General features: G+C 43.9%; 2 protein-coding genes across 2 annotated transcripts; one reads left to right on the forward strand and one right to left on the reverse strand.

Annotated features, from left to right (window-relative positions):
- Positions 1-4,472: 4,472 nt before the first annotated feature.
- Positions 4,473-27,038, forward strand: RHAG (Rh associated glycoprotein). The gene is made up of 10 exons (XM_005303604.5): positions 4,473-4,721; positions 12,632-12,815; positions 13,765-13,915; positions 15,342-15,489; positions 16,493-16,656; positions 18,000-18,137; positions 19,172-19,293; positions 21,290-21,375; positions 22,966-23,039; positions 25,323-27,038. Exons 1-10 carry the CDS (start codon positions 4,574-4,576, stop codon positions 25,398-25,400), a joined length of 1,293 nt encoding a protein of 430 aa, XP_005303661.1. The 5' UTR covers positions 4,473-4,573; the 3' UTR covers positions 25,401-27,038.
- A 5,931-nt stretch (positions 27,039-32,969) lies between these two features.
- On the reverse strand, positions 32,970-60,369 carry LOC101951232 (cytochrome P450 2K4-like). The gene is made up of 9 exons (XM_065587505.1): positions 59,954-60,369; positions 55,802-55,964; positions 54,120-54,269; positions 50,264-50,424; positions 47,043-47,216; positions 42,850-42,991; positions 39,531-39,715; positions 39,156-39,297; positions 32,970-35,168 (listed from the first exon to the last, which is right to left on the reverse strand). The coding sequence occupies exons 1-9, from the start codon at positions 60,137-60,139 to the stop codon at positions 34,981-34,983; spliced, it is 1,491 nt and encodes a 496-aa protein (XP_065443577.1). The 5' UTR covers positions 60,140-60,369; the 3' UTR covers positions 32,970-34,980.
- Between the last annotated feature and the right edge of the window lie 11,439 nt (positions 60,370-71,808).

Here is a 71,808-nt window from a genome sequence, read left to right on the forward strand (position 1 = left end):
ATGAGCACTCATGGCAAAGTGCAGCTAGACTTTAGACCTGATTCTCGTTTACACTCAACCCACTTTACGCTGCTCTGGCAATGTGAAGGGGCCTTAATGTGGGAGTCAGTTGTATTTGCATCCACTTTCAGGCCCCTTTCTACGACTAGAATGTTGCAAAGTGGCCCTTATGTAAATGAGAATCGGAGGCGTTATCTCTGGTGAACAGCTTGCGGGATCTCTCCCAGCGGCTTTGTGACACTCTTCTGCCTATGCTTTTGTTCTGTCTGCACAGTTCTAACCCAGCAAGAGCAAAATACAGGGCAGTGACCTCTTTTAATGTTTGACAAAGCTCTAGGTATCCAACAAACAGTAACAGAGGAGGAGGCTTGAAACGTCAGGAGCTTCTTTTCCTTAATGTGAACAAACATTTTCTGGAACTGCAGCATCAGGATGTCACATCCATTATCAATATTTCTCAGGAATAAAACAGACCGTTCCTGCTGTCATTGAAGTCAATGTCAACTTCCGCTGACTTCAGTGGAAGCAAGATAATACTACCCAGCTGTTATATAAAAATGTTCAGCGGTAGATTCCAAAGAACTTTACAAAGGAGGTCAGTTTGATTGTTGGGAAACTGAGGCACAGGCAGGTGACATAATGTGCCCAAGGTCACCCAGCAGGCCAGTACCAGAGCCAGGAATAGGATCCAGATCTCCCCATACCCCCAGTGCTCTATCCACTAGGTCATATTGCCTCATGTTGATATGCTGCAATGCTAAATTTGGGTCTCAAAGGCATGAAGTGTCCTATGACAAGGCACTGCTGACAGCTACAGGTCCCAGCTTCTGGAGGCTGGAAACAACCTGAAGTGATTTAAATCCTTCCTCTCAAACCGAGTCCAGAGACTAATTAAGGTCAGCTGTTCTTCCAGAACCCTCACCTGTGGAGTCCCACCAGGGTCAGTTCTGTCCCTGTTCTTATTCAGCATCTAAAGGAAGCCTCTAGGGAGCTATTTGACACCCAGCTCCGTACTCCCTCCCTGAGCACCTGGGCAAAGAGCAGCTGACTAAAAATGAGCCAGGCAAGCTGGAAGTGATGCTGGTACGAAGTGAGAAGCAGATGGAAGAACCCTCCTGCCATAGCATCTAAGGGGGCTAAAGGGCACTGTAGGCCAACAAACGCAGACATAACAAGCACCAGTGGCTGGAAGTTAAAGCCAGACAAATTCAAATTAGAAATAAGGCCCAATTTTTTCACAGTGAAGGTGACAATATTGGAACAAGCTCCCAAGGGAAGTGGTGGATTCTCCAACTCACAATGTCTTCAAATCAAAACTGGATACCTTTCTGGGAGAGATGCTTTAGCCAACCCCACGTTACTGGGCTCAACGCAGAATAACTGGATGAAATTACATGGTCTGTATTATGTAGGAAGTCAGACTAGATTATCTAATGGTTCCTTTGAGACTTAAATCTCCGACTCTCCTTCAGATTGTTGGGGGAAGTGCTAATCAAGAAATTACTTCTACAGACTGAGAATGGAAAGAGATATTATTTCTGTTTTTTAAATAGGAAACACTTAGATACTTCCATGATAGTGGCTCTATATTACTTAGATTAAATAGCGGTGTGTTTTCAGGGAGCCGTGGTTTGTGTTTATCCATCAAACAATAGCATTTCTCTCCATTTGTGTTGAGGATTTTGACATTGGTGATATCTTCCCTGTTAAAAATATAACGAAATATACTGGTGGGTGGTTTGGTACTCAGAATTCTGAGGAAACAGGACTCATATCCAGTTTCTCGTTCACTGTAACCCCTAGGTCCTTTTCTGCAGAACTGCTACCTAGCCATTTGGTCCCTAGTCTGTAACAGTGAATGGGATTCTTCCATCCTAAGTGCAGGACTCTGCACTTGTCCTTGTTGAACCTCATCAGGTTTCTTTTGGCCCAATCCTCTAATTTGTCTAGGTCCCTCTATATCCTGTCCCTACCATTCCTATGGCTTAAATACATTTTTGATTGTCCCCAGTTTACCGAGCAATCTAGATCACTTTGACCAGGGCTCATTATTTACTACAATAATTTTTGCAAACTTGATCAACAGCACTTCATAAAGTGGTCAGCTTTTAAGCTTTATTTCCTCTAAGCTTTAAAGAGTTTGCAGAGAAGCAATGGATAGTAATGGAAATAACTTTCTACATAATATTCCACATGAGATTCGTTAAATAACACTCTGCAGAGCAATCAGAGCTTTTCTATTTTCTTGCTGATTCTGCTGCTTTGGTCTTGATTCTGTAAAAGGCTTAACGGCATCCTCAGTTTTAGGCACACAGGCCTAGGTTAAAGCTTAGCACATGATTATGTGTTTTGCTGGATCAATGCCTTTGTGTCTGCGGAGCTCAACTTGAACAGCTGCTGCACTGTGCAGAGGAAGAGGAATCATCTAGTTTTTTAAATGGGCATTATTTGGTTAAGAAATATTCTGCTCTTGGTCAGCAAAATGCTGAGGGCTCATTCAGTGCCATGTGATATTACTGATCTTTTATCAGTGTTACAATTTCAGTAGTTCAAATCAAGCATTCAGCCTAACTCCACTTTCTCCCATATAGATTGTTTAAAGGGACACTCAGAAGTGTTAATTTGGTCCAAAATGCACATTTTGAATAAAAGAAAAACAACAAGTTTTTTACCAAATCAGAGACCAACAAAAACAATTCCTAAAGGGTTTTTGTAGGTGTGTGTTTAAAACGTTACATAGGGCAACAGGGAAACCCATTCCTTTGATGTAATTGCAAGCCAGACATTGCAGAATTGTTATAAAGCATGAGACTCTGGAAGTATAATGGACTAATATCAAACCACTTGTTTCAAATCCTGCAACAGGGTTTCATGCAGGAGCAGCAGTGCATCCATGCAGATCTAATTGTATGGTCAGGGCTGATGTTAGCCACATCGGTGAGTTGATCCAGACTTTCTTTAAATGTTGGGGGTCAGTCTAATGAGACAATTCAATTAACAGTAGAATACCAATGGAGGAAAAATCACTTTTGTAGTGGTAATGAGAGTGGCCTATTTCAAACAGTTGACAAGAATGTGTGAGTAACAGTATGGGGAAATAAGTTTTCCTCCGTTGGTATACTACTGTTAATTAAATTGTCTCATTAGACTGGCCCCCCATTTGGTAAGGCAACTCCCATCTTTTCATGTAGTGTGTATTTATACCTGCTACTGTATTTTCCACTTCATGCATCTGATGAAGTGCGTGCTAGCCCACGAAAGCTTATGCCCAAATAAATTTGTTAGTCTCTAAGGTGCCACAAGGACTCCTCATTGTTTTTGCTGATACAGACTAACACGACTACCCCTCTGAAACCTGTTTAAATGTGTGGATTGTCATTTTCAGCCTGTAGGTTAGTCACCAACTGTCACGTGTTGTTATTGCTGCACCCTTCTTAGTGGACTGAAAACAGGAGAATAGTGAAAAGGAACTCACAAGTAGGGAACTTTTTAGGTTGTATTTTCAGCCAAATAAAAGTTTTCACTAAAGTCCATAAAACTTTCAGGACTGCCAAACAGTTTCACAAATACTCCGGTAGCTATCTGAATACTCTTGAAGGAGTAATATTACCCCCTCAAATCCTAATGAACCTCATATTTTATCAAGAAAATATTCACAAATCCGTATTTTTGCTGTTCCAACAGCTTTGCTGACTGATCTATTTTCTCTGTCTGAGCGAAGAGAAATGCAAAGAATGAATAACTATAGAGTCCTACATTCCAAAGCCAGATGGGATCATTGTGATCATCTAGTCTGACCTCCTGTATAACACAGGCCACAAAACGTCCCTGAAATAATTCCTGCTTGAACCAGAGCATAATTAACCTAAATATTGAAATGTAAAGTACAGTTTTAAAAATCCTTCCGTGTTAGAAATCTAAGCCTTATTTGTAACGAATAAAGACATTGGTGTTTTTTAAAATATGGTGTTTAACCTCTTCCCCTTTAAACAATTATCCATTAAAAAGTTTTTCTACTTTATTCTTGTATGCTTTAGAGATTGTAAAACAGGATCAAGGGGTGCTTCTTAGAACTTAGTAAAAACCAATTCTCTGTGCCAAGCTAGTCCTAGTGTTAAGGGTTAAGTGGTTTCTCATACTTCATACCAGATAAAGTTTTTTTCCCCCATTTTTTAATGAGACTGATTTATATCTTGGTGAAATGACTAAGTGCTACTTTATTTTGGAGTTGATAGCTACATGAACCAGATTTCCAAACTGCTGTTTTCCCTTTTTTTTTAGTACCATACTGACAACATTATCTATTACTAGAAAATGACTAGAAGAGAAACTCTGCACTACAAATTATATGAAACATGTAAGTCACCCGGCTTGCTTTAGCATTTAATAACATTTCATACCCAGGAGCAGCCTGTGGAATAGGAATCAACTAACTGAACCCTATTACACCCCTCCCCTGCTGGGTGTGACACTTGGGCCAGTCTCTCTTCTTGGCAGTATCATCCAGCCCCATTGAAGGCAAACAGCAAACCTCTCTCTTTATCAAGCCCTTGCAGCCTTGAGCACTCTCACTATGCCTTCAGCCTTTGCTACCAACATGAGGTTCAAATTCTCTATCCTGGCGATTTTTCTGGAGGTGTTAATTATCGTTTTATTTGGGATATTTGTAAGATATGAAAACAACCAGCCCATCAAAAAGGATAAACTATTACTATATCCATGTAAGTATTATTGTTTGTATAGCAGGGTAAGATTTGGAGAAGCTTAGGTTGCAATAGTCCTTTGAGTGATCACTAGTATTGTGCAGGAATTCAGGCTCATCTGTTAAAATGAATTGTATTGCTGCTTATCAACCCTTCTGTTCTGTTTATTCTATAGCTAACGGCACCAGGGTTTGGGCAGGGTATGCAGTTACCACTAACCAGAATTCTAGCCCTGGTTCGAAGGGTTCCACTTGCCGAATCATGGCATTTGGAAAAGTTATAACCTACAATCCTTAGGCATTTTTGTTTGTTATGCTGTAAAAGTTTGAAGCTGTTTTGGAGGTTCTTTTGCCTGGACAATAATATTGCTGTTTGCCTTCTCTTTCTCTTCTCACAAAGAGCTGATCCATGGGAATGAAATCGTGTGATTTGCTGACATCAATTGAGATATTATTTTCTGAAACTGCAATCTCAAATGCTTATTTTCAACTAAAAGGGCCTTAGTGTGGTAAATGTTAGTAGGCATCATTCTTGATGCATTATTTCAACTTGTCTTTTAGTGACTGTTACAGGAAGGACAGAACTATGGGCTCTTTTCATTGATTCCTCTCTATTAGTCATGTGCTGCTAATTTGCCGCTCGTATAGTAAATGGTACATTCTCCATGTGGGGGAGCTGGAAAAACAGTACATTATTCAGATGTGAATTGACCGACATGGAGGGTCAAAGTCAGCTACATTGGGTCAACCCTAATGAAGTCAATGCAGCAAAGTCACCGAGAGAAAAATTTTGCCCTGAGCCCTGAGTATTCTCCTTGGAACAGAAATACAGGAGTTTCCGTCCTAGAACAGAGCAATTGTCCATCTAGTTCAGTCTCCCAACTCTTATCTAAATGTATATCAAGTGTTTTTAATGAACCCATCACTGATATCTAAGCACCAGGGGCCCGATCCAAAGAACACTGAAGTCTGAGAGTCTTTCCATTGACTTCAAGGGGCCCATGAAATCTCAGTGCCTGCAGCTAAGCACCTAATCCTGAACTGTACTGAACACAGGACCCAGGGGTGGAAAAAAGTGGTGTTATACCACCTGGGTCCTCTCCCAATTCTCAGGGCTGCCAGCAGGGCTGGCTCCAGGCACCAGCCAAGCAAGCTCGTGCTTGGGGCAGCAGATTCTAAAGGGCGGCATTCCGTCCAATCCTAGGGTGGCATGGCTACCCTATTTTTATTTTTATTTTTTGCTTTGCCTCTGGGTCCGGCCACCCTGCACCCAGGGGTTTTGGGGTTTTTTTGCTTTGCCTCCGGGTCCGGCCGCCCTGCACCCAGGGGCAGGGCCGGCTCCAGGCTCCAGCCCAGCAAGCAGATGCTTGGGGCGGCCAATGGAGAGGGGCGGCACATCCGGCTCTTCGGCGGCGGGTCCCTCACTCCCTCTTGGAGCGAAGGACCAGCTGCCGAAGACTGAAGCGGCAGCAGTAAAGCAGATCGCGATCGCAGCTTTTTTTTTTTTTTTCCTTTTTGCTGCTTGGGGTGGCAAAAACCCTGGAGCCAGCCCTGGCTGCCAGGGCCTTGCTTGGACTCTACCGTCAATTATGGCAGCTCTGAGGCTGCTCCGCTTTATATAGGCTGGTAACTCACCCAAAAAATGCTGTTACGTCCACCAGGGATTGCCAGAGTTCAGTAGGACTCCAGCCATACTTCGTCTCCCTGGCAGGCCCCGGCATGCTCCATACAGTGGGAGGCCTGAAGGAGATAGTGTAGAGCCAGGAATCCCCAGTTACCCATTCTAGGCTGCTTTATGGTCCCTTTGCACTGCCAGAGTGATTTGGGTTAAATGTTACCATTCTGATTTGATGTTGTTCAACTCTCACCTTGCACAGGTATAAATGACAGTACAAGGCCATGGTGAATCAGACATACTACCATGTAACACATGTGCTCATATACTGTACTATAGAATTGGATTTTAATTGTACACACAGATTTAGTATATTATGTAAAAACTCTTGTATGGATTTTCCGTACAAGTTATAAGACTACTCAGCATTCTCCTAATGCCTTTCTTCTGCGGATCTCTAAAGTACCTTATAAAGAAAAGTGGAAGCAGACCAAGGGCAAGTGACTCATGCAAAGTCACCCAGAGAGGCAATGGCAGAGTGGGGTGAAAACCCCGATTGCCTGACTCCATGCTTCCTCTCCAATATGCCTAATGGCCAGGGAATGTAATTTCCGATTTGCACACTGTATTGGTCAGAACTTCAAATGAGCGACGTGTGAAAAGCCTGTAAGCCCTGGGTCTTACCTACCTACCTCCAGCTAGAACCACAGGGAGTTTCATTATTGTCATTATTAATCATTAGTGTCATCTATCCTTTTGTAGCACCTACAAAGGGGCTTGGCACATCCTAGAAAACACAAAGCAGGTAATTTTCTGCCTCAGAGAGCTCACACACGAGGTGAGTTAGTATTACAGTTAGCCCCTTCTTCCTCCCCCGCCAATATTTTTTGACTAAACGTATTTGTTGAATCTGGCTTTAAACTTAGACTGTAAGCTCTTCAGGATAGGGACAGAATCTCACTACCTACGTAAGCACCTAGCACAATGGGGCCTTGATATACTTTAGGGCTTCTAGACTAGTTTAATATAGATATTAATCAGATCTGCTAGTGTGAACTGCTGCACCTGTCTGGAATCCCATTGGATCTGCCTCAGGATGTAATGTAGAATAAGATATTATGCATCTTTAATTACCGTACATACTTGATCATAAGCTAGCTTGTTTATAAGCCAACCCTCCCAAGATGGATAAGTAAAAATGGCAAATTTTTATGATCCATTCATAAGCCGACCCTATAATTTAGGGGTCGGCAAACTTTGGTTCCCGGGCCATCAGGATAAGCTGCAGGCGGGCCGAGAAGGTTTGTTTACCTCGAGCATCTGCAGGCACGGAGGTAAACATAAATAAACAAAGGGTCCTGGCCTGCCAGAGGCTTACCCTGACGGGCTGGGACAACAACTCGTAGGGAAATTGACGGGGGGGGAGGGAGAAGCTGGGGGTCACGGGAGTAACCCCTGTGACCACCCCCCACATGACCCCACCCCTAGCCCAGGACTCCCACACTCTCCCCATCCCATCCCTTTCCACCTTAGCTGGGGCAGGCCAGGTGAGGATGTCTCTGGCTTGGCTGGAGCTGCTCTGGCAGGCCGGGCAGCGCGGCTGCAGCATGTTGCAGCGGGCTGGGCCGGGCGGCACGGCTGCAGCATGCACTGGCAGGCCGGGCGGCGCGGCCACAGCCTGCTCTGGGGGGCGGGGCTGAGCGGCCTGGCTGCAGCCTGCCAGCCCCAGAGCTGCAGCTGCTACGGAGGTTGGGGGGAGAGCAGCATGGCCAGAAGCGAAGAGACTCTGACCCCGCCTCTTCCCTTCTGGCTCTGCTGCCTCTCCTTGCTCCCTCTGTTGGGGGGCGGGGCTGTGTCCCACTTCTCCCTCTCTATACCTGTTCGTAACCCGACCCCCTTCTCTGATGTTTCCCTTTTTTACTAAAAAAATGTGTCTTACAAACAAGTATATACGGCCTAAACTGAGGGAGCACGTATGGTTCGGTTGGCTCAAACATTCTGTTTTCCCGTTGTGTTTGGTTTTATACATTAAAGTACAGACATGCTCATTTCTGCAAGTGATGCCACAGAAGTGGAATTTCAGAAGTGACTGGAATGAGGTGACAGTGGAGACTTGTCTAATTGATTTTGGGATGGTGTTCCAAGTATAAGAGCTTGCAGAGAAGGAGGAGGGGACAAAGGGGCTATCGAGTCTGGCATCCTAGATGACAGGGAGAGGATGTAGGAGTGGAGGAAGGACATGAAAGCAGAGCAGGCCCATGACATTGGCAGAGGACCCATGACGTAGGGTGTTGAAAGCAAGGATAAGAAGTGTAAAAGTCTCCATAGTGCTGAGTGCTATAGAAACTCTTCCTACAACTCTTAGCAGAACCCCTTTGGCTGGGGGCTGGAATTGGGGCAGCACAGGACTACATACAGCTGCCCTGCACCAGAGGAATTTTCCCCAGCTATTTGCAGCACCTTTATGGCCTTTGTACGCTGTTGAGCAGAGAATAGGGGCCTAACTCTACTTTAAAGTCTCTAGGACAGATCCTCAGCAGGTGTAAATTCGCTTGGCTGTGTTGACACCTGTATTTATGCAACACTGTTCTCTCCTTAGTCTCCGCTGAAGTCACTATTAGTTATTTTACACCCCAGAGAATCTCTATGGGACTCACACATTTCCTGCACGGAGATCAACAGTCATGCAGAGCGACCCAGCAGTGGAACTGCTTAATCAGTGTTGGGCTGCACTGGCAGAATTGGGTGTGGTGGCTTTGAACAGCACCTGCCTGTCTCACGTCTTTCTCAAGATACTGCTCACAAGCTCTGTATTTCACAAGCCCCTTAGTATCCCTCCAAAAAGTACAGGGCCCTGTAATTACCCCAGATGAAGTTCTACATGAAAGAAATGGGCTGGTGTGGGTCAGCTTAGCACCATTGACTTTTAGGGGGTGTTGGCCCCTATCAGAGGCTTGATGAAACAGTGGTCCAGCCCAATCTGGTTTTAAATTATTCAGACCCTGGGCTTCCTACACATCTCCAAGGGGAGGAACCAAGGGAGGGCAGTGTTGAGGTGGGGACTGCCCCGGAATCTCTCAGACCTGCCAATCATTGCAATGGCTGTGTCTTCACTAGGAAAATGGGTAGTGTTTCAAACACATATTAATTAACACCTTTGAACGATTAATTTAATTAGTAGTCAAGATGCTTATTTAACATTAACACATTTTAATGAATACATTTTAGCAGTGGGGGCAATTAACCATTGGAACAATTACCCGGGGATGTGGTAGAGTCACCATCACTTGGAAGCTTCAAATCAAGACAGGATGTCTTTCTCAAAGGGCTGTTTTCATGAGGGACATGATTACTGCCCTTGCTGTTTCTCAGGGAATGTACATGGCTAGATTGACTGACAGTAGAAGAAATAAGCATTCAATCGTGTTGTGATGCAACTGTCCGCTGCAATGTGTCAAATTCATGTGTGATGGAACTATTGAAGTCAATGGAGTTATACCCAGGGTTAAGTCCACTCTATCTTCTTACGCCGCAGTGAGTTTCTCCAAGAGCTATGGAGACCTGCATCACAACATATTTAAATACTTACTCGTAGAGAAGCTTCACATTCATTTCTGTGGAAGCAGAGCAAATGGGCTGTTTCTATATAAAAGCCACGATAGGTGTTTTCATGCAGCTTTTACAGATTTATCCTCTGTACAGACTTCATGGAATGGCTTTGCAAGGTTCATAACACTTCTTAAATTCTGTGCATTGTGTTATGCTTACAATTTCATGCCCTGATCCCACAAGCTGTTGGTTGCAGGGGTGGAGAATTGACAATAATAAAATATAATAATAATTATTAGTAATATCTGTAGAGCAGCTATAAACTTCTTTTTCCTATTGATTTTGACCCTGGCTTCTCCAAATGAGGGGGAAACAGGAACTGTCACTTCATTTGATTATCCGGGAATATCATTCTGGCATGAATCCAGAACCCATCAACTTACTTTTGTCTCTGTCATTCAAAAGAAAAGGTCAGTGGCCATCTGTGCCTGAGCCCTTCTGGGCTGTTGTACTCCCTGAATCTGGGGAGAATTATTGCTTGTGGTGGTTTGCTCTGAAAGATCCTGGTAATGTCATTTTAACTGAGGGATTAAGATCAGATCAGGGAGGTCTCTGGTGCTGTGTGAGGTGTTTAATTCACTACTAATACTGGCTACCTGGAGGCCCCTGCTAGATTTTCTATAAACAAGTGGGGGGTGTTTCTCTAGGCTTGTTATTCAGCTGTGGAAGTTTCCACTGGAGAATGGGCCTGAAATTGTAGCTGCAGAAGCACAGCCAAGTATATGCAAAGAGTAGGTAGGATGCCTGCTCTGTCTTTGTAGTGGGACATTTTGGAGATGGAAATCAGCTGGAACTGTTTGGCCGAAGCACTTGGTGAAATTCTATGGCCAGTGTTGGGCAGAAGGTCGGACCAGATGATCATAATAAAGGTCCCTTCTGGCCTTAAAATCTATGAATTTATGAGCTTAATATTTTGCCTGTAGGAGGTTAAGAGTGTGCTGCTGAAAGGAGAGAGACTTCAAAAGGATTATGACCTGGAAAAATAGGCTTGATGACCAACTCATTCACACTGAGGCCACAGAAGACTGCTTATTCCACATGAAGTAAACCATTTGGATCCTGTGGTCAAGATTTTCAAAGCTAAGTTCTAGGGGACTTAACCATACAACTTCCATTGAAACAAATAGGAGTCATGTAGTTAAATCTGCCAGCCAACTTAGAGACTAACAATCTGTCACTAGTCCTCAGAGGAAAGTCATCCTCTAGGATTTATGTGTTTTCCATTGTGGTCCATGTGTATGTGTTAATTCCGCCATTTCAGTTTGGTGAAACATTTTATGTGTGAAACTCTATTTGATCTTCTTTCATACTATCCGAGACCATTACCGCAGCCACCCTATCAAGCAGAGAGAATGACCAGAGAACCTGTGCTTTATTTCCAGATGTTCTGTGAAACACAGAATGGATAAATATATTCCATTGACATAACAATAAAATTCACTATCACTGAATCATATATATGCTTTATACTATACACAGTCATACCTTCTAGGGTCATTTCAACTTGCCTTTTTATAAGGAAGGAAAATGTTTTGCGAGCAAATCAAGATGAACATTTTTTTTTAAATCGCAGTCAAAAATTCATCTGTAAATCAACGTCACAACCCAAAATGGAAAATCTAAGATTATTGTGTAACCCTTCAAAATAAATAGTAACCACAACCGTGATTGTCAGAAAGGTTTGGGGTGCAGTTCTGGGGTGGGGGAGAGGGAGAGCCCATATTGATGTCAGGAGAGGATCCTTTATTATAAAATAAATCTGAGACGGTCCAGTCTGAAGATAAAGATCTGTGTATAATCTGCATATAGACCCCCATTCTGTGGTGAGAAGAGTGCAGGTCAACACTTGTGCCCCATTGACTTCAGTGGGGCTCCATGGAGGTGCTGGTGTCTGCCTGTGTGCATTCCATGCAGGATCAGGACCATAATATGACAGTACATATAAAATCCATAGAGCACTTTGATTAGGGACCTCATCTAAGTTATTTATAAATATTGTTTGATTTTAAGTGTTCACCAATGTAATGTTGACTCACCTATCTGCAGACAATCAGCAGGCTTCTCACCATATAATCGCTTTAACTTTATTAGATCTCAGTGAATGCACTTTGCGCCCTCTTGTGGCATAAGGTGGTAATGCAGTCTTGGTGGTAGAAATAGTGTGCAAATAATACTCGTGGAGAATGGATCTTCAAGCAAAATATTCCATTTACAACGTCCACTGTCCCTGTTGTTGCTGGACACGTTTATGTGACAAGTGTTGGGGAGACTGAAAGAATAAGTTATTCCCTAGTAATTTTCTGACTAGGAAGTCAAACTCAGATTGAAAAATATGTTATTCATATTCATAAAGGGACTCAGATCTTTTGGGAGCAGAGCAATCCTTGAGAGGTATGTACGGCACTGTAGAAGAGTGATGTTTTTGGGGGGAGGGGCTTTTTTATTAATTGGTAAATGTCCACATTAATATAATGAATTTCGGTTGCAATTTTTTAATAAAATTTTAAAAATAACATTTTAATTAACTGTAGTACAAAGATCTCCCCATCTGTCAGACAGCAAGAATGTTTGGGTGGCTTCTATCTATATCTTGGCTGTCAGCATTGGTTGGGTGGTCTAGTTCTCTGCCAAACAGCTAGGTAGGAAAAGAATTGTCTATTCTTTGCCCCAAATACCTCCGCTTTATGGGCCCTTGGTCCTTTCAGTCTTTCAGGATGTCCACGTGATGATATTTGTTGGGTTTGGTTTCTTAATGACCTTCCTGAAGAAATATGGATTCAGCAGTGTCGGTATCAACATGCTCATTGCAGCGCTTGGTCTCCAGTGGGGCACCTTGATGCAAGGATTTTGGCACATGAAGGAACAAAAAATTAATATTGGCATTGAAAGGTAAGTGTAACTCTCTCAGGCCCAATGGTGTTCCCAGTTAATTTAACACCCCAAATCCCCTGACTGCAATGGCTCATATATATATGTGTGTGTGTGTGTGTGGAGCAGTGTTAACAGGAGGCATTGAATGCTACCCACCCCATAATAGCCCAAAGCCTGGTGTTAGGATGCTCACTGAGGAAGGGAGCAGATTTGTATTCAAGTCCCCTATCCAGAGCAGGGATTCAAACCTCTGTCTTCCACATCCCAGACAAGTGCCCCAACCATAAGGCCAATGGTTTTGAGGAAGTCACTTTTCTGAAGTTTGCCTTTTTCCGATTTGCTGACAAATTCCAAATATTTTTGAAGCCAAATATGTTTTCTGAGTTTTGTCCTGGCCAAACTCATAATCAGTTATTCATCCGGCTCTAGTTAACATACCTTTATTCCATTCCAATAACCAGTTAACACTAACCCCCTCCCAACACCTACCCAGGCAAATCTACCCCTGATAACAATGGGAGGGAGGCACATACAGGGGGAGTAGAATTTCAGAGCTGAGCTACACCATGTAACCCAAGAGGAGAATGTTACCCAGAACAAGGGAGTAACTCATCTTCCAGTTGCCTTTGGAAACATCAGCAATGACAATAACAATTAGATAATAACAATCTTCTTGTGTGTCCTCAATTGCCTTGTTTCATCTGACTTTTTCTTTATGATTTCATTCTGCTTGGCAAGAATGCAGTCTGTGCATGTATGTAACCTTCCTTGGGACCCACTATTTGTCCCACAGCATGTGTTGGGCCCCATACTTTGAAACAGTCCTAAGGAGTTTTTTATGTACAATTAGCAGAACTGATATCTCACTCTTTGAGGGTTCTAGCTTTATGGATTGTGTTGATACAAGTTTGGGGATCCATTTAATTTCTCGTCAGATTAAACTGTTTTTTTTTTTCCTTAAATACAGTATGATAAATGCAGACTTCAGTACAGCAACCGTCTTGATTTCATTTGGAGCTGTCCTGGGGAAAACAAGTCCAGTCCAGATGCTGATCATGACCATTCTGGAGATCACAATTTTTTCATGCAATGAACATCTTGTTGTGAACGTACTAAGGGTAGGAAATATACATTTACTGAGGAGGAAAAGCTACTATTATCTCCATTAGTTATAGCAAACAGTTCTCTGTGTGTGGAGAATTCTATTTCCCATTCATTTGCTCTGTCATAGGATGAATCCAATCTCCCTCCTTGTTCTTCTTCACTTCTCCATCTGTTGTCTCCTCTCCGGATAGCTCATTACTTAGCTTCAAACTCAGATACTGCTTCAGTATCGGGGAGGGATAGCTCAGTGGTTTGAGCATTGGCCTGCTAAACTCAGGGTTGTGAGTTCAGTCCTTGAGGGGGCCACTTGAGGTTCTGGTGCAAAATCTGTACTTGGTCCTGCTAGTGAAGGCAGGGGGCTGGACTCAATGACCTTTCAAAGTCCCTTCCAGTTCTAGGAAATGGGATATCTCCATTAATTATTATTTTATTTAGTGTGTGTAACACAGCTTTGTCTTCCTCAACTCGCTTGCCAATTCCTGTATCTTTGTCTTTGCAAACTCCTGGCTACAGCATAACTTGTGACTGCTGAATGCTTCGAAGTCCCTCCTTTGGGTAAAAGGTGATAGTAATATCTTGTATATGATTGACAAATGGCTTTCCAAGAGAATGAAGAGCAGCTGACTTCTAGGTCTATGGGCATGATTCTGGTTTTCTGCATGAGAGAGCCCAGAGAGCTGCTTTGAAAATAATGGCATCATCTACTTTTGAGAGAGTCTCATGCCCAGTATGAAAATTGCTCATTCAGATCTTTGGAGATCTCCTGGCTTCTTTTCATTGTCTTTAGTTCAGACCTTTGCTCCCAAGACAAGAAATCTTTGAGTCATCCATCCCTGACACTAAACTATGTTTTTCCTCTTGTATCTCCCATGTCTGTATATATCTGCCTAGGATCTCCTCTAGAACATTGTACTGCCTGGCTAACAGTTGGCAGATAATTCTCGCAGTGTATAATATATAAGGTAATTTTTAAAAAACCCAGAGACGTAATTCGAGCCACAGAACTCCAATCCAAACCCAGATTTCTAACAGGGAAAATTCTGAGGGTGCTCCGATCTGGAGTTTTGAGTCACTCACTAGTAAACGAGGAGCGACTTGAAATTTGGGACTGGGGTTGTGTGAACCCTCCCAAACTTTAGGGATGCTGGGGGCCAGAATTTAGGTTTGGGTCAATCTCTGTTAAACAACTGAACCGTGAAGCATTGTTGAAGATGGTCACTAGAAAAGTGCCTGGTTTAAATGGTGGGTAAGAGTTACTGATCCCATTTTAATCCTTACTTGTGTCTTTCTGTAGTAGCCTGAACTTCTAACTCTGGTCTCCACCATGGAAGGTGCACAACCAGACCCATCCAAATTCCTCCTCTATTAGAATCCTACCCCCTCCCTGTTCCCAGTATGGATGGTGCCAGTTTTAGGATTCACATTTTTTCCCTGTTGCAGGCTACTGATACTGGAGCATCAATGACTATCCATGCTTTTGGAGCCTATTTTGGATTGGCTGCAGCGCGAGTCTTGTATCGTCCTGGTCTGAAAGAGGGACATAAAAATGAAGAGTCAGCCTACCACTCGGACATGTTTGCCATGATTGGTAAGTAAGAGAAGTGGATTGTCAAAAGAATGGAGAGCATGGGTCAGCTGTTCCTTCCTGTTGCCGATACATTATAAATACACCGCTACCTCGATATAACACGAATTTGGATATAACTCGGTAAAGCAGTGCTCCAGGGGGGTGGAGCTGCACACTCCAATGGATCAAAGCAAGTTCAATATAACACGGTTTCACCTATAACACGGTAAGATTTTTTGGCTCCCAAGGACAGCATTATATTGAGATAGAGGTGTACTACCGTTGCTCTATTAGAGACTTGTGTTTCTCTCCCTCCGTGCAGTATGCTTCTTTTCTTCTGCTGCAGATGTGTTTTCAATGCAACCGAAAATGTTTTGGTTTTTCATTGAAAAAAAGAAAACAGAAAATTTCAGTGATGGTTCATTTTTTGCAAAAAATTTACTTTAGGGAAAAAAAGTCAATTTTCTGTTTTAAAAAAAAAAGGTTCAATGGAAAACTATCAACCCATTCTAATTAATGAGTTAACAGCCTGCTAAGTAGGTACGTACTAGTATGATGCTCCTTTTACAGCTAGAGAAACTGAGACAGAAAGAGGTTACGGGCCAGATTCTGCCCCCTTTATTCATGTTGAGGAGCTTTCTCTGCGAGTTTCCCTAGAAGTTACTTTGGGAGTAACGTCCTACTCAGGGTGACTGAGCATTACAGAATCTTACTCTAAGTGACTTAAGCAGGGCTACACAGTGAGTCTTTGGAAGAACTAGCACTTGACCATCCTGAATTCCTGTCCACTTCACAGGAAGGTAATGGAGCTCACATGGGCTGGGGGGTTTCTTTTGTCTTCTCTTTCATCTCTGGTGTCAAAAGGTTCTGGGTAATAGTCCATCATTTTTCCAGTCATCTAATCATTTCTTATTGCACTTCCCCATTCTCCTGCTCTTGGCTTAGCTTGTTCTGCTAAATGGAGTATCTGACATTGAAAACCCTCCTGCGATTTAATGTTGTTGGGTTTTTTGCATTCATGCAGGTACCCTTTTCCTCTGGCTGTTTTGGCCGAGTTTTAACTCTGCCATTGCGCACCCTGATCTCCAGCAGAGAGCGATCATTAACACTTACTTTTCTATGGCTGCATGCACCCTCACAGCCTTTGCTCTCTCAAGCCTGGTCGAACACAGAGGCAAGTTGGATATGGTAAGAGTCACATCAAAATCCCATGTCTGCCATTAAAGCTAGCGTAGAATTACAATGACGGAGGGCTGTCAATGAATGGGCTGGTTCAGAAAATATAAGAGCTCGCTGGAGCCTTTGCTCCAAACTCAGACCAAACTAGGACCCTTGTTTATGGTTCAAAAAAGTTTAGGGCTGTAGTGTGTGAGTGTGTGTGTGTGTGTGTGTGTGTGTGTCCCACACTGTTCTGTGCATGTTTCCCCTCCCCCTCTAGTGGCTATGATCCATTGAGATTTATATGTCTGCTACTAGAGGATTTAGTCCATTGACTCAAGCTGTAGTACTGAAGGGCCAGGGATAAAACCCAACTGTTAGTCCAACTAGGGTTGGCAACAGGGGTGGGACATGTGGGAGGGGAAAGCACGGACCACATTGGGGTCAGTAACAAAGACAGTCCCTCCTCATGCTCTCTAGGGGTACATACCATCTCCACCAGCAGCCCCTTAGGCAGGAAGGCAGTTGGGGCCTGGGTCCACTCTGCACCATCCTATTCAAGTGTTCCCTCAAGTGATAGTTTGAGTTGGACTCTTTCCAGAGCAAAAAAAGCCCCCCTCAGTTGGCTGGTGTTGGGCACTCCAGTGCCCTAGGCCAGCGCTACTGAGGGAGGGAAGGGGGGCTCAAAGGGGCAAGCCACCTCCTCCCACCTCCCTAAAACTTACCACTGGGGTGAGGGAGTGGCCGCGGCTCGATCCACACTGGAATGAGGGGTCGTGGTCCCTGCTGCTGTCCTTGTAGCTTTGGTGGGGCTGACCTTGAAGGAGTGGATGTCCTTCTCCCCCACAATGTCCTAGCTGATGGGAACGGGGAAGTCAGATCCTGGTCGTCTCCCAACTACTGTTGCTGCTCCCTGTAGTGGGAGGATGTCTTTAAAGTATATCAGAGTGTGACCTCCCTCAAAGCTGTCCTGCCTGCTGGCTGGGTTGGGAAGATGCATAGGAACTGCCTCTGAAAATTAAGCAGCCTAATTAATTACCCATGTAGCCTACCCTTATGCCAATAGATGGATTTAGTGTGGATCCATGGATCTACATAACCAGTCCCTGGGTACAGAAGGGGACCCTACAGAGCCGTGATTGTGCTGTAGAATCAAAACCAGGCCTCTGCTGGTCGTAATTCATTCCTTGACTGCCTCAGTCTGACATCAGTGTATTGGAGATGCACTTTTAAGTTTCACTGATAAATACTTTACAATGTAAATATCACGTGAGAAGACAGAGGAGGCTTGTGCTGTTAGTCATTCACATACAAACCTGGCCCCTCCATTCCCAGCTGTCCTCTTACTCTTCAGGCTTTTCTGTCCTACACAGGTTCACATTCAAAATGCCACCCTAGCAGGAGGAGTAGCAGTGGGTTCCTGTGCCGACATGAGCATCTACCCATTTGGTGCTATGTTAATTGGTAGTATTGCTGGTGTCATCTCTGTCATCGGGTTCAAGTTCTTGACTGTAAGTATAAAATAAAGTAGAATATGCAGGACCTGATTCTGATCTCTCTTACACTGGCTTCACGGCACTGTAATTTCATTGATTTCACTGGAGTTACTCCTGATTTACTAGACAGAAAGCTCAGAATCAGGCCTGTACTGTATATAGAGACATCGAGACCTAGTCAGCGGGCTACATGGAAGCCAATAGGTCTAAAACGTGTTCTTAATTGCTATCCTGAATAAGGATCCCAAACCCTGGGAAGATGAAGGGATTGGGTAGGCATTAGAGCTGGCTGAAACTCAGGATTTTCATTCCATAGGTTTCTAAATGTAATTTCACCAAAATTGATACATCCGGTAGAAAGTTTTGATTTCAATGAAACAGCATTTTCCAACAGAAAAAAATTCCTTTGGAAAATTTTCAGCCAGCTTTTAGGTGGCATGTAGATATCACTCAGCCTTCAACCTTCACATCCGTGGCTGAGTTGTTCAGAAGCATCATAGAGCAGCTGTGTTCTGTGCCATAATGCAGGTAATATTGGGATTCGCTCCTGCATAATTACTATAACCATGGTGGGGAAGTCCTCTGGGTTAAGATCAAATCCTTATCTATACGTAGGGAACGGCAAATTGGGGCGGCCGCTCAAGGTCCTGCACTTTGGGGGGCCCCACAGGCCAGTGCAATTGGCCAGCGCTGCATGGGCAGTGGGTGAACTGCTGGCTGGGGGATCCCCACCCCTTCCACCTGAGGGAGAGCATGCAACAGCACCGCTGTAGCCCCTCCAGCCCCAGAAAGGCAGGTGCTGCAGCCCCAACTCCCTGGAGCCCAGAGGTGCCACCTCCCCTACCCATCCCCAGTGTGGTCAGTCACTGGTCACTTCTGGCCAGGAAGTATCATCACTTCCATCCCAGGCCCCACACCCCCCTAGGGACGGCTCTGGAAACATATTTTAGTATTTCATTTTCTCCCCCAGTTAATTTGCCTAGCAAAACTGGTCAATGAAACCTGTAGCCCATACCCTGACATGAAAGTGTATTTCCCTCCCCTTTTAGCCATTCTTTTCTTCTAAACTGAAAATTCATGACACGTGTGGAGTCCATAATTTACATGGGTTACCTGGATTACTGGGAGGTCTTGCAAGCATCATTGCCGCTGTGGCACATGTCAAATGGAGGTGAGTGAAAGAAGGTGGAAGTGAGGCTTCTTTAGTGAAGTTGCATTCTACTTTGGTTTCTTTCCATGTTTTATATGGAGTCCCTTGTTGCAGTATTGGATCTAGAATTACTCGACTATGAGCCAAGGCAATTCCCAAGAATGCCTTTATTCCCCTTCACCACTTTACTGTGGGGATCAGCCTGACTAAACTGTATCCTCTCCTGTAGCCCTGCATAAGAACTTTATATAATAGATTTCATACCGTTTATATTAAATATAAAACCCACGGGCCTGGTGTTCCCCTTGCTTCTACCTTTTTTACATCCAGTTAACTCCATAGACTTCCATGTGGTTACTGCTGATTTACCCTGCTGTAAATGAGAGAGAATCAGGCACTGTCCAGGAAATTCTGTTTCAAGGACCAGAAAACCCATTTGTTAGAGAATTTGCACAGGAGAAACACAAAAGGAGCATGAACCCTGATAGTGACCAGATAGCAAGTGTGAAAAATCAGGACGGGGTTGGGGGGGTCAATATAAGAAAAAGCCCCAAATATCAGGACTGTCCCTATAAAATCAGGACATCTGGTCACCCTAAACACTATTTCTTTTCAGAAGTTGCCCCTCTGGTTTGATTTCATACCTTTTTAAATACTGCCTCGATTCTGCAGTTAAAACGTGATTCTTACTGGGGTGCCCAAATGTAAATATATTTTTTCCATGCCCAAATTGTCCAAAGTTAGCAGCTTCTCGACATAAAGACATCACAGCTAATCACATACATGACACACCAGGTATAAGATTCATGGTCTTTGATACCAGAACTATAGGCCACTGCCAGTGACCTAAAAGAACAGCCTCACGAGTACACAACAGAGCTGTGCAAAATCCAGTGGATCCTACAAGCCACTTCTTCCACTGCAGTCATATCTTAGGCATTTTCAATGCAATCAGACCTGCAAAGCCAAACATACCTAACGATTCAGAGTAAATCTGTCAACCCCCTGGTACCTATCAGAACCATAAAAGGGCCCGAGGCTTGCTTGAATGCATGGTGTATTGAGCTCTGTAACGGATATGATTTTCTGTATACTGCACCTTTAGCTTTCCTCTTTGCAGTCACTGGCAGCTATTTTGTATTTTATCCTGAATGCTCATAAATCATGAGATTGGCTTTAAAACAGTGAGATTTTTAAAAAACTGGGGAAGAGGCGTTCTTTTTATTTGTCTTCTGGTTTCTGAACCTTTAGGGTGCACTCAGGTCACATTTTCATTCTTTTCTTTGCACCCACAAGAGCTAGCAATGTAGGCCTCGTCTACACTACGGGGGGAGATCGATCGAAGTTACACAACTTCAGCTACATGAATAATGTAGTTGAAATTGATGTACTTAGATCTACTTTACTGTGGGGTCCACACTACACTATGTCAACAGGAGACACTCTCCGGTTGACTCCCCTTGCACTTCTCATTCAGGTGAAGTACAGGAGTCGACGGGAGAGTGATCTGCGGTCCATTTAGTGGGTCTTCACTAGACCCACTAAATCGACCGCCGATGCATCGATTGCCACACATCGAACCCCTGGTAAGTGTAGACAAGCCCTTAGTTTTGTTTTCTAATGACAGAAGAGGTTCTCACAAATTCACCTGAATCTAGAATCCACGGCCTGAATTGAAAAAACCTACTACTGCAATAAAATCACAATAGTTGACAGCACTGTTCACTGTGCTCCCTTTTTCTCTCATGGAAACTTTACATGAAAATATAGCATTCAGTAAACCTCTCAACTAGTCTGTGCCATGCTCTGAATTTGAAACAAAACCCAAAGTGAATACATTTTACATGGTTTCAATTTTTGTGATGAAAGCACAGCTCTCCTGCAGATGAACTTCCCTAAAAATCGCACCCATACAGTAGGGGATGATAATAAACATGTGTATAAGCTAGCAGAATACCAGCTCTGGAAACTCAGTGGTATTTTAATATTGTGTCATTTGCCTTTTTCTCGTTTTCAGGGAGACTGACTCTCCTTCTGCTCCCATGCAGGCTGCTGCCCTGGGTTGTACCATTGGGATTGCTTTGGTAGGAGGAGCATTTGCAGGTTAGTGAGATGCAAACAGCACCCAAATGCAGATCCGAAAGATGCAAACTCTAGAGACATCCTCAGGTAGCACTTTGTGGTGCAAATAATGTCAACCACAAAAACAGATTGATAGCTTTAAAGGCCAGAAGGGACCACTATGACTATCTAGTCTGACTTCCTGCACAACCTTACCGACTGCTAAACCTTCAATAAAGAATGTTAAAATAAGGATCACATTGGGAATCTTCTTGTTTTATTGAAGCGGTTGCCCTTGATATATGTCACTTAGCTGTTGGGTTATTTTTTTTATCTATTTTTTTCAATAAAATAAAAGTTTGGAACAGTGAATAATTTAATAGCTATCTATTTATATGCCAGTGGATGTAAATCAGATAGGTTAAGGAAACAGTTTTAGACTGGAATGCCTGACCATGTAGCTGGATACTCACAGAGAATCTGCGCAGGCATAAGGATCTGATTGTGGAACTGTAATAAAAGCTTCTGGTTTGTTTTCCAGTATATCTGTGGGTGCTCAATAGGAGACATGTAACATATCGTCTCCAAACCACCAACACTTTTAAGAAATCCTGCCTGGAAATCCAAGAATCAGGCAGCAAGCTTATATGTATATATGATCTTAAAAAACAAAAACCTATGCTGTAAAAAAGGTTAAGGTTACAAAGTGAAGTACTCCGATATTAAGAAATGGCGGAATTAATTAATTATATTTATATACTTAATTAATTAAATAGCCTGCAATGGGGTGGGAAGTATAAGAAGTAGTGGGAGGGTCAGGACAGGAGTTGGGGTGAGTGAGAAGGGAGAATAGAAGCAGAGATGGACAGGGACAGGCTGGTGGAGGGCTGGGACAGAAGGCTCTGTAGTCACTAGTGAACACTTCTCCCCAGAAGCTGGAATTGAACCCAGAATTCCTGAGTCTCAGGTAGATACTGTATAGGGATGGAGCATGCTCAGTAAATATGAACAGTTCAGAGAAATTAACTGCCAGCCTCTACTAAACCTGTGCATACTGATTTTTTCAGAGGCTTAGAATTTGACCAAATTTCAGCTGATTGTCACAAGCACAGCCAAAGGCACGTCCTTAACACCAGGGCAACCATATGCCAAATTTCAAACCCTGAAGCATGGAGGGCTAGAACTTCTCAATGAAACCACTGTAAGAATTTTTTAATCTGGGGGGGAAGGGAATAAACGTATTTTTCCCTAACCTTATTGTCAGAAATGGCGTGAGCCCTTTTAGCTGATACTTTCCAAAAAAAGATTTAGCCTGAGGCAGACCCGCAGCGTGGAAAAGTTCAGTCCAAACAGTTTGTTTGGAAAAGCTATAAGCAACTGAAATTAGGGTCTTATAATGGAAAGTGTTAACCTGCACTGCCTAGACTATTGAATGGCTTGATATTATAGGGGCTGATCCTTTGTGATGCTGGATGTTTCTGAAAGGAAGTCAGTACCTCTCCAGAAGTACAAAATCAGAGATGTAGATAGGGCCATAGGACAAAGGCCATGCTTCCCCCTCCAAGGCTATCTCTTATGCATCTGTTATGGCAGGTTTGAGTATTGCAGTTGACCGTATTTTCTCTCCTGCAGGTTTAGTTCTAAATTTGCCTTTCTTGGGACAAGCACCTGATGAGAACTGCTACGACGACTCAGTTTACTGGGAGGTAGGATATAACCGTGGAGTAATCCGACCATCAGGAAGTGCAGCTTTTATTGCCTTTTATTAGAAGATTACAACACACCGCAATTCTGTTTTCCTAGTCGGAGAGGGAGGATTTGTTGAATCTTTGATAAACTGGGGACTCACTTACACATGGGAGCCAGGCTTCAAAAATCTTGCCTAATCTCAGGTTTAGGATGTCTCAGGCTCGCCTCCAAAATCACAAGACTTTCCGTGCTACAGCTGTCAAAGTGAATGGAGGAGGAATAGAGAGTGGGCCCTCAATAGGCAGGCTGCAAAGGAGACCGCTCTTGAAATCCATTTCATTGCACATCAGGAGATGGTTATTGCTCATGGTTTTAAAAAACAAAGGTTTTTTTTTTTCATATGATAAAGAGAAACCTTGGGGACAGGGCTGCGGGGGAGAGGGGAGCCAGAATGAAAATCTCAGGCTTTGCAGTGTAGGTGCAAGGAAGGTCTCATAGTAAAGGCACTCTGCTAGGACTCATCAGATCTCAGTTCACTTCCTGGCTCTACCTTTGTAACCCTGGGGAAGTCATTAACTGCTTGTATACCCCAGTTCCCCATCTGTAAAATGAGGATAATGTGAAGGTCACTTTACTTTTTCTGTCTGGTCTATTTCGATGGTAGGTGCTTCAGGGCAAGGACAGACTCTTACTATGGGTTTGTACAGCACCTAGCGCAATGGGGCCTTGATCTCAATTAAGGCCTCTTGGCACTGGAATCTCACAAACAACAATAGACACCAGGCCCTCCCAAGTCAAGAGTACATCAAAGACCACAGTTAGCTTTCAAAGAGAAGGGTTTAGGCACCAGGAGGCTTCTGGCCCCTTAGAGGGTGGCTTTGTCTTCAGCCTGTCATGCTCTGGTCATGAGCATTTGTCAGAGCTAAGGTCTCCAGTAAGTTATATTGTGGGGAGAGGGGAGCACCAGCAAACTCAGATGAAAAATGTGCTGGAAGAAGAGAGAAATACCTGAATGTTGTGAGTGTTAGTGTGAGCCCGTAAAGTGCAATGTCAGAGGAGGTAAGTGAGGTAAGTTCTGTGGGAAGTAAAGGCATGTCTACACAATGGGCGGTAGAGTGGCAAAGCTCCACTGCTGTAGCCCCGTAGAGTGGATATTTCTTAGTCCAGTGGGCAGGGTTTTCCCATCTCCCCCTCCCCGAGTGGCAGTAGCTTGGTTGACGGAAGAATTCTTCCATCAGTCTACACTTGACTACACCATGGGCTACACTGGCTTAACTACAACATGCAGGGGGTGAATTTTTTACACCCCTGAGCGATGTAGCTAGGACAATCTGTCTTTTAAGACCAGGCCTAAACTGTTTGCACTGTATGTGAATCATGGCTCTTTACTTGATGGGAGGAGGAGAATGCAGTAATGCACTGGGAAATACAAACCACTCCAGTGTTAGAAATGCAACTTGGTTGATCCAGTGGCCCAGGGAAGCTTCCTGCCTATGGGGCAGCTGTGATCAAAAAGGATAGCGTCTGGGGTGAGTGGCCAGACGCATGGGTCCTGTTGAGAGCTCTGCAACTGATTCTGTCTGATCCTGGGGAAATCATGCAGAAGTTCCAGAAATGCGTGTCCGTAATAGAAATATTTAACAACAACAATTAGAGCGAGTGGAAAAGTTTTGAAGTGTTGATGAAAGAGTCACAAAGAAACTCAGCATTATTTTAACCACAAATACAGGTCTGCTCACCTCACCACCACAGAGTCCTACTAGAGCCAGTGAATCTACTTGCGTAAGATACCATGACACTAATTAGCCCATGACTCTAATAGAGCCTGGTATTTTTATAGGAGCTTAAGGGAGTTTGGCATCCAACTCCTGTTGAAGTTCAGTGGGAATTAGGCACTGATCTCCTTTAGGCTTTTTTGAAAATCACAAATGGAGTCTTTATGCTATATAGATGGTTATAGCTCATGTTATTAAATACTTCCTTTGGCATGGCTTTGAGTCAGTTCCAGTTTAAAAAGACAGTAAATAATGCATAATTGCTGATTTTAGTACAGGCCTATATGGCAGGCTAGGCCATCTTGTTAATAATGAAATGCATGAGCCAGATCTGGGAACTTCAGTACATGATGCCTGATGCAACATTGCAAACTGTGATCACTCTGGGTGGCACAGCAGTCTTTAGTAGACTATGCATGTTTGACAATTGATATAAGTAAAAAGAATCAGATCTGTAACTTCTAGGGGGAAAACAAGCCAAATATCATGATGTGGCATTAACCTCTTGTCTGGTTTTCATGCTAGGTTCCAGCAGAAGAGAGACAACCTGCTGGTCAGTTCGGTGACGCTGGGGATCACAGAACAGTCAACATCAATGTGTAGGATGAATTCTCCATCATTAATTCCTGTCCTAGTGGTGCTGTTTCCAGTTTCTAATTGAAAGAAACAATATCTAAATATCATCTACACCACTCATTGTTTTCAATACGTAAAGGCAGGTGTAGATAGCTGCGTTCTTTTTAAAACCCAAACAAACTTTATTTAGAATGTCATCACTGACAAATGTGATACACACAATGCAAACGCATTTGAGGATCCTTGATATACATTTTATTTTTCTAACCTGAAAGATGCTAAGTGATATGCAGTATTCTTTGTATTTTAACCATCCGTCATCACTGAGGTTGTTTTAACATACAGATTTCCTATCTATGTGTTTCTAATATGCCTTTCACCCTGGTACCATATTTGACTGCAAAATTTCAGATTTGGGAATGTTTCTTTTTACACATTGAACATGCTGAATCACAAAAGACTTAAAAACATACCCTTTAAGCTACTAGGTGTAATCAATTAGAGGCTGAAGGGGATCAGTTAGTGTAGATTATTTAGATTTCCAAAAGGTTTTTCACTAAAATGTCCTTAAGTTGTAGCAAGGGAGGTTCACGTTGGACATTAGGAAAAACTTCCTAACTGTCAGAGTGGTTCAGCACTGGAATAAATTGCCTAGAGAGGTTGTGGAATCTCCATCATTGGGGATTTTTAAGAGCAGGTTTGACAAACACCCGTCAGGGATGGTCTAGATAATACTTAGCCCTGCCATGAGTGCAGGGGACTGGACTAGATGAACTCTCGAGGTCCCTACCAGTCCTATGAGTCTATGAAACCTTCCTTACCTCACTCTGGGTCAAGAGATGAATCCTGCCATGGATTAAAAACTGGATAAGTGACAGGAATCAAAGTATTGGGAATTTATAGCTAATTCTAAGTCTGAACAATGGGTAACAGTGAGATATCTCAGGCAGCAGTACAATAATCAGGTTGTGATGCTGGCAGATCAGGTGCCAGCTCTTTTCAAGACTTCAGGCGTTAGCTAAGAACTGACAAACTCATAGCTGGAGACCAGATCATTTCACCTGTATGTTAGCTTTGTTCAAAATAGGTGTTACTCATATAAGAATGTTTTTAGTGTTTAGACTCTATGAAATGCTTTTAAGTTGCTGAATGCCTTAATCTCAGGCATAATGTCTATATTCCAGGCTATAAGAAAATATGTAAGTTTTGCTTTGTAACTTTGAAAATGTTTGCTCTGAATTTGTGAACCCCTGCAAGGGAATTCCCCCTCCCCCGAGCCCATCCAGGAGAGCTATCAAAATTTAAATGGGCCATTATACCACTTTAATTGCCCCATCCACCCCTGGAGAAGTACATGCAGAAGGACTTGCCCCATCCCTTTGAATGCTGGAAGAGGGAAATAAAAGTACTGGGCATGAAGATTTTTCCTCTGTTTTGCTGTTTGAAATCTCAAAGGGCCAGAGAAACCAACTGAAGCTGGAGCTCCCCAGGGCTTACCTCCTGGGTCCGCCCTGAAAGACACTTTGAATTGACAGATCACTGCAACTCTGTCACTCTTAGGATCTAGATGGTAACTCATTTGCTTGTATTTGTTTGCTTACTTTAACCCGTAAATAGTGCTCATTTCTTTTTCCTAGTTAATAAACCTTTAGATCGTTTACTACAGGATTGGCTACAGGTATGGTCTTTGGTGTAAGATCTAGAGTACCAACTGATCTAGGGCAAGTGACTGGTCTCTTGGGACTGTTTGTTGGCATCCTTTCGTCTGCGAGAGATGGTGGGAATTGCTGCTTTGATGTGGATGGTTTGCAATCTCTCATGTGACTGAATAGTCCAATCCAAGATTTGCATGATCCTTGACAGTTATTGCAAATGTCTGTATCTTGGTTGGGAACTGCTTGCTTCCTACCAGCTCTTTTCTTTACCTGGGACTGGAAGCAACCTAAATGTGGTCTGAGTTTTGGTGTAAGTAATCATTTTATCACAAAGTCTAGTTTGTCTGGGTCACAAAACAGACTGGAGAGTCTAAGGGGACTCTGTGTAACTCCATGGTAAGACTGGTATAGAGATCCAGGAATTCACAATTGTCCCTGGCTTGGTGAAATCTAATTTATAGAACACACCACCAGTTTCCTGACAGTCTGCCCTGAGGTCAGGGCCACCGAGAGCGGGTTCGGGCCCCCCAGCAAAGGTGGACCGGCTAAACAGGGCCGACGAGACCGGGGGAAGCCAGGGAAGCCGGGCCCTGGGCCCCCTTCTGGACCGCCGGGCCCCGGTAAGGCAATGAGGGGGGGGAAGCCAGGCCCTGGTAATTTGTACCGGCTTCCGCCCCCCCTCGTCGGACCTTGCCTGAGGTAGCCACTCACAGTTATGAGAACTCCAGACAGCCTGACAATTGGCATAGTCTTGACAGGATTCACTTGCCACAGGTCAACTGAGTTGACCTGTTAAAAGTTTAAATTTGATGGAGAGTTTTAAGGGTTAAAGACTAGTCACAATGAGTGAATCGCAGTCATATGAGGGCCTTGACACAAAAGACCTTGAAAAAATTATGTAAAAATAGGGGAATATCCCATAAAAAGAAAGCCTCGGATGAGGAACTGAGAGCTTTGCACATAGACTTTGACCAAGCAGCAGGGTTTGAGCACCCCTTACCTCAGCTGCCGCAGGGTTTGCTGCAATGGAACTGGTTCAGCTAAAGCTCCTGGAAGCCCAGAAAGAGCATGAGCACCACATGCTGATGGTGGAACTCCAGATCAAGAAGAATGAAACCAAGGAGTCTGAGAAGAGGGCCTACCAAAGACACAAAGCCACCACTGAAATTCAGGAGGAAGCTCACGTAAGACACATTGAACAACTAGGAGCTGAGGAAAGAGCACCGCAGAAACAGAGGGAAGCTCACACATTGCAGCTCCTGGAGCAGCACAAGGAGCAGTTTCCGACTGTGAGCACATCCCCTTTCACCAGAAAAAAGAACAGGAGTACTTGTGGCACCTTAGAGACTAACACATTTATTTGAGCATAAGCTTTCGTGGGCTACAACCCACTTCTTCGGATGCATAGAATGGAACACACAGAAAGAAGATATTTATACATACAGAGAACATGAAAAGGTGGGAGTAGCCATACCAACTGTAAGAGGCCAATCAATTGAGATGAGCTATCATCAGCAGGAGAGAGAAAAAAACCTTTGAAGTGATAATCGAGATGACCCATAGAAGGTGTGAGGATATTTTAACATGAGGAAATAGATTCAATTAGTGTAATGACCCAACCATTCCCAGTCTCTGTTCAAACCTAAGTTAATTGTATCTAATTTGCATATTAATTCAAGTTCAGCAGTCTCTCTTTGGAGTCTGTTTTTGAAGTTTTTTTGTTGCAAAATTGCCACCTTCAAGTCTGTCACTGAGTGGTTAGAGAGGTTGAAGTGTTCTCCCACTGGTTTTTGAATGTTATGATTCCTGATGTCAGATTTGTGTCGATTTAGTCTTTTGCATAGAGATTGTCCGGTTTGGCCAATGAACATGGCAGAGGGGCATTGCTGGCACATGATGGCATGTATCACGTTGGTAGATGTGCAGGTGAACGAGCCCCAGTCTCTACGCAAAAGAATAAATGGACACAAATCTTAGTCTCTAAGGTGCCACAAGTACTCCTGTTCTTTTTTGCGGATACAGGCTAACACGGCTGCTACTCTGAAACCTTTCACCAGAAAGGAGTGGGAGAAAGCCTGACCAATTTATCAAGAGACTGACTGCACTGAGGAATAACTGTCCATCTTTGAGAGACTGTGTGGGATCCACAAGATCCCAGAGAATAAAGAGGTGCCTATTTTCTTAACCAAGTTGACTGGGAAAGCCAGACAGCGTGATTTAGTTTTTTTGTTTTTGTTTTTTTTCAATATAGCATTTATTAAAGACCCAGAGAAAGAACTGAATAGTAAAGTGACAACATTTTTATTGGCACTAAATTATTTAGGTTAATCCAGTCAAGGCAGGATTTGATGAGCCAGTCCAGAAGGACCTACCAAAACTAGGTAACCAGTATATACAAGTGAAAGATACCATACATTGGAAGGAAAAACTGAAGCCTATTCAAGTACATTGACTGGTTCTGAGCTAAGCGCTGTCTCAATAAAGAGTTACCCTTAAGGAACTGGACCGTTAAGGAAAGGTCAGTAAGGACATTTGTTCAAATCACAGCAGAATCAGAGGCAGAATATTAGAATGTCAGTATGTTATGCCGCCTCCTCTGGGGACACACCACATCTCAAAAGACAGAAAAGGAAAAGTGGCGAGAATATCAACAAAAATTAAAATCAGAAGCATTCACAAAATTCCCTATGAAAAGAGGTGCATAAAATAATAACTCGGAGAAGATCAGCTCCTGTTCACCATGTGTCATAGTCCAGTGACAAGAGGGTTCCATGATGAACCAGAAAAGAAACTAATTTAAAAAGAAGAGGAATTGTGTAAGATTAACCTATGGAACTCATTCCTTCAAGCTACAGGTCTGACAAATAGCGGTACCAGAAAGATTTTGAAAAGGTTAAAGCATGAAATTAAATCGACCATTTTCACCTTGTTTTAGGGCTTGCCTCTGAAGGTTGGGGAGAAAATGCCCTCTATAATGTAGAATTACATAAAGTAAATATCCCATTGGAGGTTTTACATGTTCTTCTGAAGTATCCAGCATTGAACAACATAAAACAGGAGGCTGGACTAGGCAGACCAATATGGCAAATCCTATGTGTACTGTGTTACATAGAAGCTTTTATCTCTGAATGAAACGCCTGTTTGTTGTAACACATTTTATACTATTTTCAGAAACACAGAAATGTTCACTTTTGTAGCTGTTCCAGGTCCCACATTTTATTCCTTTGTTGATTGGATGAAATACTCTGATGAACATGTAAAGATCTTATCAATATTCTGTGCATACTTTAGAAACACAAAGTGGCCATTACAAAAAAAAGGCATGAGAGTAAAGCCAAAGCTTTACTGATAAAGATACCAAATGTAGGCCAGTTCTGGAAATCATACGCACAATGGATTAAATTAATCTCTGTGCAGAGAGACAGCTGCCACTTAAGATTCATTTAGACCCTGTTTTGAGGATTTAAGTAGGACTTAGGCTTTGCCTACACTGGACTTTCGTCGGTAAAACTTTTTTCATTCAGGGGTGTGAAAAAACCACACCCTGAATGACAAAAGTTTTACCGATGACAAGCACCGGTATGAACAGCGCTTTGTCGTCAGGAGAGCTCTCCCGCCAACAAAGCTACCGCTGCTCGTTGAGGGTGGAATTTTTTTGTCGGTAGGAGAGCTGTCCCCGCCGACAAAGGGTGGCTATACTGTGCACCTTTTAGGGCAGGGTCGGCAACCTTTCAGAAGTGGTGTGCCGAGTCTTCATTTATTCACTCTAATTTAAGGTTTCGTGTGCCAGTAATACATTTTAACGTTTTTAGAAGGTCTCTTTCTATAAGTCTATAATATATAACTAAACTATTGTTGTATGTAAAGTAAATAAGGTTTTTAAAATGTTTAAGAAGCTTCATTTAACATTTAATTAAAATGCAGAGCCCCCCGGACCGGTGGCCAGGACCTGGGCAGTGTGAGTACCACTGAAAATCAGCTTGTGTGCCGCCTTTGGCACACGTGCGATAGGTTGCCTACCCCTGCTTAGCGGCACAGCTGTCTCTAAAAGGTGTGTAGTGTAGACATAGCCTTAAAGTCACCATCAGTCCAGGGGTGAATTTCAGACATTGTGAGTTCTGATTTCAACTGAACTACTTGCAAGCGCAATTCCTACTCATGAGTAAGTCTTGCAGAATCAAGCCTACAGTAATTGCAAGAAAGCACAGTTCAGTGAACTTAAAGGAACTAAAATTAATAAACAAAATATTTTAATCTCCATCTTTGGTTTTGTTGACATGGATTCAGACCTATGGTATTCTAAGAGCTGAGAGGAAGTACCTGTGTGTATGTAAGGCATTGGTAAGACCACTGACTGGATGATGGGTCCAATTCTACTGTCCGCACTTTTAAAAGATGTTGAAAAATTGGAGAGGGTTAAGAAAAAAGCTTCAGGAATGATTGAAAGTCAGGACAACATCTCTTATACTGAAAATCAAAATCAATCCATACACTTTATTGAAGAGAAGGTTAAGGAGTAATTCCATCAGTCTGAACATACCAGCACAGGGAGAAGTTATCTGATCTTAAAGAGCTCATTGTGTAGCAGACAAAGGCATAACAAGATCTGACTGGGAGCTGAAGTCAGTGATGTTCAAGCTAGAAATAAGGCACTCACATTTCACAGTGAGAGTAAGTAACCACATGATAAGTTCTCCATCGGTTGGAATCTTTCAGTCAAGTCTGGATATCGTTCTAAAAGAAATGCTGTAGGTCAACCACAAGTTGTTTGGCTTCAATGGTTCTCAAACTGTGGGTCAGGACCCCAAAGTGGGTCACGACACCGTTTTAATGGGTTTGCCAGGGCTGACATTTGGCTTGCTGGGGCCCAGGGCTGAAGCCCGAGCCCCATTGCCCAGGGCCAAAGCCAGAGGGCTTCAGCCTTGGGCGGAGGGGCTCAGGTTACAGGCCTCCCACCTGGGGCTGAAGCCCTTGGTCTTCGGCTTTGGCCCCCGGCCTGGGGCTGTGGGGTTCAGGTGGGCTTAGGATTCAGTCCCCCCTCCTGGGGTCAATTTTTGTTGTCAGAAGAGGTCATGGTGCAATGAAGTTTGAGAACCCCTAGGCTAAATGAAGGAATCACAAGGTGAAATCTGTGGCCTTTGTTATCCAGAGGGTCAGATTAGATTATCATGATTGTCTCTCCTTGCCTTAAAAATTGATGAATATCAGAATAATCCAACTTCGCTTCCCTAATAGAGGTTGGTTTGTTTTAAATTACCCATGTCTAGGAGATCGTTGACTAGTGTGAATAACATGTGTGCCATTTCCTTCACTAAAAGCTGAATGGTAAATGTCCAGGTTATCAGCAGCGTTCAGGTGTGTAGTTGGAGATGCTAGTGTCACCTCATTTGTTGCTTTTGTTTATTAGATCCACTGGGCTGCAAAAGTTGTAGGTAAACATTAGCAAGGAGGTACTTCTGTAACAGGTACTAACTGGTTTGGTCTATGCTTAGGGGCAGCTTTTATCCCTGTTTAGTTCTGCAGGTATTACGGGACTGATTCACTACAGCTGTACTCAATTTCACACTCACGTAAATCAATTATTTCAGAGGAGTTACACCATCATAAAATTGGACTGAAACACATGGTGAAGAATTTTCTTTTGTTGGCGCTAACAATGTCTGAACTCTTTTGATACCGAGATTATGAAGGCATTGGTCACAGCTCCATAATTAATACTGAATAGCGTTTTGTAGTAAACAAGTCATTCAGCCACTTTGTTATGTATGAAGGTTGCCTACGTGCAAGTGTTCGTGAACTAATTTCATTTGGTATGTGCAAACAGAAGATAGCTTTTTTAAAGCCGCAACTGTATATATTACTGAATGGGGCTAATTTCCTAAAGCTAAAGACAATCATGAAACTGAGTGGGAGAAAAAAAATTAAAAACAAGAAAGTATAATAATTGGGAACTGCTTAAGAATGCTTATTACTGTGGCTATCAACATTTCCAAACTACTGTACCCCTGGCAGGAGTCTGATTTGTGTTCAGTACCCCCAAGTTTCACCTCACTTAAAATCTACTTGCTAACAAAATCAGACATAAAAATACAAAAGTGTCACAGCCCACTGTTACTGACAAATTGTTTGCTTTCTCATTTTTACCATATAATAATAAAATAAATTGATTGGAATATAAAAATTGTAATTACATTTCAGTGTATAGTATATAGAACAGTATAAGCAAGTCATTGTATAAAATTTTAGTTTGTACTGACTTCCCTCGTGCTTTTTACGTAGCCTGTTGTAAAACTACGCAAATATCTAGATGAGTTGATGTACCCCCCTGGAAGACCTCTGCGTACCCCTATACACCCTTAGTTGAGAACCTCTGCTTTATTAAATGCCCCAAAACACAACTCCACAATCACAGAAAAGGCTTTTTTTGTTTTGGGGGGGGGGGGAGTTTGAGAGGGGGAATCATATATCTGGCTAAGAGGGGAGATGAAAGCATCCATAAAAATATATATATAGCAAATAGAAAAATGGGGGAGCTGATAGAAATGATTACAAAGTAGCAGCTAAGAAATGCATACAATTGATGGGGGAAGCTAAAGGTATCAAAGAAAATTCTATGGCCGGTATAGAGAAGAATAGGAGACTTAGATGAGAGTGGGGGTGCACACAGAACCTTTGCCCTGGGGAGAGAATGGAGGACCCTGGAAAAGGTGGGAGAGAGGCATGGGGGGCACACAACCTCTGATGGGGAGAGAGATTGGGAGAAGCTGGTATGGGTGAAGGGGGACACACAGAGCCCCGGCCATGGAGTGGAATGGAGGGAATTAGGATATGGGGTGCACACAAAGCCACTGTGGCAGGAGGAGAGAATGGGGGATCCTGGTATGGGAGGAGGGAGAACTGAGATTCACAGAACTTCTAGCATAGGGGAGGTTGGTGGGAGTTGCAGGGGGTCCCTGACAAAGAAGGGGATGGGAGAGTGCAACAGAAGGAGCTTGCATGGGGAATGGAGAGATGCCAGGAGCCGCTAGTGTGTGCAATGTGCTTTTCCTATACAAGGTACAACACGTGTGATCCCCTAGCGTAGACATAGTCTCAGAGGTCAGGGGCAGCCCTGGGAGTGCAGAGGTTTCTTTTTTGTTACTGAATGTCATCACCACACCTCCCTCCAGAGCAGACTCCTCACTTCTCCTATGTCCCTCCCACCGAGTTGGAAATCACCAACGTAGGGAGTAAAAACAACTGAAGATGCAGGGTCAGCCTCTGTGGAGATAGCAACATCCAGGGGATTTCGGTGCAGAGGACATTGGACCGTGTGTTTTGCATCAGTCTGCTGTTTCAGCTCCCGCTCCGGTGGATGTTGCCTCTTGGTTGCACAGTAATGTGTAATATTGCGAATGGCCAAGTTCTGGGCTAGGCATAGAGGCTCCTCTCAGGTTGTACAATGTAACAGACAATACAAGACTCTAGTCCCAGTTACACCTGTGCAAACTTGCTAAAGTCATTGGAGTCAATGGAGTTGCCCATTGGTGTAACTGAGGCTAGGATGGGGTCCTAACAAACCATGGGCCAAACCACAGCCAAAGGCCAGTGCATGGCCGTGTACCAGAGAGAGTCAGCAGAGGGAGGACTGAAGATACACATGAGTAAGGGTTAGTCTACACCACAACGGCTTTGCTGATACAGCTATACTGATGTAACTATACCAGCAAAGCCCTGTAGTGGAGACCCAGCCTATGCTGGCAAAATGAGATATTTTGCCAGGACCTTAAAATACCTTCCTGAACAACATCAAGTAGATCATCACAAAGACTCTTCTCTTGGTATAAACTGCATCTACATGGGGGGTGGGGGGAGGGTGTTGCTGACATAGCTATGTCAGGCATGTGATTTTCTGACCATCATACCTATATCTGCCAAACTTTGTAGTGAGACCTGGCCTAAGGCAAGGAGCTCTAAGAACGTGGCTCAGCACAGATCTTATGGGGCATTGGGGGCGTGGTAAACCCAACCGCCGGGGTGAGGTCCAGGTCTGAGCTGGTAACTCCAGGAGGAGGATGGAAAGTGAACCGCTGCAGGAGGCTTGTAAAGAAGAGGAAGAGCTCCATTTTGGCAAGAGTCTCGCCTGCACAGATCCTCCGACCTGTAACGAAATGCACAACAAATAACAGTTGCTTGTTTAACTATAAGAAGGAATAAAAACCACAGCACAACTTCTTAGTAATACGGGGTAAATCCAGAGTTTAAACATGGATTTACTTCAAGAATAAACAGGTGCGACATAAAACAGGACTTCTTCCTATAAATACACTTACTAGTAAAAAAAAATGGAAATTGATTATATTCTAAACCTTTCAATCGGAACAAATTTGCTCTTCAAAATTATTACTGGTGCAGCCAATAATATAGGGGATTTTTTTGTTTTGTTTTGTTTTTAATAATTTTCCAGGCCTCTATTCCAGGAGAAATTAAAAAACCTCAACCAAGTAAATACCCCACCCCCACCGCCCACCCACACACACACGCTTTTAAAAAAAAAAAAATGTTCAGGGTTTTTTTTTTTTGCTTTTATTTTTAATTTACCATTTTCAGGGGGTTTTCCCTCCTTCATTTTCAGTATTGAGGTTGGATTATTTTTTGTTCTCCAATGCCAATTTTTCAGAATTGAATTTTTTAAAACAAATAATTTTGACTTTGTGACAAATTTCATTTAAGAAAATTACAACTTTTGAAAATAAAAAAAAAAGAATCAGTGCAAAATGTTATGAAAAACAGTCTGCTTCAAGACTCCACAGCATGAAGTTACTTTCAAAATTTTTGTGACTATTTGCGTAGCCTACAGGGCTAGCCTGCTTGCTTGCCTATATAGCTTTTCTTAGTGTTTTGATTGTTTTATTATTATCGGTTTATATTAAAGTAGTTTGGCTGTAATGCAAGGGACCTACAGGCCACATCCTGTATGTTGAGCTAAGACAAAGTTAGCATACGTATGTCTGGGACTTTCACCTAGACAGATAATGATGAGTTAAGGTATGACATCCATATATAGCTGCGACCTTTAACATAGGTAGAGAAAGGATGCGTTGAAGGAGGTTGGCATAGGGGGCTTTCCTAAGTTCATACCCTCTGTAAACTTTACAGGCTCAAGCACCCATGCTCTATAAAAGGAGTGACCCACCATGCCAAGCAAGCTTCTGGGCTGGTTTTCTAAGTTTTCAAAGATCCAAGCTTCTTAGTTCTTTATTTTATTAGTCTGTGAAGTCTTAATTTTCAGTTTTAAGTCAGTTAGTTCAGTAAAACTCTAAGTTAGTTTCAATAGCGCTTAGCTCTAAGTTCTTCCAACCTCTGCACCTCCCACTCAAAGAATTAAGGAACCTAGACCTGAACGCTTTTGACATGTCAGAGGCGAGGCTGGTCAATATAGTAATCAAATGTTGTATAGTGTATAATACTATATGGATCTTTATAATAATAGAATTGCATTTGTAACTCTGCTTATTTTACCATTTGATTGCTATTTGATTATAATTCCATTTATCTCAATAAAAGTCTTTAAGACTATATTTGTCGCAGTGTGAGCATCCTGTCATACCCCCAAGGGTCCTTTGCAAACTCTGTGTAGTCTGATTCTGGCACAAGAGCCTTATTGTCTTCTTATTAGATTAATTGGTGAGCCTATAGCCCATATTATCCAAATTAATAACATTAACCTCCTAAATCAGGCAACAGTTGCAAAAAATATTTTATCAGTGAAAATCGACATCTTAAACTGCACCCACAGACCAAGAGCACACACCACAGAACACTGGGGCCCTGTGATCAGGATGAGAAACTCCACTTACACAAACTGCCACAATTTGCACTTTTTTCAGCTTCTGAGTTGATTATGATGTAACCTCAAAGGGGTCTGTCTACATTGCAATTAGACACCCATGGCTGTCCCAGCCAGTTGACTCAAACAGCCCTTTAGCCCAAGCCCCGTGAGCCTAACTGCAGTGTAGACTTTTAGCTTCAGGCTGTGGGACCCTCCTAACTTGCAGATTCTAGAGCCTGGGGTCCAGCCCGAGACCTAACGTCTACACCACAATTAAACAGCACATTACCCAAAGCCTGAGTCAGCCGGCATAGGCCAGCCACAGGTTTTTAATTGCAGTGTAAACATACCTAGATAGGCTTCAGTTCAGGACAGTGCTTAACTTTAAGCAAGTGCTTAAGTCCCATTGAAGTCAACTGATGATCACCTTAATCGGAGCCATAGAATGTATCAGAGTAGCCTAATAGTGAAGTGACAAAGGCACGGAGGATTATCAAGATCCTCATTAGAAAGGAATGATCGCAACCTCCCAGCCAGATATAGGTGGATAATAACCCATCCGGGTCATAGCTGCTCTATAGAATCACAGAAATGTAGGGCTCGAGATGTCATTGTGAAACTCTATACTTCAAAGCAGCATCCTGGAACCCACATATTCACCACTGTCTTATAATTAGGATATGTTTTGTACACAGTATGCCTTGTGAGGTATCATTTTAAAAGTCTTGATCTGTTGAACATTAATATCCTGTTGGACTGTATGTGCTGTCACTGTATGTGACGTTATGAAGTTTTGCAAGGTGTGTGTTACTGAAATATCTTGTGAGGTCGGGTACACCCACAACCAGCCTTTAGGTACAACAATGAAGTAGCTAGACAGCGGTTAATGGCTCATCAACACCCATCAAGGAAAGAATCCACTATCCCAGAAACTGTATACAATGGAGATTTCTCAGAGAGCACGTATGCAATGGAGACTATTGACCAATGGGGACTGACTGATTCCCCAAGTCACAGCATAGATCTTTCCAGTAAGCTGGAAGAAACTATAAAAGAGGGGAAGTGACATCATCATTTGGCCACACTCCCCCCACAACTCAACACCTGGAAACACATCTGAAGGACAAAGACAGAACTAGGGGAGGGTGGTCCCAGGCTGGAAGGCAGTCCCAGCCTGTGCACTGAGGATCTGTGATCTGCTTGTACCCTCTGTTAGACTGAGACACTGCTTGATTCAAATCCCATTTAGTTTGTAGAACTCAGACTACAAATTTATTTTTGTTTCTTAAGTAACCAACTTTGATTTCTATGCCTGCTATTTATAATCACTTAAAATCTATCTCTCTGTACGTAATAAATCTGTTTTATATTTTATAGCTCAGTGGTTTGAGCACTGGCCTGCTAAATTCAGGGTTGTGAGTTCAATCCTTGAGGGGGGCACTTAGGGATCTGGGGCAAAATCAGTACTTGGTCCTGCTGGTGAAGGCAGGGGGCTGGACTCGAAGACCTTTCAAGGTCCCTTCCAGTTCTAGGATATAGGATATCTCACTTTATTTATTTATTTTATCTCAGCTCAGTTTACAAAGGCTAGTGTGTGTCTTTTCCCCATCGAGGGAGGGGCAGACTGAATAATGAACTTACAGTGGTCAGGCTTCTGACCAAGGCAAGATGGTACAGTTCTGGGGAGCAAGTCTGGGGAGCTGGGGGGAATTGGCTGGAGCCTCTCTATTGTTGGCTCATGAGTGGCTAGGAGAAGCATTCATATAACTCAGTTAGGTATGTCCCTGCCTGTGGATTTCTGTGTAAGTGCAGTACCTGCCAGAGGTTTGTGGCTTGACAACAGCATCACAGAGTGAGAGGGATACCAAGTTGGTGGGACAGAGGGCTCAGCGGCTCAACAGTCCAGCTTGCACCCCGGGGACCCCATCACAGTAATCTAGTCTATCCCCCACCACAGTCAGGCAGGACCAAGTATACACAGACCATCCCTGACAGGTGTTTGTCTGGCCTGTTCTTAGAAACCTCCACTGACGAGGATTCCACAACTTTATTAGGGAACATTTGAAGACAGTTATCAGGTTCCCCTTGATATATGATCATTTAAAAGCAGTTGGGACTCTAACAGCACCCTCAAGTTGCAAATTAGAGTACCCAATGGTGCACATGTGCTTTCAGCAGTAGCACAGTCTAAAATGGGAGATTATCTCACATAAGGGGGAAACAGAGGATGAGATTTAAAGACTCACAAGTTTATGTTATAGTCTGTTGATTCTTGGCTATCTAATCCCCACAGCAGTAAATGAAAACAGAAAGTACCTGCTGAAAAAGGCATGAAAGCCTCTTGCTTTACAAACTTTCCTTTGGAGTCAAGAAAATGCTCAGGACTGAATGTATCTGGTTTCTTCCACTGAGATTCATCCTGCAGTACAGAGGCCAGTAAGGGGATGATGTAAGTTCCCTGTAAATCAAGTCAGTGGAGTTATTCCATAGGTCAATATGGTCGCTTGACTATAGCTTGGTATAAGCATTTAAGCTACAGTAAGTGAACGAGGCTATGGCAAATACTGCCACGGGATTTCCAATGCGATTCAACATGAATCAATGAACCAGGACTTAAAAGGGTCAATCAGCTGAACCGGGACTTTAACCATGTCGCAGAACACAAGAAAAGCAATGCCACAAACTGTTCACCTTTGGAATAAAGTAGCCTTTAAGAGTCACATCCTCAGTGGTTTCATGAGGGAAGTCCATGGGCAGGATATTAGCGAACCTCTGAATTTCATGGACAACTGCATCCGTATACGGCATTTGAGTTCGATGTTCGATTCGTGGCTGGGCTGATCCTATAACTCTTGCGATCTCTTCTTGGACTTTGCCTGAGAAAATATAATAGAGATCAGGATTCAGTTATCTCTAAGAAATGCTGCTGTGCATTGTGGCTTTGAGAGGTGCACAAGCGCATGTTAAAATGCTATTGTAAGCTCTCCAAAATCTGTCTCTTTCCAGAAATAACGGGGTACTGATGATATTAGAGTTTATAAACATTTATTTGTCAATATCAAAACTAAATAGAGAACTTCTGAAAACACAGGTAACCTATCCTATTACTTGGCTTGCCAAAGAATAATAGACAGTCATTTAAACTAGAGCTGGTTGCAGAAACTTTGATGGCACATTCTGTTGGAACATGTTCTTCTGTTAAAACTGAAATGCTTCATGAAATCATGTCAATCTGTTGAAATTTTGTTCTGGAAGAAAACTGGGGAAAAGTACGTTCTGGCAATGTCAAAAATGGCACATTTATAACATTTTTTCAATGACATATTTTGATATTTTTTTGGTCTGAAACTACTTTTTGTTTAGAAATTTTAATTTTTTTGTATTACATGACATTTTATATGATAATATAATACAAAATTAAAATGTCAACTTTTGACATGAAACATTTTGATTTTGTTGAAACAAAATATTTCAATTGCCCCAAAACATTTTTTTTTTAATTTTCCCCTATGGGGGAATCTCAAAAGCCTTCATGAATGGAACTTCCATCTTTGCACAGTTCTATTTTTAAACTATCAGAGCACTTACAAACATTAACTAGTTAACTTCCCAACAATCCAGAGATTCATGAGTACTATTATCCTTATTTTCACAGAGGCTGGCAAGGCCACAGACAGGTTCAGCATTCAGGAGTTCCTAGCACCCAGGCCTGCATCAGACCACTAGATCATGCCCTTCTGTACTTAATCAAAGAAATGGGAACAGGCTGTGGGCCACTGTGAAATAAAATCTTTACTAATCACAGATCAAACAGTTTTCAATGCCTTTGCAACTGAGGCTTCCCTGTTGACTCTGTCAATTTCATGCACAAAGGATTTTTCCCGTGGTGCCCTGAAGCAGCCTTCAGGCAAGAAGCCACCAAGTAGAACTGGAAAGGAATGATCCTGTGAATGTCAGAAACAGAGTTTGAGATGTGCAGGCAATGTTTTTGTGTGTGGTGATTATAAGAGCCAAAGAGGAAGGAGTTAGGGGAAGCAACTGAAAAAGCATAAAAATAAAACCAGCAACCAGAAAAAAACCTTGCTATATTATAGAACCAAACTCTGGGTCCTCCAGAACATAGGTGGCCAGAGTTTGACCTCACCTCATTGTAATCAGGAGTAACTCCATTGAGACCAGTGGAGCTGTAGTGAAGTAAATGAGAGCTGGTGGTGTGTGGTCTATATATGCAAGTAATGCCCGACTTACTTTGTGTTGCCCAGCTGGCAGGCTGAATCTGGCTTGTGGGACAATTCTTTCCAGCCCCCATGGGGGATTCTATTTTGTAGAACAAACCTTTCCACAGCAGGACCTCGCATGTGCCTCCTATGAGGTCACACCGTATGGAGTACACCATTTTGACTGGAAAAGAGCTCTGTGTAAGCTCAAAAGCATGTCTCTCTCACCTACAGAAGTTGGTCCAATGAAAGATATTACCTCACCACCGTGTCTCTCTAAGGCATACAAGCAAGCTGTTGCATGGCTTACTAAAACTGCCTTAACACACCACAGGTACGATCAGTTCCTTTGTATCTTGTATTATTTTGCCTGTCTATTGAGACTGGAAGTTCTTTGGGGGCATGGACTCTGTCTTCTGTTTTGTACAGTGGTGAACATACCACTGGTATTTAACAAGTAATTAGAGCTGGATGGAATATGGGGAACCACCATAGAAATGTTCAAAAAAGCTTTGTCTATTTTCTGGGGGGCGGGGAAGGCAAAATTTGACAAAACACACAGAAACAGAGGGGAGAGAAGAGATATGATAGGACAGGTGGGGGAAATACAGCTTTTGTTGATATTCTCAGAATACAGGGCAGCGGGTCAGTCACACAGAGATAGATGCTTTAGGCTGGCAGGTTGGGCCATGACAGCTGTTGCTCTGCACCCCAGCTTGCTTCCTCGACCAGGAACATCATCTGGTTGGTCGGCTAATGTCCCTCTCCTTCACTGGTCCTTCTTAGGACAACCAGATCTGGATGGGTTGTCTCACCTAGTCATGCTGGTGCAGGACAGTTCAGTTGATTTCAGGATCAGGTGAAAAGCTGAGGGATACGCACACACACACACAGAGAGAGGAGAGGAGGAAGATTGTGTGGGATGGAAAGAGACACAAGAGGGAGGTGAAGACAGAACAAGATCTCACATGTATCGGGTTGGGTCCTTGCTGGGGCAGTGGTAATGGTCAAGCATCCCTACTGGCGTATTAAAGTCTGAGTGTTGTGGTAAAAATCTTTCTGCTGCAATCGCGGTGGTTGTAGAAGTTCCTTTTTTAACTTCCCAAGTGTCTTTTTAAGGCCCACCCCAAGAGTGGCGGGTAGAACGGTCCATCCTCTCATTATTTTGTGCACCAGTTAGGTCTAATTTCCTAAGTAACAATTTTGATCCATTGATTTCTGGTTCCCTTTTCCTCTTGTTTACTAGTCATGCTCATAACAGTGTCCAGTAGACACCTCCTCCCCCCTGTTTCAATTAATTCCGTTTGTCTCCTTCTTAAATCTTTTCTTAAACAATTATCTATAACACGTGATTGTGACAATTCATGACCCTTCACCCACTTTCCACGGGGTAGGCTCACAATTCAAGTAGGTCTGTGTGGTCTCAATTATTACAACTGTGTTCACAGTTATGACCATTTAAATTCTGCTCCGAATTGTTCTGCTTCTCAAGAGCAAAATTCTACGTCTGGAGCAATTCTAATGAGTAGAATGGAATAGCTCCGGGTTTACACAGGTGTAACTGAGATCAGAATCTGGCTCTAAGGAAATAAAAGCATAACCCACGGGTAAGTGATTGTTCCATGTCCCACTCTGTGCCTGATCTACTGAGGATATGGATCTGTTACAGCTCTCTGCGGTCAGGCCTGACTCTTTAGCTCTAAAGCTGTAGCAGTTTATGCTTTTAGCTCCCCACCTTTCCTGTTCAACCCTCCTGTGCCAGTCAAGCTAGCGGCTGTCACAAAAGCACTTACTCTGAATTTGGGGGTATTTCATCATTAGCAGAAGTCCCCAGCGCAGCGTGGTGGAAGTGGTCTCCATGCCAGCAGCAAACAAGTTGGTCACAAGTCTTATTAAGTTGGCATTATGGAAATATCCATTGGGATTACTTTTCTCCTGAAAAAAAATGAACACATTAAGAACTCCAGTGGGCAGTTATAACGTAGAGAGCTAAAACATATTTACTAAATAATAAAGTATATAGTAAAAAATACATGTTAAAGAACCAAGAGGGCTTTGATCTGATGCCCTCAGAAACATATTGGTATCTTCTCTCCAAAGGATCAGTCCTGAAAAGTGCTGAGCACTCCGGATCCAATTCACCAAAGCACATAAGCATGTGCTTAACTTTAAGCACAAGGGTAGAGCCACTGATGCCAGGAATCAGGAATATGCTTAAAGTTAAGCATGTTTGAAGTGTTTCACTGGATCACAGTCAGAGTGCTCATCACCTTCCACAATCAAGCTCACAGAGAAATGTATTTTTCCTACGCAACCACAACCAGCCCGAGTGCCATAGGCTGAGGAAGCTAACATGCTGAGTGCAGTTCAATCTATGGTCTTCCAGACCTAACTGAGTCAGCTCAGGACAATTAATCCATATGTGATTGAGTCCAACCTCAGACACATACATGTGCAGCTTGCCATCTTGCACAATCAACCATCTGTACTCATGCATCTAAGCAAATAACATTAATACCTATTTCATAAACAATCATTAGTAGATCTCAAAGTGCTTATAATGGAGGCAAATATCATATGCCTATTTTATAGATGGGGAGCTGGAGGCACAGAGAAACTAAATGACTTATCCAAGGTCACCCAGAAGACGAGCAACAGAGCCAGCAATCATCCAAGTCCCACTCCAATGCTTGATCCATTAAGTCACAATCATGCCCTATTCTTTTTGCTTTTTTTATACTTTATTGTTATTTGTAGTTCATTCTCTTATTCTTTTGTGACACGAGTGAATTGTATGCACGTCTGGGCAGCTGGGAAATAATCTAGCAACATAGAAAAAATCCACAGGAAATGTGGTCCTTTTGACCAAGTACACCAATCTTTCTGCAAATATCTGAGATAATGACTTTTCCTGGCAAGACTATTAATATAAAGTGCATTTCGAAGTGGCCTGATTACTTCTTGTCCTACCATCAGAGGACATGAAGAACAATTGGTCACTGCCCTCTTTATAACAACCTTTTACTTATTTGAAGACTATTATCACGTCCTCCCACAGCATCCTCTTTGCTAAGTTAAACATGCTCAGTTCTTTCAACCTTTCCTTATAGGCCAGGTTTTCTAAAACTTTTACCATTTTTGTTGCTCTCCTCTAGACTGTCTCCATTCTGTTCACATCTGGTGCCCAAAACTGGACACAGTGCTCCCACTGATGCCTCACCGGTGCTGAGCAGAGCAGGGCAATGATCACTTGCCACTTACATATGACACTCCTGTTAATACATCCCAGAATGTCATTTGCCTTTTTCTCAACTGCATCACAGTGTTGACTCACAGTCAATTTGTGATCCACTATAACCCCCAGATCCTTTTCTGCAGAACTGTTGCCTAGTCAATGAGTCTCCATGTTGTATTTTTGCTTTTGATTTTTCCTTCCTAAATGCAGTTTTTGTCTTTATTGAATTTCATCTCATTGATTTCGGACCAATTCTCAAATGTATCAAGTCTTCACTCTCAAGGCCCTTCACCACCAATTCCCACCCTGCCCATCTTCTCTCATTCACTGTTAAGATGTCGAGTCCTGGCTCCAATTGACCAGTGACACCAGCCTACATTGCCCATGTGTTACATATTCAAACAAGCACTCTCGTGTTCTCATAGAATCATAGGACTGGAAGGGACCTCGCGAGGTCATCTTGTCCAGTCCCCCGCACTCGTGGCAGGACTAAGTATTATCTAGACCATTCCTGACAGGTATTCATCTAACCTGCTCTTAAAAATTTCCAGTGATGGAGATCCACAGCCTCCCTGGGCAATTTATTCCAGTGCTTATCCACCCTGACAGTTAGGAAGTTTTTCCTAATGTCCAACCTAAACCTCCCTTGCTGCAATTTAATCCCATTGCTTTTTGTTCTATCCTCAGAGGTTAAATAGAATAATTCTTCTCCCTCCTCCTTGTAATAACCTTTTATTTACTTGAAAACTGTTATCATGTCCCCTCTCAGTCTTCTCTTCTCCAGACTAAACAAACCCATTTTTTTCAATGTTCCCTCATAGGTCATGTTTTCTTGACCTTTACTCAGTTTTGTTGCTCTTCTCTGGACTTTCTACAATTTGTCCACATTTTTCCTGAATTGTGGCACCCAGAGCTGGACACAATACTCCAGTTGAGGCCTAATCAGCGCAGAGTAGAGCAGAACAATTACTTCTCATGTATTGCTTACAACACTCCTGCTAATATATCCCAGAATGTTGTTTGCTTTTTTTTTGCAACAGTGTTATGCTGTTGACTCAGATTAAGTTTGTGGTCCCCTATAACCCCCAGATCCCTTTCCACAGTACTCCTTCCTAGGCCGTCATTCCCCATTTTGTATGTGTGCAACTGATTTTTCCTTCCTAAGTGGAGTATTTTGCATTTGTCCTTATTGGATTTCATCCTATTTTCTTCAGACCATTTCTCTAGTCTGTCTAGATCGTTTTGAATTTTAATCCTATCCTCCAAAGCACTTGCAACCCCTACCAGCTTATCATCTGAAAACTTTATAACTGTACTCTCTATGCCATTATATAAATAACTGATGAAGATATTGAACAGAACCAGACCCAGAACTGATCCCTGCAGGGGCCCACTCGTTATGCCCTTCCAGCATGACTTTGAACCACTGATAACTACTCTCTGGGAATGGTTTTTCAACCAGTTATGCACCCACCATGTAGTAGCTCTGCCTAGGTTGCATTTCCCTAGTTTATGAGAAGGTCATGCGAGACAGTATCAGAAGCTTTATTAACATCAAGATATACCATGTCTACCACTTCCCCCCCATCCACAAGACTTATTACCCCGTCAAAGAAAGCTATCAGGTTGGTTTGACATGATTTGTTCTTGACAAATCCATGCTGATTCTTACTTATCACCTTATTATCTTCTAGATGCTTGCAAATTGATTGCTTATCTATTTGCTCCATTATCTTTCCGGGTAAATAAGTTAACCTGACTGATCTGTAATTCCCTGGGTTGTCCTTTCCCTTTTTATAGATGGGCACTATATTTGCCCTTTTCCAGTCTTCTGGAATCTCTTCCATCTTCCATGACTTTTTTCAAAGATAATCGCTAATGACTCAGATATCTCCTCAGTCAGCCCCTTTCTCCCATGCTGCCCCAAACACTTGGAAGGAGCTCTGCACAAGCATCTTTAAAACTAACACACTTTCCTTCTTTAAATCCCCCCTTAAAACTCTTCTTTGCTGTGATGTCTACAGAAAGCTTGACAGCAGTTAGGCCACTGGTCTACTGACACCATGGCCTATCATGCTGACCAATATTGTCTCACTGTTTCCTTGTGCTCCCTCATGTCCACATCGCCTCACATCTCCATATCCATCTCTTGTCTCTTGTCTTATTCTTAGACTGTAAATTCTCTGCGACAGGGACTGGCTATTTACTCTGTCTTTTGTACACTGCCTAGCACAATGGAGTCCTGGCCCATAACTAGGGCTCCTAGGTACTATTGTAATAATAAAATAGTAATAGAAAAAATATTATGTGACTAATCTGATCAATCACAAGTAACAAAACAGTTAGAAGTTTGAATATTTCTGGATTACTCCAACAAATAAACATTTGGAAAGACATTTGTCAAGCAAATTCAAACAATGAATACATTTGAGGAAATGGCAATTAACGGCAGGATATTCAACTAGCAATGAAACAGATTATGATACCTGGTCACTGCAAGAATTGCATAGGTGGACGTCCTGAACTACTGAAACCAGTGGGACTCCATGCAGGCCAAATGTTCCATCCATGCCATTCTTATTGCAAAGTTGGGGCGAAAATTGGTTGTATACATTAGTCATAGCAAGCTATTAGCTCAACTCTGCTAGTTTGTTAGGTGCATACTTTACCAATGCTAAATTTTCATGCAAATATGTTTTTAAATATAAAATATGAAAAGGAAACATGTAAGTCTGCAGCGATCATAATTACCTCCTGCTGCCTTACAAGGAATGCATCAATAAAACTTCTCTGATCATTTTTGTCCAGTTCTTTCAGGTGTTCTATGAAAGTACGCTGTATAAAAGCATGCAATTCACTTGCGTTCTTCAAAAGAATCTTGTAATTCCTGAGTAGAAATCCAAGGGCTGGGAACATGTTATATAGCTGAAAGAATTTAAGATGTCAGAGTAAGCAAAAATAAGTAATGAGAATACTTAACACTAATTATAGCACTTATCTGCCAAAGATCTAAAAGCAATTCATAAAAGCAAGTGACTGTTGTTATGCCCATTTTGCAGATAAGGAAATTGAGTCATAGGAAGATTATTTGCTGTGCCTGGGGGTATGAGCAGCTAACAAGCCCTCACTCCTCAGAGGCCCCGCCTGTCTTGAGGCACAGAATTGGGTAAGAATTCCTAGACTGCTGTCCATCCTGGTTCTTTTATCTTTGGCATTGTGGCGCCAAACAATCATGAATTTTCTATCACTTGAACATGTATCCCAGAAGGTAGATTAAGTAGCCACATTTTGAATATACTGTAACAATCTGGATAGAGTGTATGTGTAACTACTGCCCTCCACTGGATGGAATCAGAACTGCTCATCAGTATCTCAGAGGCTCTATATTGCTAACCAGAGCTAGTAAAAAAAAAAAAAAAAAAAAAAACCTTGAAATGTCAAATTTGTACAGAAAAAAACACAACTAAATGATTTTTTTTCAAAAGTCTCATTTCATTTTTCAACCAGCTCTACTGCTAATACAGTTTCTCTTTCAAACTCACTGTGACAGAAGGGAGAGCTGAAATGGAATAAATGTTATGAATCCTGTAGGAGGTGCTCTGTAAGAATCCATGATTACTGACTTGTATCTTAGTTATTTAGATGGACTGTATAACACATATTAGTATAGGAGAATGTTTGTTATAAACGATAATGCTTGAATTCAATAAGGGCTGTGGGAAGGACAAACAAGGAAGCCACACAATGACTTCTGAGATAAGAATAGCCTAGTACAGACTTAAGGGATCAACTGGGCATGTCCTAGCTAATCATTTCCCTGCCACTGCAGGGGCCTCAGGCATTGGTGGCACCTTGGTCTCTCCCTTTCTCTGCCTGTGGCACACAACAGTTTAGTCTCCTGGGGACTGAAATGCTTTAGTCCAGTGGTTCTTACCTTTTTACCATGGTGGGCCACATACGCAGCTCTCTATGTGTTATGTGGGCCACATCCACACAATAGATATACTACCTGTATGGCCCTGAGGTTGTCACATGGGCCACAGCTGCGTGCTGATTGGGCCACAAGCAGCCTGTGGGCCGAGAACCACTGCTTTAGCCTAACCCAAGTTATTGGGCTCAACACACTGGTAACTGGGTGAAATTTAATGTTCTGTGATACACTGGAGGTCAGACTAGATGGTTTTATGGTCCTTTCTGGCCATAAGCTCTCTGAAACTCTGATGAGGTAGGGGATTGTCAGTCACCAGGGGCTGTCCAGGGGGTCACTACTCTAAGGTGGCAGACTGACACTGACAGGTTCTGTGGAAGAGTCTGAAGGAACTGGGCGCCCAGGCCCAGGGCACGGGCAGTCTTAGGGAAGAATTAGACATGTACACAGGAGACTTTTCAACTTTACTTTATAGTGCAGAATGCTAGGGAATGACAAAGTATGACACATGTCCAAATTGTCTTCATTCCATCTAACCTGCCTGAGAAAAATCCTCCGTATCTTTCGGTCCAGAACACTCTCAACCCAGGATCTATTGACACAGTGCAGCCAAGAAGATATGAGCACTATCATTGCCAGGAGGCTTTGGAGATGGATTGGCCATGTAATTCGGATGGAAACTGATTCCATCACCGGAGTAGCAATAAGATGGACACCTGAAGGCAAGCGAAAACGAGGCCGCCTGAAAACAACATGGCGAAGAGCTGTGGAAGCCGAGCTGAAAAACCTGGGGCACAGCTGGGGAACCATTGAAACCAAAAACAGACAGGACTGGAGGAGCTTCATCGCTGCCCGAAACACCAAAGGCATAATGGGAACATGATGATGACGACAGGAGATTTGCTTGTTTTTAAGATTGTTTTTTTCTGAATTGCTTTTGTTCTAAATAAATAATACTTTCTCCTAAGGAGGCTTTTTGGTTGCTAATTTCTACTGTCATTGCCCCGGAGGGAACAGAACAGCAGGGTATAGACGTAGCCAGTAGGGACACCAGATAATCTAGTTTGATCTTCTACATGAGAGGCCACTCTAAACCCCAGCCAGTTACCCCTTATTTGTTACAGCCTGGGTGATACAGGAGGTCAGGTTAGATGATCGCAATGGACCCTTTCGCCTTGGAATCTATGATCAATGAATCAAGATGTACCAATGCCCAAGGCCTCTTCATAGGTCAGACCTGCTACTTGAGTGATTGTGGTTGTTAAGCAGGGGAGTGCGACCTAGGACCTAGTCTGAGTGTGGGAGAATTCCCGGATTCCATCTTGAGAGGCACGTGATGGCCTAGGGCATGAAACCTAGAGGGGCTGTGCTCAGAGAGACCAGAGGGGATTAGAGGTGCTGTGAGTCTGGGAACTGAAACACCCAGTTTTTCTGGAGCAGATGGATTTTACCTGTATTTCCACTACCACCAAGCAGTGTAACATGCTAGCGATTGACTGCCAGGAAGTCCTAAGTCTCTATAGATTTGTTATAATATAAACTCATTTCATCTACATATATAAATATATGAACTACTAAGGAATTCATTTCAGAGCTAGTTTGGTTCATGTCCTCCAGACTTGATACACAACTGCCATTGAACTTCAAATGAATTATTGTCAGACAGTTTTAATGGGTTTGTTATTAAGGATACGTTGGGATCCAGGAGAGGTAGGTTCAATTCCCAGCTCTGTCACAGACTTCCTACGTTACCTAGGGCAAGTCACTTAATCTCTCTGTGCCTCATTTCACCATCTCTAAAATGTGGAAACTAGTATTTCACATGGATGTTGTGAGGATAAATCCATAAATATCTGGCAGACACCCACTTACTATGATGGTAAGTGTAGGGGCATATAGATAGATAGTCATATGTATTATCCTTCTATTTGTTGGACTATTCTGATTGGTAGAAATGATTTGATGTCATGTAAGTATACAGCACACAATTACTGTGTGTGTACTGCACGCACTTGAATAGTGATGTTAAAATCACCAGAATTACCGTAACTGACGGACTTCCAGCCAGCCTGACGTTTTCACTCATCAAACTTAGTAGTCTTAAGAATATGGGATTTTTGTAGTCAAACCGTTCTCCAAGTAATATTGACACAATGATATTGGCAACTGCAGCATTCATAATTGTAGCGATATCAAAGGGCTTTCCTAAAAACAGCGTTCAAATGCAAGAAGAGATTGTGCAAAGAGCATGGTTAACAGTGAGTTATTACAATGTATTTCTATTACGGTAGTACCTAGAGGTCGGCAAATCAAGATCATGGCCCCATTGTGGTAGCCATTGTAAATACACATAGTGAGAAACAGTCCCTGCCTCAAAGTGCTCACAACCTAAATAGACAGGAAAAAGGGTGGAGAAAAGAATTATTATTAATTCCCCTTTTACAGATAGAGAACTGAGGCAAACAAAGATTAAGTGGTTTTCTTGAAGACTGGCAGAGGCAGGCACTGACCCCAGCTCTACCTGAGTGCCAGCTTAGTGCCTTAACTGCTATCATAGGCCAATGGTCCTTTTCTGTGACACTCACCGAGCTGCTGGGTTTGGGCCCATCTGCTGGCTCTGTGATCTTTTAAGCTCACATGGGTCTGAGTAGGCTTCTGGCACTTTCTTCAGCCCCTAGGCTCACTCCTTGGGCATAGATTGTCTGGTACCCATTCTCGGGAAGTGGGATCCTGTTAGGGTTACCATTCATCCAGGTTTTCCCAGACATTTCCTCTTTTTTGATCCTCTGCCCTTCGTAGGATTGCCAACTTTCTAATGGCACAAAACCGAACATCTCCGCCCCACTCCCTACCCCACCCCTGGCCCGCCCCTTCTCCAAGGCCCTGCCCCCGCTTGCTCCATCCCCCCTCCCTCCATTGCTTGCTCTCCCCCACTCTCACTCATGTTCACCGGACTGGGGCGGGGTTTGGGGTGCGGGGGGGTATGGGCTCTGGGCTGGGGGTGCAGCTCTGGGTGGAGTCAGTAATGAAGCATTCAGGGTGTGGGAGAGGGCTCCAGGCTGGGCCAGAGGGTTGGAGTGCGGGGGTGGGGGGGAGTGAGGACTCCAGCTGGGGGATGCAGGCTCTGAGGTGGGGCTGGGGATGAGGGATTTGGGGTACAGAAGCGGGCTCCAGGCTGGAGATCCGGAGTGCAGGATGGGGTGAGGGCTCCGGTTGGTGGAGTGGACTCTGGGGTGGGGCCGGGGATGAGGGGTTTGCGGTGCAGGAGTGAATTCAGGGCTGGGGAAGGGGGTTGGGGTGTGGGGTCCAGGAGGGATTTTTAATGCAGGAAGGGACTCTGGGCTGTGGCAGCGGTTTGGGGTGCAGGAGGGGATTCGGGGTTCCGGCAGCACTTACTGCAGCTCCCAGGAAGCAGCTGCCAGGTCCCTGCAGCTCCTAGGTATTTGGGCAGCCAGGGAGGCACCATGCTCTGCCCTCATGCCTGCAGGTGCCGTCCCCGCAGCTCCCTTTGGTTGCAGTTCCTGGCCAATGGGAGCTGTGGGGCAGGCACTCAGGACGGGGGCAGCGCGCAGAGTGCCTTAGGCCTGGGCCCCCCTGGATCCCCCCGACACCGCCAACCAGAGCTACCAGGGTCCCTTTTCGACTGGGCGTTCCAGTCGAAAACTAGACACCTGGCAACTCTAGCCCTCTGTCCAGGTGGATTTTTCAAGTCACAGGAAATATCTGGGATTTTTGCAGAGCAGACATTGCAGCTGAGAAAGAGCAGGTCTCTGTGCCCCGACTGGTCCCTCCCCTGCAGCCACAGTTGCCGGTTCCCGCCAACCCAGGCCCTGACTCCCAACCCTGGGGAAGAGGAGAGTCCCACAGGGAGGTGCTGACTGATGGCTGGCACTGTGTCCCAGGTCTGAGCCAGCTGCCCTGCCACCATGACAGGGAGCGACATTCCCTCCCATCTCAGGCATGAGACTGCAGGTCTCCCTCCAGCAACCCCCAGATAGCCTCTCCAGTACTCCCCAAATACCCCCTCCCAGTGCACAAACACCCCTCCAGCACCCCCCCAAATTCTCCCTCCCAATACACACACAGCCCTCCAGCTCCCCGAAACTATACCCTCCCTCCACCTCCCCTCCCTGTATGAATCAGTTTCCTCACCACTCTTGAGCATTCTTTGGGATCTGTTCAATGTCTTTTAGGGTCCCGGGAAGGGTTGCCAGATGCCTGGTTTTCAACCAGAAAGTCTGGTCAAAAAGGGGACCTGGCAGTGTCTGGTCAGATGCACTGACCAGACACCAAAAGTCTGGTTTACCGCCAGGGGTGGGGTGGGAGCGCCTGGTCCTCAACCTGTGCCAGCCCCTGCTCAGCCAGTGCCGCCTCCTATCTGCAGGGAGGCAGGCTCTGTGCCAGGCTGCAACTCCTATCCCACCCCCAGAGCAGAGTGAGCCCAACTGGGGGTTGGAGGAGGGAGGTGGAGATGATCCAGTGATGAGGAAGGGGGAGGGAGGAGAGCAGTGAGCGACAGGTTGAGGGGGAGAAGGAGTAAGTGGCAGCATGGCCTTGGGAAAGAGGTGGAGCAGGGGGCATGGCCTCAAGGGAAGAGGCAGAGCAGAAGCAGGGCCTCAGGTGAAGAGGTGGGGTGGGGATGGAGCCTCGGAGGTCTGGTTTTCAGCAAATAGAAAGTTGGCAACTCTAACCGGTCCCCTCTCATAGACCTCACTCCTCCAGGTCAGTTTTCTCTTCCTGTTCTGGTTGGTGTGACAGAGCTGCTCAAAACAGACCTGCTCCTTTTGTAACTTCTAATCCTTCTGTCATGTGACCCTCCTGGTCAGCCTCAAAACCTCCCTCAGGTAACCAAGGATTTCTCTCAGTGGTTACCGTTCAACAGAGTCCACACTTGAAAAACTGGTTTTACTTAGGTTGCAACCATGCCATTTTTCTACTAGGGCAAGGCTCATTCAACTGATGATCCTCAAAGCCTATCCCATTCAGAGGCAGACATCCAGACACCAGCCCCCCTCTCCTTAGCCCAAGAAGTATGATTCAAGAATACACCAGAGGACAGCCAGAAGGGCATAAATATGCAAAGAGCTGATAAAATCAAACAGCATTCACAAACTATATATAGATAAGTGCCACAAGTCATCACAAACACCCAACTAACTCTCATAATCTAACAGCTGGCTACTGCAATTCACAGAAATGGTAAAAAGACAAGTAAGAAGTAATACTGAATAAAAAGAAAACTAATTGTATATTAGTGCCCAGATCCTCAAAGGTATAATGATTTCAGTTGGAATTAGACACCTAAACATCTTTGAGGATCTAGGACTATGTCTCCTATTCTAGGGTATCTTGCATCAAAGGGCATTTAGGGCTCTATGTTAAACTAGGGAAGCAAATGTGTTTGTGTTATAGATACTCTGTTCTTGCAGTTACCTTTCATTTCAATTCCTGGTGCCTCTGAACTAATCAAAGATTGTCACTAATGGAGGAACTGCACATGGAGGGACACACTTTGTCCACTGAAAATCTGGCCCAGTGTTTAATAGATCTGCTCACATGACTCACACTGCATGAGGCCTTACATTTCCAGGTCCCACAGATTGGGGATGAACCAGGGGAGGGGCTATGGTTGCACGCTTTTTAGATCGAAAGGCTGGCTTCAGCAGGCCATGCGTGCCCAGCAGAAAGAGAGAGCAACGGAGTGGTGTAAAAACTCACTGCTTCACAAAATGCTTCGCAGTTTGCTGAAAAAAAGATGTCAAAATCAACACAACATGGATGGTGACATTTCCTAAAAAGGTGGATGTTGGATGAGACAATGATGAATTTTGTCTTGATGCCTCTTCAAAGGCACATGCAACAAAAGTTAGAAGTGTCTGTGGAGTGAAACACACACCCACCTTTACGAGATTCAATATCCTTCATCAGAAATCCGTACTCTTCAACAATCCGATCTTCAATGGCCCTCTTGCCCATTCCAAAGTCTCGTAAGGTCGTGAGAGTAAATCTTCGCATCACTTTCCAGTTATTGCCATGAGAAAAAAGAACACCTGAAGTGGAGGGAGAGCTTCAAGTCAGCAGAATAATTAAAATAAATACTTCTTAGAGATATAACCTTGCACCCAGAACATTCATTTTGATGCGCTAGAGCTATTCAAAAATGGGGGAGGGAAATTTTTTGTCATGAAAATTTTATCTACATTTTTGTCTGTTTTTTTCCATCCCAGTATCATGGACATTTTGAAATGAGAAACATTTCCTCCAGCCTTAGGACAAACCATAATAAATTAACATTTTTTGATACATTACAGTAATTAGAATGTTTTTTGCATGATATGGATTTGCTATGTTTTTCCAGTGTGATCAATTAGATGAAAGAATTTATCTAAGTTCTTTAAATTGTACTTTATAAAACATATTTATTGAGCTTTATAATCACTCAGTCTAGCAAAAACATCCAGAAAAATCAATATGTGGAGCATGGGCCAAATTCAGAGGTCCTACCCAAGGTGGCATCAGTTACATTTCCTTCCTCTCGATCCCTTTGTACTCAATGAAGCCCAGATTCAGGAAGACATCTCTATTTAGTAAAGTATTAAGCACATGCTCAACTTTAAGCATAGAAGTTAAATACGTGCTTAAAGGAAAGAACTTGCTTGCGTACTTTCCCGAATAGGGAAGATTGTCTGCCCGAGACCTATTTACAACCATCCTATGTGGCCTATGATGGTGGCTGAGGACCCAGAAGGGGAGGCAGGGGAAGGTGTAAGTGAAACTAGAGAGGAGACTATTTCCATATTGTCAACCCCAAGCATTAAAAATCACCTGTCAGGTCCCCAAAAAATCATAAGATTTTAAAAAGTAACAATTTTTTAAAAAACAACAAATTGTATGTTCTGTACTTGCCTTCTGGGTTTTCAGTCTTTCAGATTAATATTTTCAAGCTTTTATCTCAACCAGAGCTAGTGTAATAGGGGCTTTCATGGCTGATACAGAGGGGATTAAATCAAGCACCTCCAGTGCTAAAAGCACTAGCAGCTACTGTTTGAGCTAAACAGCCAAGCTACTGTAATTTGGGGTTGTAACAACTCACGTCCTCTATGGAGCAGCACAGTGTGGAACCTGTAACATACTCACCAGCAGGTTCCATTAGAAACTTTTTTTTTTTTAAATACAAGCAGATGTTTTCACATGATTCCAGGAGCTGGGGCGTTATGAAAAACACCCAATATCCTGAGGCTCACAACAATATCATGAAAGTCAGCAACGCTGCCATTTCAGTGTCCATCTCCTTACACTTCTGCAACATGTGACTTCAACTTAGTCTCCCTTAGACATGGGCACAGGGGGTATGACTAGTTCTAAGGAACTCGTGGCTCATTCAGGATGTTTCTGCTCTCACTCACGCCACTTTTAGCCTCAAGTCCATGGGCTTCTCTGAAGTTACTCCTAATGTATGCTGATTGACAGACATACTGATCCAAATTGGTATGCCAGCCCCTAAGCCATTCTCTCCCTCCACAGAGAAACCATTCCATTTGTTTGAGTAAGTTAGGCTTATGAGTAACAAGAAAACCGTCACCATATCCTTTTGAAATCTCTTCAAGTACTGGAACTTTAGGTCTCTCTGCAAATGCATCTGCCTGGTTCACAAGAGCCTCCTTCACTGTCTCGTATCCCGCCAGCACCACCATTTTCTGGCATCCCATCTGAATGCTGAAGACTGGGCCATATTTTTTGGACAGCTTAAATGGGGAAGAAAATACAATGACTTAAAGAAAGAAGTGAAAGTCGCAGCTGGTTCAACACTATTTTGCCATCATGACTGAATGTTATTCCAATGTCAAATTATTTCCTACGTGCAGAGAAAAAGAAGCAGTGGTTAGTAATAAGGCTATCATTAGATGTTTTAATTATTAATTATGCTGATAGGCCCAGATCCTCAAAGGTATTTAAGCATATAACTCCCACTGGGTCATAATGCCCTAGGGTGACCAGACGTCCTGATATTAGGGGCTTCATCTTATGTACACAACTAGCTCCCTTCCCCCTCCCCCCCCGAAAAAAACGTGTCCTGATTTTTCAAACTTGCAAGCTGGTCACCCTATAGTTCCCAAAGTGTTCAGTCCGGGCTAGAACTTATTGTGCTAGGTGCTACATATACGGTTATTGTGACAAAGATCTTACAGTCTAAGTCAATCTGTTCAGATGACGAGCATGAAAATATAGGGACAGATTCTTGTCTGTACCCAACGTCCACAGGGTGCAGCTCAGCAGGGAATAACAGAAAGTGAAAAGGAGCTGGTTGCACCTCCCTGATCTGAGGTCCGATTCTATTGCAGCCCAGAGACCGAGCTTAGAGCAGTGATGGGGCTGCTCTAAGGTATGCTGGCTGGATTGGTTCCCCGGGTTCCTTTACACTAGCTAAGGATTGTTGGAGCACAGCAGCACACCAGTCATACCTCCGCCCACTTGTTTGCCAGATGCTATGTGGGGTGGTGACCCAGGAGCCAGAGATACTAGCTCTACGCAGGTCTGAGGACTCCTCCATGGTGAAGGAGCTGCGCAACCGGTTAATCAGTTTAGCCTCATTTTGACCTTAAAATCCTAACTCCGTTTCTCATGTTACCATTTTCCTTTTGTTTCATGCTTTTCAGATCAAATCTCCTTCTCTGTTGGCTCAAAGAGGCAGGGAGAGTTTGGTTTCAAAGTCTTTAGCTAGCATTGAAAATATTCTCATTGTTTATATGTACACACACACCCATAAATCTATTTATAAGCCGTATTTCCCAGATTTGTTTGGTCCAAACTTGAAGTTGATTTATTTGCATTGCAGATATATTTTCAGATGCCTGGACTTCTGAGTCCTTGGGCCGGGCCTGGTCATTTCATTGTCTGCACTCATCTCATAAAGCAATTGAATTAAAAAAAAAAACAATTATTCAACAACCACAGGACATATACAGTTACTGATTCTAGCTAATTATGAGCAATACCACAGAGCTAGCTACACTTGTAAAACCAGTGTAACTCCATTGATGATAATGCAGTAAGGTTGCCAACTTTCGAATCGCACAAAACCGAACACCCCTGCCCTGCCCCTTCTTCGAGGTCCTGCCCCTTCTCCAAGGTCCCACTCCCCATTTGCTCCATCTCCCCTCCCTTCATCGCTCTCTGTCCCCCACCCTCACTCACTTTCACTGGGCTGAGGTAGAGGGTTGGGGTGCGGGAGGGGGGTGAAGGCTCCGGCTGGGGGTGCTGGCTCTGGGGTGGGCCCAGAGATCAGGGGTTTGGGGCAGGGAGGGGCTAGGGGCTGGGGCAGGTGGTTGGGGAGCTGCCACTCTGTGCGAAGGCAGCGCATGGAGCCTCCCTGATCACCCATGCGTCTAGGGGCCGTAGGAACCTGGCAGCCACTTCCGGAAGCTGTGTGGAGGGGGAGGGGAAGTCGTGCCTGACTAACCTAATTGCCTTCTATGATGAGATAACTGGCTCTGTGGATGAGGGGAAAGCAGTGGATGTGTTATTTCTTGACTTTAGCAAAGCTTTTGATACTGTCTCCCACAGTATTCTTGCCACCAAGTTAAAGAAGCATGGGCTGGATGAATGGACTGTAAGGTGGATAGAAAGCTGGCTAGATCGTCGGGCTCAACGGGTAGTGATCAATGGCTCCATGTCTAGTTGGCAGCCGGTTTCAAGTGGAGTGCCCCAAGGGTCGGTCCTGGGGCCGGTTTTGTTTAATATCTTTATTAATGATCTGGAGGATGGTGTGGACTGCACTCTCAGCAAGTTTGCAGATGACACTAAACTAGGAGGCGTGGTAGATACACTAGAGGGTAGGGATCGGATACAGAGGGACCTAGACAAATTAGAGGATTGGGCAGAAAAAAACATGATGAGGTTCAACAAGGACAAGTGCAGAGTCCTGCACTTAGGACGGAAGAATCCCATGCACTGCTACAGACTAGGGACCGAATGGCTAGGTAGCAGTTCTGCTGAAAAGGACCTAGGGGTCACAGTGGACGAGAAGCTGGATATGAGTCAACGGTGTGCTCTTGTTGCCAAGAAGGCTAACGGCATTTTGGGCTGTATAAGTAGGGGCATTGCCAGCAGATCGAGGAACGTGATCGTTCCCCTTTATTCAACATTGGTGAGGCCTCATCTGGAATACTGTGTCCAGTTTTGGGCCCCACACTACAAGAAGGATGTGGAAAAATTGGAAAGAGTCCAGCGGAGGGCAACAAAAAATGATTAGGGGTCTGGAGCACATGACTTATGAGGAGAGGCTGAGAGAACTGGGATTGTTTAGTCTCCAGAAGAGAAGAATGAGGGGGGATTTGATAGCAGCCTTCAACTACCTGAAGGGGGGTTCCAAAGAGGATGGAGCTCGGCTGTTCTCAGTGGTGGCAGATGACAGAACAAGGAGCAATGGTCTCAAGTTGTGGTGGGGGAGGTCCAGGTTGGATATCAGGAAAAACTATTTCACTAGGAGGGTGGTGAAACACTGGAATGCGTTACCTAGGGAGGTGGTGGAGTCTCCTTCCTTGGAGGTTTTTAAGGCCCGGCTTGACAAAGCCCTGGCTGGGATGATTTAGCTGGGAATTGGTCCTGCTTTGAGCAGGGGGTTGGACTAGATGACCTCTTGAGGTCCCTTCCAACTCTGATATTCTATGATTCTATGATTCTATGGAGCCAGGGCAAACAGGGAGCCTGTCTTAGCCCCGGGCTCCCGCTGCGTTGCCAAGCGGACTTTTAACGTCGAAAACCGGATGCCTGGCAACCCTATGATGCAATTACTCCAATGTTAGGCTGGTGCAGCTGAGAGCAGGATTTGGTAAAAAATATGTTCTCAAGTCAGGGTTCTCTATAATGTTAAACATTTCAGTTCAGTGTGAGTATAAGGTTCCAGACTTTTTACCTATGTATCTAGTAGAGGCTTGAATACTGAATGATAAACATAGTGGGCCAAATTCATCCATTGAAGTCAGTGGTGTTGCACCAGGGATCTATTTGGTCCAGTTTCCTTGTTAAATGTGTTGTGGCAAAAAGTAATTTAGACAAATATTCAAAGAAATGGTCATACAACCCAACTCTGACTCCTCTGAGTCTCATCTTTAGGGAAGGCACGCATGTTTGTGGATACAAATTTGCACCTGCTGTTACAGTATTGAAACATCTACCTTGTACTCAAACTGCAGAGTAAAATGTCTAACTTGAATTTGTGCCCAGAATTCATAGTGGGTAGACTTATTTGTTGATGCAAACGTGTGCCCCCCAACGTGGAATCTATTGAGATCCAGCTGAAAAGCAGACCTTTGTGTCAGTTTCTAGCATGCAGTAGAATGGCTAAGTAGCTGTGTCAAATTTATGCTGGATGTGGCAAGTATAAGCCCATGACCATTTATATACAATGCTGGGTTCATGGACGTGACTGATGTTAGGGATCTATAACATTCCAAAGTAAATGGACACCACAGGTGAGATCCTGGTCATATTGAAGCCAATGGGAGTTTTGGTATTGCCTTCGATTAGGCCAGGTTTTCACTACAGGTTTCTATCTCTAAGCTCTGTCTCTCTTGCTCAACCTGCACAGGGTGGGGAAAAATGATCCTATATTTAACATTGCATTACACATCTGGGTAGTGACAGGTAGAAGAGATGGAGGATACCCTCTGATACCTTGGGGATAACGTGGTTTAGTGAACAATGTGATAATACAAATACCAAAAGGATTTACCTCCAGCATAGTCCAGTAGGGCCTCTTCAGATCCATTATATGCAGATTTCCAATGATGGGTAAAGGCTTTGGTCCCGGGGGGAAATCCTCTTGGAAGTTGCTATTCCAGAATTTTTCAGTTTTCATAATAAACAGAACAGTCAGGACAAAAAGTAAAAATATGGAAATGGGATCCGTCCACTCCATTGCCTTTCAATAAGCAAATTGCTGCACCGGTTAAAATGCAAAGGGTGCAATAAAAATATGATCACTATCCGTTGGAAGAAATTAGCAGCGTGAAGCACTAATGCCCGTCATATTAGCTACTGCATAGACCTTACCTATAATCTAGTATTTAAACTATCAGGTGATTGCAATTTATTCTCCTCCCCAGTCATTTACTAATCCCCGTTCAGTGAATAAATGAGGATTGCAATACACCATGAAAGGGGCAGTGCCTGGCTTGTCAAACCAAGGCTTATGTAACAGGTTGACAGAGAAGTCTATGGATCTCATTGTGCTGGCTGAAAGCCCAGCAGTCCGGTTTAGCAAAAAAGTCAGTCCAGTTAGTGATTTAAGTAAAGAGTGAAATTGCAAACTCTGCAAAGGTTATGGACAGATTGTCCCCTGAAGCCAGGGGACTGGTCAAATTCAATTGCCAAAGCTGGATGAATAGAGCTCTGAAGGTGGGATGTTTCCAAAGTGTTCAGCATTGCTTTAACTCTACTCCCTTTGAAATCAATGGGATATTTACCACTGGCTTCAATAGGAACAGAATTAGGCCAACACTGAACATTTCTGAAAATTCCACTCCGCTTCATTCCGTCAAATTCAGCTGCCACTCTGGTTGCAGACCTCGTATGATCTTCACCTAGTGGGCCTGCTCTAATATAACCTGGGATTTTCAAAAGACCATACAGGAGTCAGGAACCCAACTCTTACTGACTTACAATGGAAATTAAGTGCCCAATCTTCTTAGACTCCTTTGAAAATGACTGCTACAAAGGCCAAATTCTCATTGCCATATTCATATGGGTAGCAGTAGCACCTCACAGGATCGTGACCCTTGCATTTGCAGATTCCAGATGTATAGAGAGATTTTGATGGACCAGCAAAATGCCTGGACCACTACCGATAATTAGAATATCCATGATCATGCTTATTGCCAAAAGCAGCTAAATCAGTAGGTCTCAGATATGCTAAGGCTGTTGTAGAGGCCTGCTAAGCAAGGAGCTCCGAGGAGAAGAGGGTTGAGGCGGGAGAGTGAACCCTGTGTCCTTCCTGATAAGATCTCTGTTGAAATTGCTGAGGTGTTTTAGAAAAACAGGGAGCTGATCTATACTTGTCAGGGTCCTCAAAACATGTGGGCAGGGCTGGCCCTAGACCAAACAGTGCCCCAGGTGAGGAGCATCTTCGGTGCCCCCTCTATTTGTTAAACTTTTTAATACCTTATTTTTTATTGCATTTGTAACTCATTTCATGACTTTGATCCATGGTTTGCATGCATGATTTATCCCTGTCATATAAGATGATAAATTTGCATGCTTGGATCTATATGTACAGCTGTATTTATTCATGCCATATATAAGCAAATAAAAAAATATTTCCTCTAAACTTAATGAAACATTTAATTTTAAGCATAACTGAAATGTACCACCATCAAGAAACTGAACTGTGCACCAACCTTGAGTGAACCAGTATTGGATAGTGTTACAGTAGGTGACAGACTTAGAATGTTAACCCTAGTCCTTTAGTTCAAAAGGTCGCTTTTCTCGCCTTTGCCCTCGCGAACTGAAGCACAACATCAGAGAGATCCAAAGACTGGCCAATGGCATTTTCAAGCAAAAAACTAGTAAGCGTTGTCAGTCTCTCTCATAGGCGCTGACTTTCTAATGTGCTCGGACGGGGTGCTCCCCTGGCTCCACCCCAGGTCCCACCCCACTTCACCCCTTCCCCCAAGGCCCCACCCCACCCTGCCTCTTCCTGTCCTTGCCCCACTGCCCCACCTCTTCTTGCCCTGCCTCTTCCCGCCCTGTTCCACCCCTCCTCTTGCTTCTCCCCCTCCTCCCCAGTGCCTCCTGCACGCTGCGGAATAGCTGATCTGTGGTGGGCGGGAGGCGCTGATAGGGTACTTTTTTCCCATGGGTACTCCAGCCCTGGATCACCCATGGGGTTGGCACCTACGGTCTGTCTTGATGTTCAAGTCTTAAAACACAAGTACAATTTCACAATTATACAATAAAACGAGGTTTGCAATATCACAGCTGGGCTCTCATTTCAGTTCGTTCTTATATCTCACTGATTGACTGGCAACGCACCACCCCTTATATACCTGCCAGGGCACGATTGACAACATTCGAGGACGTTGGAGGAACATGTAGTTCTCAGAAAGTCTGAAAGGTTCCATGAGATTCTACAAAGGTCCACAAAAACAACAAAGAGTCTGGTGGCACCTTAAAGACTAACAGATTTATTTGCATAGCATCCGAAGAAGTGAGGTTTTTACTCACGAAAGCTTATGCCCAAATAAATCTGTTAGTCTTTAAGGTGCCACCAGACTCTTTGTTGTTTTTGTAGATACAGACTAACACGGCTACCCCCTGATACTTGACAACATACAAAGGTCCAGAACATTCTAGGAGGTTACTGAAAAATGAATCCACATACAGAATACCTGAAACATTTTACTTCAAACATTCTATTTTCCCTTTTGTTGCTAACAACAAAAAACAGCACCCTGAGCCTGGTGCCCCCCAAGCCTGGCACTCCAAGCGGTCACCTGCCCCTAAATTCAGCCTTATATGTGGGCTCTGCAAAAACACAGCTGTCTAACTGATGGTTTAAGAAAAACCTCTTGCTGAACCTTTGGAATTGTTTGCTTAATAAATTATTTTATTGTCATGTTATTGTTACACTAACCCAAATAAATAAAGCGGGAAGATGAGGGTGTGGTCTCTTCAGGGACTTTTCAGGGACACTTCATGGACAGAGTTTAGGATCCCCAATGGCAGCCGAAAGATGGGCCAACTGAAAGGCTGTCATACCACTCAAAGACTTCGGTAATGATTGATTTTTGGGTTGTTTTACTAACATGTTGCGGTCATGTGTCAGTGCTTGAGACTGAAATAAAGTGCCGCTTTAAGTGAAAAGAAGAACAGGAGTACTTGTGGCACCTTAGAGACTAACAAATTTATTAGAGCATAAGCTTTCGTGGACTACAGCCCACTTCTTCGGATGCATATATCAAGAAGTGGGCTGTAGTCCACGAAAGCTTATGCTCTAATAAATTTGTTAGTCTCTAAGGTGCCACAAGTACTCCTGTTCTTCTTTTTGCGGATACAGACTAACACGGCTGCTACTCTGAAACCTGGCTTTAAGTGAAAGCACTCTTGTGTTGTACTGTTTGTGCCAGCCACCTGTCAGTCGGATGGACATGTCTCCGTTGATTTATTTCCTCAAGAGTAATAGTTACCAAGAGCTTTAGGGTTTTAAGAACCATGGTAACAAAGACAGATGAGCATATGAAGCCTTCCCATCTACCACCTGTTGTATTTCATACCTTTCTCTGTTGAACCAGGATGTAGGACAATTGATAGCACCACACAGAGGCAAGAGCAATGTGAGGGCAGATTGAAGATTTTCTCTTTGCTTCTTTTTAAAGTAGCATAGAGAGGAAGCGCCTATCTGAATAAATTTCACACTGACCTTGAGAGAGAGAGAATGAAAATATCCCCAAAAAAGTGATACTGGATAATGCACTGGGAATGAATTTCAAGTGGGCATATGCTTTGAGGGCCAGGGGAAATCTTTCCACTGACTTCAATGGGCTTTTGGATCAGGCCTTTAGGGGGGGTTTTCTTCCTTAGTCTGAAGATAAGTGTGTGAGAATCCTCCGTTTGCCAGAGGATTCTGCATGCACAGTTTAGTAACACTTACTCTGCAATTTTCAGAGATGCTGAGCACAGCAAAGCCCATTTAAATTAATGGGTGTAGCACAGAACTGAAATGTTCTGTATTTGTGATGGAAGTTAACACTATTGTAATTAACCTGTTGTGTTATGATTATACACTATGTTAACCCGCAATTCAACATCCATCCAGAAGAGAGCTCCACAACCTCCAGAACACGGGAATGGGAAGCACAACCAGACCCAAAACAAAGCAAGTACCAAGAGATCTGATCTAAGGCCTTGGCTACACTTACCAGCTAGTTCGACGGCTGGAAATCGAAGTTCTGGGTTCGACTTATCGCGTCTAGTCTGGACGCGATAAGTCGAACCCGGAAGTGCTTGCCGTCGACTGCGGTACTCCAGCTCGGCGAGAGGAGTACCGCGGAGTCGACGGGGGAGCCTGCCTGCCGAGTGTGGACCAAGGTAAGTTCGAACTAAGGTACTTCGACTTCAGCTACGTTATTCACTTAGCTGAAGTTGTGTACCTTAGTTCGAATTAGGGGGGTAGTGTAGACCAAGCCTAAGATATATTTGCAGGAGGCATGCTAACGTATAAAGGCACAAGTTAGTGAGCACAGGCTCCACCTTACTAAGACAGTGGCCCCTCAAGGAACTGTCCTTAGTCTTAAAACTCCTCCATAACATAAAGAGTGGTAGGCAGCTCAGAATTAAAAAACTCACCCAAAATGTTCAGAGCTGCTATTTCTGACCACGTCGGCAAAAGAGTGGTACAAATCTTGTGTTCTTTGTGGCACTAGAAAAATGGCAAACATTATACCCAAAGCACCTATGGTTGTGTCACAGACTGGAAGATCCATTGCAATCTACTGAAAGCAGCAATTGTTGTTCTATATTGTTGGAGCAGATTACTTTTCAAAATAGGCAGAAGTCTACTCAACCAGGAAGCTCAAATTGTTACTAGTATTTATATTGAAAAATCCGTCTGCAGATTTGGGGCCCATGTTCCATAAACACTGATTAAGGTCAAAATTTGAATCAAGGTTATTTTGTGTGTTGTGCGGGTTGCTAGAAATACATACACAAGACTTGAACAACTCCATTCCACCTGCAATCAGCTAGTGCTTAAATCGGACACCCATCCATGCTGGCATCTTTTGTAGGGACAAATCAGACAAATTGCGATAGGTTGTTTCCCTATTTTATGATGCCTTAGAAGAGCACTGTCCAGTCATTGACTGGTTACACACTTCATAAGGTGTTGTTGGGCATGAGTGTTTACCAGTTGAGCTCTGAAATGGGACAGCTATTCAGAAGAAATAATCTAATACAACGGACTATGTAACAATATTAGCTGGTTACCTTAGTACAGTTGGTGAAGCTGTTAAAAGGTGCCAAGAAAAAGCCTCTAAGATGCAAAAAAGAGTATTATGGTGTAAGGGCTCGTCCACATGGAGCAGAGGGTAGGATTTCTAAAGTGTACTAATGTATTGCACATTGATTGGTCCATGTAGAGCCTGCTCTTGTGCACTAAAGATTCCCTAATGCTCTTAACAAAGTGCTGTTTGAAACTGTACAATGTTAAAGTGCACTAGGGAACATTACAGAGAGTTTATTCATTACAGTATACATTACTCCTTACCGTATATACAAAGAGAAAGCCCTGACTCTCCCAGACATTTACACATGTATGTAGAATTTAAAAATTGCTAAAAATAAACCCCCAAAAACAAAATTACTAAATCCTAACAAACAGAAGCCCTAAACATATAGTACCAGTGGATTGTTCAGATGAGGAGAGAGGAATATTTCACTCAATACTTAGGAGATGGGAACAATGAAACTGATCATTTCATTAATAAATGTTATCAGTAATGGAGCTGCATTAAAATTTTCTTTGACATTTTGTAGGAAAGTGTTCACCGATTATTTTTCAGACAATTTCACACTCCTAGAAATTCAGTGAAGTAGAATCAAAATAGGCAAAGAGCTGAATGTCGAACTTCAGATTTCAGATTTATGTCCGGAAATGAGCCCATTTATATTAATCATGTTTTTTCCTGTTTTTTCCCCTGAAAAATGGGCCCATTTGTTTTGACTATTTCACAAACATCTCGGAAATAACTGCCCTCTGCTGAAGAAGTTTCATTTATGTGATTTAAGTCCAAAACTTTTAAGGCATTTATCCAAAAGGAGCCTGCATCTGCCTGTTTTTATCAGTTTACTGAGAGATGGACCCCCATACAGCAAAATCCTATTCAAACCTTTGAAATTTTTTTAAAGAAGAATCCATCTCAATTGTGCTGATTCCAGTTTGGTTCTAAAACAGAAAGGGGCCTGTGGCAGGGCAGGGGTAAAACCCCCTTTAAAGCCCTGCCAAAATGCTGGCTGCAGTCTGCTCTCTGGCCAGGAGGCCCCATGTAGAGATGCAGGTACTCAGCAGGGAGCCCAGCTGCAAGCCCTAAGGAGGGCTGGCCCAGAGCAACAGGCTGGGCTAAGTAGGGACAGCTGGGCTGGAGCAGGAGAGGGCTATAAAAGCCCTGGGCAAACCTCAGTGGGGAGGCTAGTCTGGGAGGAGACAGGAGGGCAGTATCGCTGTTGTTGGGATCCACTAGGCATAGCTACCAAGTAACTCGGGAGAGTAGAAGGCCAAAAGTGCCGATGAAGCTCTTTTGCTCTGGGTCTGTGAACCACAGTGACTCCATCTTGGGAACTCTCACCTACTTCTATGCTAACTGCTTACATACTCTGAAGTAGGCTGAAGCAGAAATGTATTGGTCAGCGTTTCTGGCAGATGGCTGCAGTTTCACTCACACTAGCAGAAATAATAGAGATAAGGAGGAGGGAACAGAGAGAAATAGTTAGTTTGCAGCCGCTTTCCCATATATCCCCAAGGTATTTAGTGCAAAGGGTCAAGGGATGTACCTTGTTCTCCCTTCAAAATGACAAATGTATCCGCAACAGATGTCTCTTGTATCCCCCCTCCCCAAAATAATATATGTATCCTGTGTAACCTATTATCTATCGGTCAGCATAATGATGCAAAAGAATGAATGCTAAGTTGTTTGTCTCTCTGTATAAAAGAAGCTCAGTTGTGCTTGTAAGGTGTGTCTCTCCTCTGGCGTGAGCCGATGGGAGCACCCTCTCAGCTGACTGACAAATAAAGGACCTGGTACCCGTCTTCTTGTCTCTCCGTGCCTCCTTGGTGTAATTAGGTAAGCTCCGGGGGGAAACGGGCCCTATTTGGCCAACAAATTGGCGACTCCGCCGGGACTTCTCTCCCTGTGGAGGGCACTGACCGACGACCGAGGGCGATTCCGAGGAGTGGCCACCTCGAGCTGTTGGTTTGCTCGGGCCTCGGGTCGTCACAATCGGTCGGGGCGGCTGTGTCCTCTCTAAAGAGAACTCCTAACGACACGGAGATAAGACGGTACCAGAAGAAGGGGAAGGTCCAACAGCCGGACGCGGCCACTCCGGGCGGTAAGTGCGTTTACCTCTTGGGTTTGAGGGATAACGCCCCCGCAGTGTAGGTTGGACCCTTTAGGTAACCCCTGTGTGGGAAGGTACTGTAGGTGGATAAATCTTTTGTGGTCATGGTAACTAAACCAGGCAGCGGCTAATGAATAATTTCACTAACTTCACTAGTCCGTGGGCCGTACTGGACAATTATTAGGACGTAGAAAAGTCCCAGGGCCTGCTTTTATTCTTGGCAGGGGTACTGTTCTTTTTTATACTAATGATATGTTGGAAGCCAAAATTGTGATAACCAGGTCTAGGACTTAAACCGACTCTAGCCGCACCGAGACTCCTGCGAGGGGAAACCCCGTGACCAGGATATCTTGATCGCAAGGGGGGTCGGTCAAACCCGTGACCAGGTTTAATTAAACACGAGCATAATGGGGTCCGGACAAAGCACATATGCTGGGACACCCTTGGAATGTATGTTAAATAATTGGAAGGCGTTTAGACGCCAGGCTGATTATGGAATGGTATTATGTAAAAATGATCTGATATTTTGTTCAAGTGCCATTTGACTCCGACAGGCTCGGTAGTAACGGCTGCTAAACCCCAGAACCCTCCCACTGTTGTAATGCCAGAATCGGTGTCCCCTTCGGCTCCTTCACCCCCACAGGCTTTAGAGAGTACCCCCCCCCCGGTGGGATTGTATCCGTTGATTACTGAGAGTGTGTTAGCCCGTCCAGGAACACAGGATCTTGTGTCATGTTGCTTTTAACATCTGGCTGCTTTTAAGGCAGAGGCAGGAGAATTCTCAACGAATCCAAGCAAGTTCATTTCTATCTTTGAAGGTTGTCTAGCTAGCCATAAGCCTCACGAGGGAGGACTTGGGTAGCCTTATGAGTAAGAATGTTTAAGGGAAGAGATTGTACAAAGTGAAATCCTCAGAAGTGAGTGTGCTTGTCCTGGTTTGTTGCTTCAAAGCTTTGCACAGAAGTTATGTTACTGGAAAGGTGTATGATGGCAATGAGTATGTGTTAATGGATAGAGAAAAGGTGTATACGTGAAGAGTAGAAGGTTCCTTTGAAAGTTAGAAGAAGCCGAGAAAGGGAGAAGAGAAAAGAAAAAGCACAGAATTAGTTAACTGAGAGGAAAATACAGCTGGCCTCAGTCCAAGGACATTGTACACACAGCCAAGACTTTGCTGACAACCAAGAGAAAGGGGGGCTTGAACGTGCCCAACCAACTATGAGATCTGCAAAATACTGCAAGGCATAATGAGGACAACAGAAGGGTTAAAAAGCAGCTTTGCTGGATAGTATTGGCTCAAGGATTTAAAAATTCCCCCAGTCTGTTCGGACAGGCTTTGGCCAGAGACTTGGAGAAGTGGGATAATTCAGACAGAGCCCTCCTGCTGCAATATGTAGATGACTTGCTAATTGCTGCTGTGGATCTAATCCCTTGTCTCAGAGCTACTGTGAGTCTCCTAAATTTTATTAAACTGCGAGGATACAGGGTATCTCAAAGCAAAGCCCAAATTGCTCTTTCAGAGGTTCAATATCTGGGATTTCACATCAGGCAGGGAGAGAGACAGCTCTCAAATGAAAGAAAGGAGGCTATCTGCCAAGTTCCCATCCCCAGCAAACGGCTTAGGGCATTCCTGGGCATGGCAGGTTTTTGCAGAATATGGATTCCAGAGTTTGGACTGTGGGCTAAACCTCTGTATGAATGTGTTAGGGGAGCGGAACAGGATCCCTTTCACTGGTCCCCAGAAGCGGACAGGGCATTTCAGCTATTAGGTGCCTGGAAGCGTCCTGTGGCATACTTTCCTAAGCAACTGGATCAAGTTTCAAAGGGATGGCCAGCCTGTTTGAGGGCGGTCGCAGCTACTGCTCTAGTGCTTGGGGAAGCGGAGAAACTGACACTGGGAGGAACTGTCCAAGTGTATATTCCCCATATGGTCCGAGACTTGCTGGACACTAAGGGTGGTCTTTGGCTCACACAGGCTCGGGTTGCTCGGTACCAGGCGAAGCTGTTAGAGAATCCTGAAGTCACCCTGCAGACCTGTCCCTCCCTTAATCCAGCTACACTGCTACCAGAGACAGAAAAGCAGGAACATGACTGTTTAGAAATCATAGATGTTCAGTATTCTAGCCGCCCAGATCTAAAAGATCAGCCACTCCCAAATGCTGACTTGGAATGGTATACGGATGGAAGTAGTACTGTTGTGGATGGGCAAAGGAGGGCTGGTTATGCTATTGTGTCTCTTCATGATACCGTGGAAGCTGAGAGTTTACCGGCAGGAACATCTGCCCAGCTTGCTGAACTAGTGGCCCTGACTCGTGCACTCGAGCTGGCAAAAGACAAACGGGTTAATATCTTTACTGACTCAAAGTATGCTTTTGGGGTTTTGCATGCTCACGCTGGTTTGTGGAAGCAAAGGGAAATGCTAACAGCCCAAGGCTCTCCGGTCAAGCATGGGGCTCAAATTCTCCGGCTTTTAGAAGCAGTACAACTCCCCTCAGCAGTAGCAGTGGTGCATTGCAAAGCCCATCAAAGGGAAGATCAAGATGTAACCAAGGGCAATGCCAGAGCAGACAGGGAAGCTAAGCGAGCTGCTACCCTGAAATCACCAACTGAGGAGAATGCCCAAATGCATGCCCTCATCCCATCAGTGAGTGAGCTTGCAGCCCCTCAGTACTCCTAAGAGGACAGAAACCTGGCTGACAGTCTCGGTCTCCAGGAAAAGGAGGGATGGCTTTATTCCACAAAGAAAAAAATCCTCCTGCCCAAGGGCCTGATTCGACCAGTGTTGCAGAAACTGCATCAAACCACACACGCAGGCAGAGAGGCTCTTATCCAGCTCATGAATAAATATTTTCTAACCTCTGGACTTAAACCACTAGCATCACAGGTACAAGCTGAAGGTTTAATCTGCCAAAAGAATAACCCTCGACCAGAAGTAGCAGTGCCACCAGCCACCCTGGAACCCACCCCAGGCCCAGGAGTAGTGTGGCAAATAGACTTTACTGAGTTTCCCAGGACTCAAGGGTACAGGTACCTTCTCGTCTTAGTGGATCGATTCAGCGGGCGGCCTGAAGCCTTCCCATGTCGCAACAACACTGCCAAGACAGTGGCTCTTAAGTTTGTTAAGGAGATCATTCCTCGCTTCGGCCTTCCTCAGTGGATGGATTCTGACAATGGAACACACATCACGTCTCAAATGGTTCAAAATATATCAAGTGCTCTGCAAATCCCCTGGAAACTCCACACACCCTGGCGACCACAAGCCAGTGGAGTAGTGGAATGCACAAATCAGACACTCAAGCGACACCTCTCAAAGGTCTGTCAGGAGGCCTCTCTTAAGTGGCCTGATGCTTTGCCCCTTGTGTTACTTTGCATTCGTGCTCTCCCTAAGGGCAGGATAGGGCTTAGTCCCTTCGAGATTGTTTGGAAGAGCATGGCCTATGAATGGTACCCCAGTTCTGGCAGGGGAGTGGGAGATGGGGTATGGTTTCTTGTCTCAGTACATGTGCCCTCTGTCTGCTGTTCTTTCTTTTCTTCACAGGCACACCAAAGATTCACAGCCTCTTCTGCTGGATACTCCGGGTCCACTCCCTGCAGCCTGGTGACTCTGTTCTCGTGTGAACCTGGAAGGACGAGCCTCTCCAAGAGAAGTGGAAGGGACCCCACACCATCCTGCTTGTCACCCATACAGTGGCAAAGGTCGAAGGACACAAGAACTGGATTCATCACTCTCGACTGAAAGCAGTGCCCACTCCTGAACAGTGAACTGTCCAGCCTGCGGAGAAGACTGCTAACGATGATTTGGGACTTAGGCTGCTATTCAAAAGACAGTAAGGGTCGCTGGGAATGCGTTGTGATCTTTCTGAATAGTCACAGCATACTCCCCGCAAGAACCCTGAGCATTGGTTTTATTTTCATTGATAATCCTAATTGCATGGAGCTTAATTGCATTTTGTCTTTAGAGTATGAGAAAACTCTAACAAAGGTTTGTTGAGTGTTCTCAAAGGGGGGATTGTTGGGATCCACTAGGCATAGCTACCAAGTAACTCGGGAGAGTAGAAGGCCAAAATTGCCGATGAAGCTCTTTTGCTCTGGGTCTGTGAACCACAGTGACTCCATCTTGGGAACTCTCACCTACTTCTATGCTAACTGCTGACATACTCTGAAGCAGGCTGAAGCAGAAATGTATTGGTCAGCGTTTCTGGCAGATGGCTGCAGTTTCACTCACACTAGCAGAAATAATAGAGATAAGGAGGAGGGAACAGAGAGAAATAGTTAGTTTGCAGCCGCTTTCCCATATATCCCCAAGGTATTTAGTGCAAAGGGTCAAGGGATGTACCTTGTTCTCCCTTCAAAATGACAAATGTATCCGCAACAGATGTCTCTTGTATCCCCCCTCCCCAAAATAATATATGTATCCTGTGTAACCTATTATCTATCGGTCAGCATAATGATGCAAAAGAATGAATGCTAAGTTGTTTGTCT

Source organism: Chrysemys picta, chromosome 3 (assembly GCF_011386835.1).
Source record: "Chrysemys picta bellii isolate R12L10 chromosome 3, ASM1138683v2, whole genome shotgun sequence".
In the NCBI taxonomy this organism is placed as follows: domain Eukaryota; kingdom Metazoa; phylum Chordata; order Testudines; family Emydidae; genus Chrysemys; species Chrysemys picta.

What these genes read in the sequence shown, in the direction of transcription:
- RHAG (XM_005303604.5), top strand. Translation starts at nt 4,574, where the DNA reads ATGCCTTCAGCCTTTGCTACCAACATGAGGTTCAAATTCTCTATCCTG. An exon ending in GGTAGGAGGAGCATTTGCAG is followed by an intron (nt 21,376 to 22,965) that starts GTTAGTGAGATG and finishes TCTCTCCTGCAG; the next exon opens with GTTTAGTTCTAAATTTGCCT. An exon ending in ACGACTCAGTTTACTGGGAG is followed by an intron (nt 23,040 to 25,322) that starts GTAGGATATAAC and finishes TTTTCATGCTAG; the next exon opens with GTTCCAGCAGAAGAGAGACA.
- LOC101951232 (XM_065587505.1), bottom strand. Translation starts at nt 60,139, where the DNA reads ATGGAGTGGACGGATCCCATTTCCATATTTTTACTTTTTGTCCTGACT. An exon ending in GGATATTGAATCTCGTAAAG is followed by an intron (nt 50,425 to 54,119) that starts GTGGGTGTGTGT and finishes CGCTGTTTTTAG; the next exon opens with GAAAGCCCTTTGATATCGCT. An exon ending in GAAATACCCCCAAATTCAGA is followed by an intron (nt 39,716 to 42,849) that starts GTAAGTGCTTTT and finishes ATATTTTCTCAG; the next exon opens with GCAAAGTCCAAGAAGAGATC.